Raw genomic sequence first — 72089 nt, forward strand, 5'->3', positions numbered from 1 at the left:
ATTCCTCAGAAAACCTTGTCTCACTCTTCATTGAATCTACCTGTGTCTAGCAGTGGATGAGGCACATAATATTCTAATGATGATGATTAGTAATAGTAATGATAATTATTAGCTACTATTTATGGGATGCTACTATATGACACAAGTCATTTAATACCCATCACAACACTCTGATAATAGTAACATCATTATCACTTCGTAGGTGAAGAAAATGAAATATAGAAGAATTAAGAACATTGCCCAGTGTCACAAAGCTTAGACATCGTAGAACCTGCAATTGAACCTCATTCTGTTTGATTCTCCGACCCTTCTCCATTGCTGCCCCTTGCCACAGGATAAGTCCTCAGGTCCACGTTCCAGGTAACTGGGCCCAAGAATTACCTGCCCAAAACGCCCAGGGACTGTGCATCTTCTCAGGGTCCATTCTCCCACCTTGGACCCCAGCACTGGTGGAGTGGCTGTTGTGGTGGAGTATAAATAGGGTTTGACATGAGGGCTGGAGTGTCTACACTCATGTAGACGAAGTTCCTCACAGAGGGCAGTGGACTGGCCTGGGAAGGAAAGATGGAGCGCAGTCGAATAACACAGAGGAATTTGAGAATTCTAAGTTTGAACCTGGCCTTTGATGTTGTTACAAAGCTTATTTATTAAGGCAGGAGATAAAACATATTTTATTTAACAGTTTCTAGTTTATTTATGACTTTTAAATGTTTAGATATGTATTATGTTGACCTCTTTTTGTACTCATGCCCCTGACCTTGTAAAATGTTAGGGGTGGCCCTTGTTAAAGCACGTATTAGCAGACCAATGGAGTATTCTACATCAGATCGTTCACAACTGTATTTATACAGTAGCTTTTTCTCTAAGTGGCATAGGTGGTCAAAAGAAACTGACAGGTTAAGTCTTTCAAATCCTTTGGAATCTCATTTGTGTCCACCACGTACACTCCCAGTCTGTATATCACATTCCTATAGGTGTCTCACCAGGCGCGTTTAGGGAGGAAGCCAACTCCATGGGGTCGTCTGACTCTCTCTGCCAGTCTGCCATACAAAATTCCTAAATCGCCTTAAGCCTCACTGCTTAACCCTGAGAGAACGTTCACCTTTGTGCAGCAAATCTTGCTGGCCCCCGGGGCAACTTAGCCACTGCTACAAAAGTTATCTCCAAAAAGTTAGCATGCTCGAGCCCCAAAGAAACAAGCTTGTTTGTTTTTTCCTGTTGGACACAGTACCCAGCTAACAATAATTTTCTCAAACAATTCAGGGAGAGAAAGTGTAGACTGTTGTTTGTATTACGAGTGTCATAATATTACCAGTAGGCATTGTTGAAAGTCAGGAACAAAGAATTATTTCCCAGCTGATGACGTGACAGCAGCAATTATTATTATCTTTTCTTAAAGTAGCATGTTACACTCCAAAAATACGATGAGTCCCTCATTGCGCTTCACTGCTAATGCGTGTTCTTAATATGCTGGATAAGAGGTTTACCAGAGATAAAATTCAAGAAGGGGCTATGATCTATGCAAGGAAGCCTCTGCCTGAGAGAACTATGAGAGACCGTGCCGAGTTGACCAGCCAGCAGCAGGTGTTCGTGAAGAGCCCCCAGTGCCCGGCTCTGTGTCTCAGAGCCCACTCTCTTTGGCAGGTGAGCACAGCTATACCACCTTCTCCATGAGTTGCTTAAAAGTCCCACATAATTAAAAAACTATGTTCCTGTTGACTTACATTCTCATTTCAGATCTTCGTCATCGGCACCATCATTTTTCTCGTACTTCGTCAATCTGCAGATGGGTGCTCCCTGACCCAGAGAGTTAAGGCAACTTATCCAAGGTCACAACAACTCATGTCTGCAAATGATCAGTCCTGTGCTATGTAACACACTGCTTTCCGATAGATTTTAAATGATATGAACTTTTGGTACTTTGCTTTAAATATATGTCTCTGATTCTACCATTTTACCTTCTTTTCAAACTCTTTAATTACTAATTGATCCAGGCTATAGACTGAATATTTGTGTCCCTCCAAATTCATATGTTGAAACCTAATCCCAAGTGTGATGGTATTTGGAAGTGGGGCCTTTAGAGGGTGATTAGGTCATAAAGGCAGAGACTTCATGAATGGAATTAGTGCCCTCATAAAAGAAGACCAAGAAAGTAACTCACTCTTCTGCCATGTGAAGACACAGCAAAAAGATGCCCATCTAAGAACAAGGAAGAGAGCCCTCACCAGACACTGAATCTGCCAGTACCCTGATCTTGTACTTCCAGCCTCCAGAACTGTGAGAAATAAATATTTGTTGTTTATAAGCCATCTAGTCTATGGCAGTTTGTTAAAGCAGCCCAAACAGACTAAGACAATCCACGAATAAATGTTTCTTGCACAAACAAAATAATTATTTAAATAAATCCTAAAGTGAATCATTCAGTGAAGCAACATTTATTTCTAGTTAAGTGAATTCATGCTCCATTTTATCTCTGTCATGAACACAAATAATTGTACCTAAGCCTTACATTTATTGAGTGAGGCTTACTTCTCATGTATGTTACAGGATCGTATGCTTCAATTTCTCTCTCTTGAATAGGGCTTTGTAGTAATCTCCTGCAGTTAAGGAACACAGTAAAAAAAAAAAAAAACTGTACAGCCATAGTACTTAAATTCTTTGGACCAGGGACTCATTTGAGAATCCTTTAAAAGCTACACAATCTCCTCTCGGGAAGAAATAGATGTACATAAATACAACTATTTGCGTACAGTTCTGTAGGGCTGGTGTAATCAAAGAAGTCTGAAGGAGGACTCCCTAGATGTCCAGGACCCCTGACTAAGAACTTTGCCTTTCCATGTGCCTGGAAGCTTCTCCTAAATATTCTGATAAGAAGGTTACAAGGAAGGAAGGGAGTGGAGAATAAAAAGTTAATTTCCAAGAAACGAGAATTTTGATGTACGGGAAATAATAAGAAAGAAAAGATCTCATCTATCATGGATAGATGAGAATTTAGAGATCATATTTGCAGAAATGGCCAAAGGGATTTTTAAGATCTCTTGAACTTGATATTTAAATACTTTACCGTGTGTCCTGGTCATGTAAGCTCCTACCACGTACCCTCAAATCTCCAGTAAAATTTCCCGTACATGTCTGTCTCATGCAAGATGAATTTGTGGGGAAAGTGCTCAAGAAATTGATGCTGTTTTTGACATTTGAGTCAATGACAAAGCAGAAACAGAGGAACAGATGCAAGATGCAGAAGCCAGAAATCAGAGCCAGAACAGATGAGGAGAAATGTAATTTTTCAGAACGTGAAGAAATCTTGGAGTGTTCAGTCTTCCACAGGATGTAGAACTGGCTTTGAAGCCAATTTTATCCTGCCTTTAAACGAGTAGGTAACCTCAGCTGATATCTCAGTTACTCTGACATTTTATTAGCTCTGGAGAATTTGCAAAGGACAAGTGCATTAATTATCTCATTTTATCCACCTAAAAAGCCTGTAAGGTGGGCTATGGTTCCCCTTTACAAATGAGGAAACTGAGCCCAGAGTATAAAATAACCAAGATCACAGAACCAGAAAGACTGGGCTCCCAGAGCTAGCTGTCTGGGACTCTCACTTCTCTTCCTACCTAACCTCTCTCCCTTTCCTCTGGGCCTCACGCTGATTTGAAAGCCAGTGCTTGATAATGGAGAACTAGTGCTGGTCTTGTCATCACTCCTTTCGGGTTTGCCTAAGCTCTTTGCAGCTGGGCCCAGTTGGAGCCTCAGTGCACCACCAGACACACTGCCCAGGGCCTCCCTTTCTCAACAGGTGAGACTCCACAGGGGAGGGGAAACCTCTTCAGCGTCACTGTCTGAAATGACTGGGGTCAGACTTCTCCCGGGGGCGTATTGAGCGTGGGCAAAGGAATTGGAAGTAAGAAGGTCTTCTAGAAACTACTTGGCCCACAGCACTTTTCAGCTCCAGCTCTGGCTTTTGCACCTGTATCCTAGTCTTGGACTTTGAGCTCAAGCTTCCCAAAAGACGACATTCCCACACGGATAACTTGTGACTGAACAGACTCAAAGTCAGGCGGAGCAGCACAACTGCAGGAGTCCAGGTTGGCACGACCACCCACTGATGTTATGTCAGTGCCTTAATTTTACATTATACAGCAGTTTTGTGTGTTCAAAGAAAAACCCAAATATTTCCCCTTACAGGAGGTGTTTTCTGATTCCCACATTGGATTAGAATGTTTCTTGTGATTTAGCACCAGGCTCTTGCACATTTGAGAAAAGTGTCCTGCTTCCCTTTGCCATTGCAACTAGAGTAGGTCATTGTCAGAGGCATTCCCTGGCTCCCCTTTCCAGTGTTGACCCCATCCCCACCCCATTACCCTCGGCCACAGCTCCAGCCCATTCCTCTCCTCACACTTATCACGAGTGATAACTAAGTCATTACGGTTTAGTGATGTTCACCTCCACTCCACTGGACCCTCCACAAGGAGATAGCACATCTGTTTGGGTACTACAGTATCCTCTGGCAGAGCGCCTAACACATATTAGATGTTCAACTAGTGTTTGTGGAATCAAAAAATCTGTGAAATGTATAAATGAATAAATGAATGAGGATGTTATCTCTGCTGGAGACTCGAGAATCAGTCCAATTAACCACACACTCCCCGTACCCTCTGTTCTAACAAACAGACATGCACGTTCCTCTGGACTGCCCCCTATCTTACCATCATTTGTTCACCAGTTTGGGTAACAGTGTCCCCCCGTCCGTGAGTCCCCTGGTGACTATGCTGGTCAAGGGTTAGGAGCACCAGGGTGGATGAGAGCCCACCAGCTTGGAATTCTATGTGAGTTTGAATCTTGGCTCAGAGACGGATTAGGTCAGAAACTTCAACCAGTTAATTAACCCGAGTGTGTTTCTTGCTCTGCAAAATGGTAGGGAAGGTGACCTGCTGGTTCTTACCCTACCCCAGTCCATTCAAATGCAGACCATCTTTTAACACTGTGACCAAAAACTCTGTAAGGGTCTAGGCCTAACATTTTTAACTTAAGCAAATAGTTTTCCTAGGCTCTAAATTGTAAGATAAATCCATTTTCTAGAAAATGTGTTCAGATCAGAATATACCAAATGATAATTATACTTAAACATAAAAGTTGCACAAAATATATGATTATCTAAGTAATTTATAATCAGTAGATGAACAAATCTTGTCAATGCACTGTTCTACTCCTTCCAATAGCGTCCTACCTGACCTTGCTGCCACCAGGCCCCCCGTCACTGGGGCTGCCTCCCTGCTAGTTACACAACCTCCTTTCACTCTCTACTGCTTTTAGGACGAAGACATGCTCAGCTAAGCCCACAGGAAGCCCAAGGCCTATACCTGACGTCCCTATTCTGGGAGCCAGTCGGAATCCCACTCTTGCTGTTGCTAATCTTATCACTCAGTCCTGGAATTCCGAATTAATCTCTTCTTATAAGTGATATTATGAATAATGCATAGGATTTTAAGGGTCATTGCAAGTAGTACTATAATTCACTTACATTAAAAGTTGAATAGAAATTAGTGGTGTTTTAGTCTGCTTAAATATGAATTTTCCAGTCCTGAAGGTAGACCTAGTGCTGTTGCTTTGCCTATGCCAGGTTTAGGGCCCCTTCCTGCTAACCCTGGCTCATTGGGCAGAGTGAGGCATAGGCTCTTCACCACTACATGGGGTGAAGTACAGCCTCCCCTCCTTCCCAGGACAAGACACCGCTGTGCCTTCACTGGGGGCAGAGGCTGTGAGCAGGTACCCTTCCCATCATCAGCTGAACACTCTTCCCTCCCCACATAAGGAAACAGTGCCGCCTTCCCGGGTCTCTGGCGGCCAGTCCCCTCTCCCCCGCCCAGGGTGGACCAGCCCTTCCTCACACGTCCCAGCTCCAACACACTGCCTCGCCTCAGGGAGTCCTCCTCCGTCTTTGGTGCTAAACTTCTCCACACGGACCTGGGTGGAGGTTTCTCCAGGTCGTTCGTGGAGGCCCCAAGGGGTGCGTACAGAAGGATTTAAAGCGATGGGGACAAAGGCTTAGCAGATCTGGAGGGTGAAGGTGGGAGGGAGTGAAGGATAACATTACCGTTTCATTTTTTTCTCTCTGGCAGCAAGAAGAATGAGAACCAAGTTAATTTCACCTTATATTTTCCTGCCACACACAAACCTATATTTGTACTTCTCTCTAGTGTTTCGTTGAGGTGGAAAGATTCCTAATTACTAAAGATCCAGCTAAAACCCACCAGTACTCCAGTATGCTGATGTCATTACAGACAACGATTGTCACCAGATCATCAGTTTCCAAAATACTGTTGGAGGAAGTGCTAACAGGCGTGTCTCATCCCCAAAGAATTTGCTTTTAGTTTTCAAATAATTCTAGGAAACAGTATCTGCTGCCCCTCCCTCTGAGAGAGCCACATGCATACTTCAAAGACTGTTCTAAATCCTGGTACAAAGGATCCTATGAAACATTGCTTAACGCATAGTTTTCCAATTTCATTTATGTCCCTGCACTCTCAGGAAGGGCCTGTACATTATCTATTGTAGAGATGGAGTGAATATTATCAATATTTTGTTTGGAAAAGACACTAGAGCTGCCCTTGCTCCCTCCGCACCATTTGTAAATGCAGGTTGAGGCTGGATCACCCGGCTCCAAAGATGCTGTGGAGACATTGGCAGAATAAATTTCTTGGCTCCAATCTCTCTCATGTTGATTCTGAGGAAAGATATTGCAATTTGGAAGTAAAAATAGCTCAGGAGATTGTAAATGGCAAAAGCAGAGGGAAAGGGAGGCAGAAAATGATAAGAGATGTAGCTAAATATTTATATATACAAAAAATGAAAACATGGAAAACGTTCCTTCTGAAATACGTAATTAAGCTCAAGACAGAGTAGGCAGATGGAGTCGGTAATTACAGGTTCCTAATGTATCTAAAATTCCCAGGGAACCAAAACGTTGCTACTAATTTTGTAGCTTCACAGTTTATAGCATGTTGCTGGTTATAACAGGCTCTGCTCCGTTAACACTTGACGCTCCAGTTGGATAGCTCGCATTTTAAAAATAAACCCAGCAGCGCAAAGCCGCACGATTTCTGACCTACTTGGACTATTTATGTGAGAATGCGTTGTAAACTAGGGTTATGATGCACGGATTATGACTGGGATTACTATCGTCCTCTTTACTATCGCAGGCAGTTGTGGTGTCAGGGAGAAGACCCTGGGTCCGGAATCTCGTTTCATTCCCACACATATTTATCGAAGGCCTGCTACCGGCGGGGCCCCTTCTGAGCCATGGGGATGCGTCGGCGAGGGAAGCAGACAGATTTCTGTCCCTGTGGAGATTTCGTTCTGGTAGAGTTAGGGAGACAGAAAATAAATAATAAACAACATGAATAAGTAAATTATATAGTATACTAGAAGGTAATATGGGTGATTATAAGAAAGGAAATTGTACTGGGTGGATGGGTTTATCAACAGAATAGTCGAGGCTGAGCTCATGGGGAATGTGACATGGGGCAAAGATGGAAGGAGCTGGCCATGTGGGTGCCTGTGGGGAGGGGGGCACTGTCCGTACTGAAGCTATAGGGCAGGGGAGTGTGGGGCCTGTTAAGGAAGAGCAGGAGGTGAGCAGCAGGAACAGGCTGAGAGAGTAGGAGAACTGTAGGACATGAGGTCAGAGAGGGCACAGGGAGGTCGTACAGAGCCTCGTGGGCCATCATAAGGTTCTTTTACTCTGGGGGAAACTGGGATTTGTTTCAGGAGTGCAATAAATTGACTTACATTTAAATGTGAGACCTGATTGTTAAAGGATTTGTTTCAAATTCTTTTCAGCTTACATAGGTTCACATTTTCTTTTATGCATGTGTAATAGCAAAAATTATCAATTCCAACTACATAGCTCTTCAACAAGGTGGGTGGGGTGGGGTGGGGTCTATGACTTTTAACCAACAGGGTTCTTGTTTAGGAAAGCGCTCAACATCTTTCACAAAATGGGACCAGGTTGTGGTCACTTTGGAAGACTGCCAAGTCAGTGTCAGGCCCACGGCCTTTCCCCACCACCATCTATGGATGCAGTTTCTCTTCCCAGGGGCTGAGTGAAGAGAGTAATTTCAGAGACATCTTCTCTGACAGGAGAAAAGTTACACAGAATTCCAATCCATGGCCCTCACTGGCAACTTCTACCCCGTTTCCATGGCCGGGGTTATAATTCCATTCTTTTGACCCTCATCCCCCACCCCTTCAAACTCAGGGACCACCAGAGAAAGCCAAATTTGCTCCCCAAACCAAGCACTTGAGCAGCCCCCTCACCTAGTGAGCCCACCTCCAGCTCCCCCATGCCGACACCTCCCGCTCAGGCCCAGCCGGAGCCTTCCCTTTGCTTTCATCACAACGCTTCCCTCCCCTGCCTGCACTGGAGCCTCTGCCGGGGCAGGTGATGGTGGCTGATCACCTTGCTGTTGTGAGCTTTGAATGGCCAGCCTGTTTTCATTTGCACTGTGTTTATTTCTACAGAACCATCTCCATTCCCCACAAACACAGAAGAAGAGATAGAGAAGGGCAGGGAGGAGAGAAGTGTTCCAGGAAAAAGACCCCAGTCCAGTCTGCAGTTTCTCCCAGTTGTGGATGGAGCGGCAGATCCGGCAGCTAGGGCCAGCCAGCCTCTGCTCTTGTCTCCCATGAAGCCCCCGCTAGCCTTTTACAGCTTAAGCTCCTCGGTTAATTTGTCGTCAGTGCTTTTGAAGGCCATGGAGGTGCTGGGTAGCTCTTAAACTGAAGCTGCTGAGAGAGCAATGGGGCAGTTTGCACACCTCCATCTTCCACTGCGCAAAGGCCCTTGGCCCCGTGGGCCCCGCGGGCCCCGCGTGCACAGAGCAGGCACTTCCAGTACAGCTTGCACACGGCTATTTGCGTCCAGCATGTTTTCCCTCTCTCGCCTAATCTCCTTAAGCTCCACGGAGCAGGCCATCTTCACACCCCATGTAAGTGTGACAAGCAAGGCTTAGCCTCTCGAAATTCTTTTTCTTTATCACTGCCTCTGCTGCCCACCATAGGAGGTTTGAGCATCTCCACTCAGTCTTTGCTCTTGGGTTCATTCAAGATGCTTCTGGCAAACCTGAAACAGAGATTTCTGTATATAAAACTGAAGGAGAATTTGCTGCAAAGCCTTGGTTGTTGCCAGAGGGAGAAGCTGGGGTCACACCAAAGGGGAAATTCTGCTGGTCACAGCTGGCAGGGCCACCCAGTATGGACAGAGTTTTTTTTTGACACACCAAGGGGAATCGGTTGAATCTGGGGCACCACCACTGCTGCTGATGCTGTGAGCTGAGGGGGAGGCCGTGGGGACACACTGGGAGCCATGCTGGGCTGCGGGACCTCACGTTACTGTCTGCACAGCCTCGGGCCTGGTGAAGTTGCACTAAGGTTGTCTGGGATTCTTGGTGCAGGTCAGGGCTGGGAACACTGTGGGGGAAGCAGAAGCCAAGGAGGCTCCAACCCTGGCACAGTTAGGATGACTTTGTCCTTCTTGTGTAGGCCTGGTCAGGGCTGGTCCTTTCCAAAATCAGAGAATTCTTGTTTTGTGCTGGTGGAAAGGTTGCTGTTTGCTGAAGGGAGTGGGGGTTCTCTGTCTCCAGGACAGGAAGGGGGCTGGCAGACATTGCGTGCTGCCAGCCTTCCATCCTTCCGCTTGGTCCTCCTCTGGCCACTGATTTCTGCATTGCTACTCTGATTATGCTTAGAGTCAGGATTGAAGCAAGAATGGCAGGCTTGCTGAAACTCCTCTGCTTGGGGTTGGCAGAGACACTATGTGTACCTTGTGGGATGCGGAAGGAGCATTGCTGTTGGTCACATCAGCTGAAGCCTGGGGCTTCGGGGTGATGGTATAGCCTTCCAGCTTGGATCCATTGTAGCCTTGGAGCAAATATGTGGCCATCACTTTGTGGTACTTTTGGCCTATCAGGAGACCTGGATCCCTTCTCAAGTGTAACCAATGGACATCCTCAACTCAGGCCCTAGGGGTCCTTATAGTCATGGGGTGGATGACCATAAGGTTTTAGTTTGTTATCTTCATGACCCACATTCATCCATCAATCTTTCATGATTTGCCCTAAGGTGCTTCTCTTACTGGGAATGAGAATGAGAAATTTCTTTAGCAGGTTTTCACACTCTATGGACATGTAGAAGGGAATATGGTATTGTCCTCTCAGTACCTGCTCCCACAGCTTTGTGAATTTCTGTGCACCAGAAGTCGGGGATCTGCTGACCAACGTGTATAGGATGATTTCCACACTGCACACATCCACTGCGGGACCATCATACTTTTGTTGCTGAAAGAGTTCCGGGCCGCGTAAGGGGAGCTGCCACACAAGGTACCTAACTTGCTGCCAAAGGAATTCATTGCTTGAGCTAAAGTCTGCAATTTTGATGTTCACATCAGCATCCAAGAGCCGGGTTTCTGCCTTTATGTCTCTGTGGACAATAAACTTGCTGATGACAGCACTCTGCAGTAGACACTGTCTCTCAGAATTTGTCTGGGGCCACTTTTTCTATCATATATCCATCAGACACTAGGTAATGAAACTTCTCCTCCATTAGTGTACTCCATGACAAGGTAGAGTGAGTCCTCAGTCTCGATCACTTCAAATAATTTATGTTGGGATAATTCAAAGTCTTATTGATTCCTACATTGCAGGATAGTTTCTGGAGGCTGAAGGAACCCTGCCGAGTCTTGTCGACGATGGTCATGGCTACCTCTTTGTGGGTCAGGATGTGCCAGGCCAATTTCACCTTGGCCAAGTTACCAGTGCTGATGGTGTTGAGGAGCCAGCAGTTGCCAACGTGGGTCTCCTTCTCAGCAGAGACCGCAAAGAGGCCCTGCACACCCTGGACTCACTTGTGATCTTGGAGTCAAGGTGTCCCAAGGTTGGCTTAAAATTGAGAAAGCTGGTGAGAAGCTTGGTCAAAAAACACCACTTCCCAAGTCCACTTGCAAAACTGATCTTTATAATGGAAACAAACGATTCCAGACAAAAATAAAATAAACAAAACAAATGCTTTCAATTTTAGCTTTTCTGTGAGTGTGTAGTGGCGCAACGCTGTGGTTTTATTTAGCATTTTCCTGGCCCCAAAGGAAGTTGAGCACCTGTCCAGATGCTTATTGGCCATTTCTTGTTCTATGAGGTGCATGTTCAGGTCTTTTACCCATTTTTATACTGGATTGCCTGTCTTTTTCTTATTGGTTGTGGGTCTTATGCATATATTTTGGGTATGACTCTGTGTGCTTTTTCTCACTCATTGTTAACTCTTTGAAGCCACCTCCTACTTTTACCCATTGCTTATTCCCTTCCAGCCATTAGACTCCTTGTTCCCTGTACATGTCAGGCACACCCCCACCCCAGGCTCTCTCTCCTGTGTCTGCCTAGAACGTTCTTCCCCCAGAGATCCACATGGTTTTCTCTCCTACCTCTTTCAATCCTTTGTTCAAATGCTATCTTCTTATGCAGGTGTTCCGAGTCTCCCTGTTTGATTTTGACACTCTCCTTGCCCCTTCCATGTCTTATCTACCACACTCATCCATTGCTTTCTTTTAAAAAAAAAAAAAACTGTGTATTATGGAAAATTTCTAAAATACACAAAATTAGAAAGAATAATATAATGACCCTTTTCCACATATTTATCACCTGACATCAACAATTACCAACATTTCTGCAATCCTATTTTATTCATTCAGAAATACCTTAATCCATATCTTTAAATGATATATACTTTTTTTAAACATAGCCACCATGCCATCACAAAATCTAACAAAATTAACAGTATCATATTATACTAGTCCATATTCCATGTCTCAGTTTTCTCAGAGATGTCTTGTTACAGTTGATATGCCTGAATAAAAGTTCAAACCAGGTAAACACATTGTTTTTTCATAAAAATATCACTATTAAAAATACTATATATTTTACTTATTTATTTGCTTATTGTCTGTCTATCTCTTCCATTAGAATATCAACTCGGAAGTGATGTCATCAAGATGGTGAAATAGGTGGTTCCCAACTTCAGTCCTTCTCACAAGAAGATCAACTAGCAACCATCCATAGATAAGACACCATTGTGAAAATTCCAGACCCCTGGGGTGAAGTAGGTGCCCCCTTGGGCCACAGAGACTGAGATGAACCACCTTAGAAGGATAAAAAGAGCAATTTTGACCACATGACCCTTCCTCCAGGCAGACACAGCACCACACCAAGAAAGCCTATGGTTTCTCTGGCGGGTAATGAGAGCCCAAGGTGGACATCCAGATCTCCCAGCTTGCAGGACACTTCCAGGAGGACCACTTGGCCTTGTCTCATGGGGATCACTGGTAGAAGCTGTGGGGCTGCACCACTGGGGATCAGACAGAGATGGAGAAGGGATAGGGCTTACAGCGCCCAGCGTTCAGGTCTTGGAAGACCGCATTCCTACAGGCGGCAGCCTCAGATGGGGTAAATGCAAAGAAAACCACACCTGGCACACTGCTGTTAGCCATGACAGGAAAACAACCAACTTCCCATCAGGAAAAAAGACAAAACCCTGCTTAAAGGCAATAGAACATCTTTAAAGCACTGAAAGAAGGAAATGGCCAACCTAGAATTCTATATCCTGTTAAAATAAATAACTTTCAGAAAGAAAAGCAAAACAAAGACATTTTTGATTAAAAAAGAAAAATTTTTAGAAGCTGACTCTCACACAAAAAATGGCAAGTGGAAGGTCTTTAATCTAAAAGAAAATGATACCAAATGGAAATTTTTATCTATTGGAAGAAATAAAAATCACTGTAAAAGTAAACATCTTGGTAAATATAAAGACCATTTTTTTCTTCTCTTGAAGTATTTAAAAACCAATAGACTCTTCCTTTGGTTTTGATCCAGAAGGAATAATCATATTCCACATTTGCTTTCCCACTGAATGCAACTAAAAAACTGGGAGAACAAACAGTAGAGAAATAATAAAGTTGTAGACCTAAATACAAACATATCAATAATTACATTAAAAATAAATGGCCTAAGAACAACAATTAAAAGACAGAGATTGTCAGACTTGATTAAAAAAAAAAATCTAACTATATACTAACACTAACAACAAAAACACACTTGAAGTGTAATGATATAGCTATGCTAAAAGTAAGAAGATAGAAAAGATCAAATGCATCAAAACACAGAACCAAGGAAAACTGGTGCATTAGTTTCTACCAGAGCACAACAAATTATCACAAATTTAGTGGCTTAAATCAAAGTAAACTTATTATATCACAGTGTATGTGGTTCAGGAGTCCGAATACAAGTGAGCTGAATCCTGTGCTCAGGGAGGAGTTCAATAAGCTGAAATGAAAGTGCCTTCCTGGGCTGTAATCTCATCTGAGGCTGGGATTCTCAGATCTGGTGGAATTCAGTCCCTTGTCATTGCAGGAGTTAGGCCCTCAGCTCCTAGAGGACACTCATCATTTCCTGCCTTCTTTCCAGCATTCTCAACAACTTGTTTTCTTCCTTCAAGGCCAATAGTAGAGCTGCTGCATTTTTTTTAAAGGTTTACTTGATTAGCTCAGATATACCTAGGATAATCACCTTTCAATAACTCAAAATCAACAATTTGAGGACCTTAATTACATCTGCAAAATCCCTTCATCTTTGCCATATATCATAACCTAACTCTCCTATTTGCTGGTTATCTCCAGGGGAGAACATTATACAAGGATGTGAGGCATTAGGGGTCATCCCAGAATTCTACCTACCACGGATGGAATGACCAGATTAACATCAAAGTATATTTCAGAGTAAGAAAATTACTTGAAATAAACAGGAATATTACACACTGATAAAGGATCAATTCAGCAAGAAGACATGATAATTATAAATTTATGTGCACCTAAGAAGCAAAAATTGATAGAAATATTAAAAAAACTAGAGAAATCCAGTTTTCTTTGGAGACTTCACCACACCTCACTCAGCAATCGATAGAACAAGTAAACAGAAAATCATCAAGATGTAAAAAAAATGAACCAAATGGAGATAACTGACATTCATAGGCCATTCCACCAGCAACAGCACAATACACATTCTTTTCAAGGGTACATGGAACATTCACCAAGATATTCCATATTCTTGGCCATGAAATACATTTAAAAAAGTAGAAATCATGCAAGGTGTGTTCTCTAACCACAATGAACTTACTAGACAGGCTTCCCTTGTTTTTGTCATCAAGTTTCAATACTGAAATAGGGTCACCAGGTAAGAATTTTTTCTTTCAAAACAAGGCTAAAATGAGCTTTATTTGTTTAGTAATGTGTTATATACTATAGTTTTATAAGTACTGTGAACTTTCTATCAAAATCAGATGTTTCAATATGATTATTTTACTCTCAGGGCACAAAGTTTTCTTTTCATAAAGATCATAGAATCCTACCAGTTAGGAAACTGAAATCTAAGCATGTGTGCCAATTAGGGAGATAGCTGAGACTAGAGAGCCAGTTGTTCAGATTTCCTATGTATCCTCTTTCCATTAAATTATTTTATTCCCTTTATAACCCAAAGAATAATTTCATATGAATCAAACATTAACTAAAATTGTTTCCTTGTTTATGTATTAAATACAATGGCCACTTGGTAACTCTTTCCATAACTGTTTCTTCTACTTTCTTCTACATCCCTTGTTCCTCCTAACTCACTATTCCTTACATGAGATGCCAGATTCAAAGAAAGACAATTCATTTGAAATTACCCACAGAGAAAACAGCTCTAAAGTGACCAACACGTTTTCATGTTCAAAACCTTTGTCTCTCTAATTTCCTTTTCCAGTCTTTAACTCTCCGTGACACTTCCATATCTTCTTTAAGAAGACCACCACCACGACCATCATCATCCTTATTATTATCACCATTATTTCTAATCTTTACTGAGGATTTATTAAATACATGCAATGTTCTAATGCTTGACCTGCAATATCTAATTTAATCTTCACAAAAACCCCAAGTGAAAGAGAACATTGACATTTGACTCAGTCCTCTAGGCTGGATCAGAGTTAGTGAGAATATCCCAAAGGATGAACTCAATTTCCAATTCTTTTAGAAAAAATAGCTTCTAAGTCAGAATAAATATAGATCCATATTTACAAATTGCCCTAAAGGAAGCATCCATCTCCCTGACAAGTCTTGCATTCTGGAGTGTTTGTTCTCATTACAAACATCTATTCGTTTCATTTTCAAGAGAAGAAAGATGAACTTAGTGTATTTAGCCTTTTCTTCTATGATTTCTTTTAGTTTTGGAAAAGCTCCTAGGGTCAAGTGATACACAGAGAGGCAGCACTGACATGGCCCCATGGAGATGTGGCTGCAGAATCAGCAGACTTCTGGGCATAGGATAAACACCAGAGTCAAGAAGTACCAAATGTTGCGGTTATATCTCAATTCCCACTTGCTGGTGAGGCTTTGGTGGAAAGAATCCTGGACTAAAGTCAGTAGGCAGGGGGTTGGTATTCTAGCTCAGCAACTTATAGTTTTATTCTACATGAACTTGAGCAAACCAATATCCTTATCCAGTCCTCAGCTTTTTTCTCCTTGAGAAGAGATCCTTAATTGGAAGGGAATCTGATGTAGTGGTAAAGCCACCAGTTTTAGAGTCCAACAGAACTGAGATTGCATACGAGCTCAGCTACATACTAGTGTGTGTCCTTTGACAAGTTACGTAACCTCCCTGAACCTCAGCTGTGCCATAGGGAGTTATAGAATGAGTGTTTTGCTTCAAATATTTTATAAAAAATGAATTAAATACTCATTTCTTAGAGGATTAAATTAGAACATAGTTAAAATGCTAAACACAGGGTATATACCCCATAAATGTATCTGACATTCTTTCTGGTATGGACATTTGATACCTCATTCATCTCTATCCCAAGGGTAAACTAAGAAGTCAATCCCCTTCATCACTGTAAGTGTATGTATATACAGGTAGGAGATAGCGTCGGAATACATGAATGCACTGCCAAGACCTTAGGAGAAAAGATCCCCAAAAGACATCATAATGGGGAATGAGAAGGATCAGCCTCTCAGCTGTACCTTGTTGATTGCTCAAGCTTTGTAGGCTGATCCACTCTATATAAATTTTACATGTAATCAAAGAGACAGCCTTGACTCTGAGCCCAAATATCATTGTATCAGTATCTTAGAAAAAGCTAAAAAACAAGGATCACTGCTTTTTCCAAGCTACCTTGAGGCCATTTGATGATAATTTAATGATAATTTCCTCTCCTCCAAAGCCTGTTCGATAAACTAAATGGCATAACTGCAAACACCAGGTTTTCCAGGCTTTCTAAAGTCTGTCAATGGTGGCCTCACCACTTCTTACCTCCTTCCCTTTTTTCCTTTTATACATCAACTTTAATGACATAAATTGCATATAATAAAATACACAGATATTAAGTGTACACTTTGATGAGTTTTGACAAATGTGCACATACATATAAACATCACCCAAATCAAGATACATAGTATTATTCTCAGGGAAGAAAGTTCCCTCGTGCCCCTTCTCTGTTAATTCCCCCACCACTACTCCAGGCAACCACTATCTAATATCTACCTCTATGGTTTGCTTAAACTAAAACTTTGTATGAACGGAATCATACAGAATGTACTCTTGGTTCTGACTTCTTTTTCTCAAGATAACCTTTTTGAGATTTATCTTGTTGACAGAATGAGTTTTTTCCTTTATATTTCCAAGTAACATTCCATTGTATTACTATACCACTATTTCTTTAGCTTTTTTCTATAATTTACTTTGTATTCATTTATTTTTTGTTTTTTCACTTATGTGCATTTTCAATTGAGATACAATTAGGACGACAAAATTAACTATTTTAAAGTGTACAATTCACTGGACTTTAGCATATTCACAAATTGTGCAACTATCATCACTCTAATTCTAGAACATTTTCATTTCCCCAAAAGAAATCTCATATCCATTAGCAATCATTCCTCATTCTCTTTTTCCCCCAGTCCCTGGAACCTATCAATCTACTCTCTGTCCCTATGGATCTGCCTTTTCTGGATATTTAATATAAATGGAAGTATACAATATGTAGTCTTTTGTGTCTAGCTTCTTTCATTTAATATAATATTCTCAAGGATCACTCATGATGTAGCATGTATCAGTACTTCATTCCTTTTTATGGATAAGTAATATTTAATTGTATGGATATACTACATGCTGTTTATCCAGTCATCAATTGATGGACATTTGGGTTATTTCCATTTCTTGACTGCTATGAATAATACTGGTATGGATATTTGTGTACAAGTTTTTGTATAAAATATGTTTTTAACTACCTTGTGTATTGAAGGGGAGGAAGACTATCCTCTACCCATTCTGGGTCCTTTCTAGCTGGGCTACAAATTAAACTGACATGAGACTGAATAGCAGCAGAAAATCAAACAAAGCTTTATAACATGTATACATGGGAGAGACCTGGAAAAACTGGGTAACTCGACAAAATGGCAGAGGTTCTCCACTTAAATATCTTCTTCAGCTAAAGACAAAAGAGGGTGTTGGGGGTGGGGGGAGTCAGTTATGGGAGATTACCAGAAAAGCACAGTAAATAAGAGTAAAGTTATTATGCAGCCTCACTTTCCACATTGATAAGTTTCTAGAGATGAGGTCATCCCCCCTTCTTCCTGGTACAGAGAGGGAGAAACCTTTACAAATGGAGATTTCTCTTACAAATGTGAATGTTTGGTAGACAGAACTTTGATAAGAATGGGCTTAGGAAGGACCCTCCCAGTCTATCAACACCCAGAGTTATCTAAGGTGATGGCCTGTCCTGGGGACAGGCCTTCTATCTTAAATCCTTTTAGGCAGTTAGTAGAGGGGGAGGTCAAAGTTTCTTTCAGAGTCTTCTGAGCCTTTATTGTCTTCAGCTTGAAATAATCCACAAACCAGAGTGGGACATCTTGGGGTGGCCTGCCCTGAACCCCATCTGTATATACACAGAAGTAGAATTGTTCTAGGCTGTCTATTTCTTCATGTGGATTTGGATTCCTATCCAGTAGCCTTTCATTTCAACCTAAACGACACTTTTTTAGTAATTTGTTAGGTCATGTCTGTTAGTGACAAATTCTCTCAGTTTCTGTTTATCTGGTAATGACTTAAATTCTTTATTTTTAAAAAATATTTTTCTTAAACGTAGAATTCTTGGGTGACAGTCTTTATTCATCCCTTTGAATATGCTATCCCATAGCCTTCTGTTAACCACGGTCCCTGATTAGAATTCAGCTGTTAATCTAATGGGGATCCATTGTATGTGATGAAACACTTCTCTTTTCTGCTTTCAATATTCCTTGTCTTTGTTTTTTGACAGATTGATTATGTGTGTCTATGTGTGGATCTTTTTTAGTTTATTCCATTTGGAATTCATTGAAATTTTGAGATGTGCACATTAATGTCTTCATTAACTTGGGGAGTATTTGGCCATTATTTCTTCAAGTACTGTTTCTCTGTCTCTCTCTTTCTCTCTCTCTTACTCTCTCTCCTTTGCTTTTGGGACTTTCACCATGTGTATGTTGGTATGATAATCATGCTCTGCAGGTCCCTGAAGCTCTGTTTATTTTTCTCCATTCTATTTCATCTCTGTTCCACTGATTCAATCATCTTAATTGACCTGTATTCAAGTTTGCTTACCTATTCTTTCTTCTGTTTCCTCACATCTGCTGTTGAGCTCCTCTAGCATGGCAATTATTGTACTTTCAACTGCAGAAATGCAAGTTGGTTCTTTTGTATACTTTCTATCTCTTGTTGTAATTCTCTATTTGGTGAGACTTTATTCTCATACTTTCCTTTAGTCCTTTAGACATGGTTTCCTTTAGTCCTTTAGACACGGTTTCCTTTAGTTTTTTGAACCTATTTAAAATATCTGATTTCAAGTTTTGCCTATAACTCCAACATCTGGGCTTCCTCAGGGACAGTTTCTATTGACTGCTTTCTTCTCCTGTGTATGGCCATATATTCTTGATTTTTCTTGTTGTAATTTGAATATTTAAAAAATTATAAGGTAGCAACTGTGGAAATCAGATTTCTCTGCATTCAGAGTTTATTCTTGTTATTTATTTGTTTAGTGACTATCCTGAATTAATTCTGTAAAGTTTATATTCTTTATCATGTACGAAGTCTCTGCTCAGTTAGCTTAGTGGTAGTAGTGATTAGACAGAAATTTCCTTAATTTTTGGAACCAGTAAGTCTTTGAGAGTTTTCCAAAAAATTCTACTTGGTGTGCATGTTGGTACTTGCTTTCAGCATTTTTACTTTTAGCATTCATTTCCTGTTTTCACAGAGCCTCAAGGTCAGCTAGAGGAGAGAGCTTAGGACCATCTCAAATCTTTCCTGGAGAAGATGCATACAACCCTGGGTATGTACACAGCCCTATGCATGTATGTGGTCTGCTAAATTCCCAGTGATATGTCAGAACTTTTGAAAACCCCCAATGGATATGTCATCCCAAGCTTTACCTTTAAAAGATTTTTATCAGCTTGTTGTTTGCCTCAAATACATTAGACCTAAGGCAACTACAATGTTAAACAATTTTCATTGATTGCTTTCAACAAACATTCTCTCCAACACAAACACCTCAAGGAAATAGTTCTTCACATTGGGAGACTGCCTTAGTCTGTTTGGGCTACAATGACAAACTATCATAGACTGGGTGTCTATTAAACAATAAACATCTATTTCTCAGAGTTCTAGAGGCTGAGAAGGCTAAGATCAAGGCACCAGCATGGTCATGTTTTGTTGAAGGTCCTCTTCCTGGTTCGTAGCTGGTACCTTCTCACCATGTCTTCACATGGTGGAAAGGGGCTGGGGAGCTCTGTAATGTCTCTTTTATAAGAACACTAATCTCATTCACAAAGGCGCCACCTTTATGACCTGAGCAACTCCCAAAGGTCCCACCTCCTAATACCATTACCTTTGGAAGTTAGGATTTCAACACATGAAATTTGAGGGGAAACATTCAAAGCAGAGACCTCTGAGTCAGGTCAAAGAAAGTCTTACGAGTGGGATTTTTCAGGGACTCAACAGGTTAAATAATGACAGTTATTTGGAAATTGGTCTTTGGAGGAGTTCCATTTTACTGCGTCTAGAGGCTGCTTGGCTGATGGTTTTCACCATGCTTGTGGGCCTATTGGTTGTCAAGGCTATCATAAGTCTGGCAAGAGGGGGAGGGAAATAAAGAAAACTAAAACATAAGAAAGTTTGCATTTCTTATTGAGATTCATCCTTTCTTCTTGAATAAACACTACTTGGATTGTTGCAAGTCTGCGTTTTTTTTGTTTTTTTTTGTGTGTGTGTGAGGAAGATCAGCCCTGAGCTAACATCCATGCTAATCCTCCTCTTTTTGCTGAGGAAGACCGGCTCTGAGCTAACATCTATTGCCAATCCTCCTCCTTTGTTCTCCCCCAAAGTCCCAGTAGATAGTTGTATGTCATAGTTGCACATCCTTCTTAGTTGCTGTATGTGGGACGCAGCCACAGCATGGGCGGAGAAGCGGTGCATTGGTGCACGCCCGGGATCCAAACCCGGGCCACCAGTAGCGGAGCGTGCACACTTAACCACTAAGCCACGGGGCCGGCCCGCAAGTCTGTGTTTAATTTCCAAAGTTGTGAAAAATATTAATAGTGACAATTTTTGTGAGTGCTCTCTTTGCTTTACAGTAAAGAGAATTTTCAGAGATTCTTACTTCTCCATTCCTGCTGACATCTCTTCTTTCCTTTTTTGCTATTATGAATATAGCTCCTATGAAACTTCCTTGTATGTCTTTTTGTGGAAATATGCTTTTATTTATCTTGAATAAATATTGAGGGTAGTAACAGGGTAGGTGTTTATTCAACTTTATGAAACATTAACAAGTGGTGTTCCAAAGTGATAGTGTATATGTCTTTCATCTTTTTGGTTAAATATATTCATAGGAATTTATTCATGTGGATGCTATTGTAAATGGAATTGTTTTCTTAACCTCCTTTTTATATCGTTTATTGCTGGTGTATAGAAACATAACTGACTCGCGTATTGATATTTTACTTTGCAACTTTGATGAATTTATTAATTAGCTCTCGTAGTTTGGGGGTGGATTCTTTAGTACTTCCATATGTAGGATTACTTTATCTAAATAGAGATAGTTTTGCTTCTTCCTTTCTATTTTGGATGCCCTTTATTTCTTTTCCTTGCCTAATTACTTTGGATAAGACTTCTAATACAATGTTGAATAATACTGGTAAATATGGGCATCCTTGTCTTGTTCTTGATCTTAGGGGAAAACTTTCAGTCTTTCAACATTGAGTGTGATGTTAGCTGTGGGTTTTTGGTAAATGCTATTTATGATGTCAAGGAATTTCCTTCCTAGTCATAGTTTTCTGAGTGTTTTTACCATGTTATGGTGTTGAATTTTATCAAATGCTTTTTCTACATTTATTGAGATGATCATGTGTTTTTATTTTTTTTCTTTCTATTAATATGGTGTGTTAAATTAATTGAATTTTTTATGTTGAATCATCCTTGTATTGCTGGGATAAAACTTACTTTGTCATAATGTACAATCCTTTTAATGTGCTGTTAGATTTGGTTTGCTAGTATTTGTTGAGGATTTTTGTGTCTATATTGATAAGGGATATTGGTCTGCAGTTTTTGTGTGGTATATTTGTCTTTGGTTTCAGGCAAATAATGGCCTCATAGAACATGTTAGGAAGTGGTCTCTCCTTTTGTATTTTTTGGAAGAATTTGTGTAGGATTTAGTGTTACTTCTTTTTTAAATGTTTGGTAGCATTCACCAGTGAAGCCATAGGCTCCCGGACTTTTCTGTGTTGGGAGGTTTTGCTTATTAATTCAATTTATTTATTTGTTATAAGTCTGTTTGGATTCTATTTCTTCTTGAGTCATTTTTCATAATTATTGTGTTTCTAGGAATTTGTTTATTTTACCTATATTATCTAATTTGTTGGCATATAATTGTTTTTAGTATTTTCTTAAAATTCTTTTAATTTCTGTAAGGTCAGTGGTAATGTCCTCATTTCAATGTCTGAGTTTAGTTATTTGTGTATTCTCTCTTTTTTTCTTAGTCAATCTAGCTAAAGTTTTGTCAATTTTGTTGATCTTTCCAAGAAACAACCTTTGGTTTCACTAATTCTATGTTTTTCAGCTCTCTATTTAATTTACTTCTTCTCTAATCTTAATTGCCTTCCTTCTACAAGCAACAGAACTACCAGATATCTGTCAGATGTTGGATTTAACAGAAAAGAGATTCCAAAGTAGCCATTCTAAACAAGTTCACAGAACTAAGGAAAGTATGATTAAAGAAGTAAATGAAGGTATTATGACAATGCCATAACAACTAGAGAATATCAATAAAAAGATGAAACTCATAAAGAAGAATTGAATGGAAACTTTGGAGTTGAAAAGTACAATAACTCAAATAAAAAGTCACTGGAGGGCCTCAACATTAGAATTAAAAAGACAGAACAAAGAATTAGTAAACTTGAACACATATTGATAGAGCCCATGCAACCCAAAGAACAAAGGGGAAAAAGAGTGAAGACAAATGAACGGAGCCTCAGGGAACTGTAGGACACCACTAACCGTACCAACACACACGTGATGGAAGTGACAGAAAGAGAGGAGAGAGAAAGAGAAACAAAAGAAATTCAAGAAATGACTGAAAAGTTCCCAAAATTATTTAAAAGAAATAATCTATACATCCTAGAAAATTGATGAGCTCCAAATGGGATGAAGATAAAGAGACTCATAAAAAGACACATCATCGTAAACATGATGAAAGTCAAAGACTAGGGAAACCTTGAGAGCATCAGGAGAAAAATAATGCATCACTTTCAAGCGAATCCAAATAAAATTAACAGTTGACTTGTCAGAAGAAGCAGTGGTGTTAAAAAGTAGTTGAAAATTGGCACCAATCTTTACTTACATTTCTTTCAGAACATTACAAAAAAAGGTTTACATTTAAGATTTTCTTGACTCTCTTCTATATTCTCACACCCCCTAGCTACTCTAGAGCTTCCTGCTCTCCATCTACATATTCCCCTTTGCCAAAAACTTTCTGTGAAGACCCAGCCCACCTGCCTCTTATCTTTTTGTTCCTCCCCCTTTTTTATTTCCAACTCTCCAGTGTTGTCTGTCCATACCCATTCCAAAACTCAACTGACAAAAAATGAGAACCCTCTGTAAGGGATAGGATAGTATTGAACTGAAGCAGGTAAATATCAAATTCTCTTTATTAAGAAGAGTTGGGGGCCTGGCCCGGTGGCACAAGCAGTTAAGTGTGCATGGTCCGCTGTGGCGGCCCGGGGTTCACCACTTTGGAACCCAGGTGCACACCAACACACCGCTTGTCAGGCCATGCTGTGGTGGCATCCCACATAAAGTAGAGGAAGATGGGCATGGATGTTAGCCCAGGGCCCATCTTCCAGGGCCAGTCTTCCTCAGCAAAAAAGAGGAGGGTTGGCATTGGATGATAGCTCAGGGCTGGTCCTCCTCACAAAAAAAAAAAAAAAAAAAGAAACGTTGGACTGTGGGAGTACCAAGGGCCACGAAAAGTCATACAAGTTAATCTGTGGGACCCAACTAATTCATGGGTTCTGCGGGTCTTCACTGCGGAAGAGATGTGTGAACCAACATCTGTATATGACTAGCATTAGCTGGGTGAAAAATGGGAAAGAACATTTCAAGCAAAGAGGATTATTTGCACAAATATCCCAAAGTGGGAATGAGAATGATGCATTGGAGAAGCAGAAAAAGAGAGCTGTGTTGGCTGAAAAGCAATGAGTAAAGTTTAGAATGGCTGAGGTAAGGTTTGTAGTATAGAACATGGTAGACTTTGTACTCCATGTTAAGAAGTGCTTTTCTCTATTTTCCTTTCAGAGCTGACATCCAATGACTCCAACTCCTTCAATCATGAATCATTCACCTACTCTCATTGACCCACCTGGAGAGGATCTATTGAAGTACAATATCTTAAATCAGAGGCTTCCAAAGGACTGTGGTTTTATTATTTTTAAGCATAGACAGAAATTAAAAACATTCACATAGTGCTTGTTTAATGGGGTGGATGAGGCTCATCAGTAATTAGTAGCAACATTTGCATATAATTAATCCTTTGATGCTTTATAAACCACTTCTCTTAAGAAGACTTCAAGGTTGTGTTTATACTCTTCAATCTGTATTTTGTTTTTAAGGAAAAAAAGCATTCTGTCAAATTTCAAATAAGGGAGGGAGTTAGAGAGATTCTACTGACGTCATTTGGCTCAACTGGGAGGCTCTACATGCTCACGCAGGAGCTCCTAGGAGAGAACCAGTGACCACAGATCAGTGACTGAGGATGCCTCCCTGCCTCAGGCAAAAACAAACAGAGAGTAAAGACTTTTTTCCTTCACCTGATTTAAAGCTATCTTTGTATATCTGCTCCCACCTGCCACCCAGCATTTGTATTTTCTCTACTTTGGAAATCTTCTCTTCATAGTCTCCGTATCCTGAATGTATCTAGTGCTACACACTGGGAATTGGAAAAGAGAATGGGGAGGGAGAGTTGTAGGAAAAATATTATGCTGGCTACTCAAACCTGTCCCCAACAAAGATGATATGTATGTGATTGTGTAAGGGGAGAGGGACTATTTTACTGAGCATGAGTGTGTGAGGTTTTGAGAACATAAGTATGTTGAATTTGAGCATTTTTTTATTTTTGTGATTTTGCATTTGATTCACTGTGAGAGATGTGAATGTATGTGAGATACATATATATAAATATATATACTTTAAATGTGTGTGTGTGTGTGTGTATATATATGTATAGCTTTAAAAACTCATTCACAAAACAATAAACTGAGATTGTTCTGGTCTGTGTATTGCAAATCCCTTTCTCTTTGGATGTCCACCTGTGAGAAACTCGTGAAATGGAGACTAAATTACTTGTGTTTGAAATGTCTGCCTACAGATACTTATTTCCTGTTTTTTAACTGTTACTGATCAACCTGACTGTTAGTCAGTCAGCAATCAGCAACATTTACTGATTTTACTGTGCCAGGCAGGAAGAGGTGCTAAATGCTGAGACCCTGACTTCAGAGAACTCACGGCAACAAAGAGAAACAGCAGGAATCAGACTGCTAAATATAGTCTGCCGTCTTGAGTGAACAAATGAAGGCAGTTCTCTTCAAGAGCACTCAACACTCAAGAGTGAAAGGGTGGTGAACAGTGTTAGTGCAGAGAGGGATTATAATTCCTTTTTTCTAAGTCCCATCTTGGGGGCTATATGTGTCGAGAAGATTGTTGGTTAGCTTTCATTTTGAGCCATTGGACATCCCAGAAACTCCCATTCTCTATTCTTCTTTCTCACCAATGACTACTGTGGAATATGACATTAGTGGGCCTGTCCTTTCCTGTTTGGCAGTCTCAGTTGCACAGAGCAAAAAAAAAAAAAAAAAGAATAGCAGACATTTGGTCCTGTCCAAAGCATCCATAAGACATTTAGTCCATAAGACATTAGGTCCACACTAAAAGGTCCTTAATATTTGCAGGACCATTTGGTCCTGTCCAACACATCCATAAGGCATTTGGTCCATGCCAAAAGGTCCTTGATACTTGGTCCTGTCCAAAACCATTTGGCATGGACCAGATATGCTCATGGACATTTCGGACAGGACCAAATGTCAAGGACCTCTGGTGTGAACCAAATGACTTATGGACCAAATATCTTACGGACGTTTTGGACAGGACCAAGTATCAAGGACCTTTTGGTGTGGACAAAATGTCTTATGGAGGTTTTGGACAGGACTAAACGTCCTGCAAAGAAAACATAAAGCACAACAAGGGGACAAAGAAGGAAGGAAGAGGTGAACCCAAGGAAGAAAGGCACTGGAGGACAGCCTGAAAAGATAAGGACATGGGAGTAGGAAGCCAGAGGTCTAGATTCTAGTAATTACTTGGCCATTCAATATGTGCAATTATATCCTTTAATCTTTCTGTTAGTAGGATGAAGTGGTTATCTTCAGTTTTCAACATGTATTCTGTGGAGGTACCACACAGGTGACCTTGGCGGATAAGAGGTAGGATTTTTATCTATTTCATGGCATGAATTTGATTGGGAAAAGACTCTGTCACTAATACATATTTGAAAGTCCTTGGATAAAGTGCTGTCTCAGGCTCTTCCTGGTTTCGAAACTCTCACAATTGAGCATTCTCTTAGGAAGGCTCGACCTATGCAGTGTGGCTTCCAGAAACTGCAAGAGATACTCTTATTCCATCACAGTCTGTTCTCTTGAAGGTGACAGTTTCCTCTTAGTGTCTCCAGGAATTCAGAGAGAAAAAGATTCTCTAAAAGACCACAAGGGAGATATTTTAAAGATTTTGGTGATCTCAAGGGAGGCAAAATACGCACAAAGTCTCATTTTTAAGATTCACTTACACTGCTGCGTTTTTCTCACTCTCATAGTATCCGTGTTCTCTTTTTACACCGGATTCAATTCCACAGCCAATTAATACGATCACTATTGTGCATATATTTCAACCTCCTTGTCCCTCTCTTTAGGGTTATTCTAGTTTCTCTTAAAATCGCAGTTGCTTAAACTCCTCACTTACTCAGAGCTGCATCAGTATAGCTAAATGTGGCTTTTTACATACAATTTTACATTTTAATACAATTTTTTTACAATTTTAACAAATTTTAACTACTCACGTTAAAATATGACAACAAATGTTGAGCACACCCTTTATTGTTCAGCAATCAAACTATAGCTCCCTAGTCCATTAATTTTATTACTTGCCTAGGGGGTTATTTCACACATTCCTTTCTCTCTCCAAACCCCATTCTCACCGGGCATTCTACTTCATTAGGAAAGTGGAAGCAACCAGAGGAGAACTTCCACAAGCTTCCCTACCACAACTACTCCCATCCTAGCATCTGTGTCCATACACTTGGCCTTCTCTTCTATTACTACATAGGGATTACTCACGCTCCTATTTAAAGCCAACCCCTTCATATCTGAACTATGTACCACCCTTCATCTATTCAAGCACTTCTCTCAAAAATGTTCCCCTCTCTCTTCCATGTCATCATTATTTCCCACTCCACTGGATTATTACACCACCATTCAAATGTACTGTTATGTCTTCTATCTTAAAAATAAATGAGTGTATCTCTGGACTCATTTCTCCTTCAATTACCATCTCATTTCTCTATTTCCCTTTAGAGCAAAATGTCTAAAAAATATTGTTTTTGCCCATCAGGCTCTTTCCTCCCATTCTTTCAAACCCACGCCATTCAAACTCTTCCCACCACTCCACTGAAACTGTTCTTAACTAAGGTCACCAATAGTCTCCACATGCTAAGTCCAATGATATGTCCTGAGTCCTCATTTTACTTGACCCATCATTAGCATTTTATACAGCTTATCACTCCCTTCTGTAAAATCTGTCTGTTTAGTTTCTGGGATACCATACACCCATGGTTCTTTCCCTTCCTTCTCTTCTATTTCTCCTCAATCTGTTTTGCAGGTTCTTCTTCTTTCTCAGACATTTCACCTTTGATGTGACCCAGGACTCAGTTCTTAGAGCTTCTCTTCTATCTAGTTCATTTCTGGGATAAAATCATCTCTAGTGTCACAGCTTTAAGTAAGATTTATGCCCTAACGACTCCCCGCCAGGCTATCTCCTCTGAAATGCTCACCGCCCCCAGTCAGATGTTGCTCCTGAAATTTAGCTCATATGTCCAGTTTCCTACCTGACATCTCCACTTGGATGTCTGATGAGCATTCCGCAATCATTGTGTCCAAACAGAACTCTTAAGTTTCCACCCCACTCCCACATCTACTCTACCCACACTTTCCTCATGTCACTAACGGCACATGACTCTATTCTTTCATTTACTCAGACCAGAATCATTGCTTTCTTAATTTCTCTCACACCCCATATTCAGTCCCAGAGAAAGTCCTCCACCTAAATTTTATATCCAGAATCACATCACTTCACATTTTCTCCTGTCTAAGCCACTATCATTTATGGAAATTTTATGGATTATTGCAATTGATTTTCAACTGACTTATCTACTTTCCCCTTCGCCCCTCTACAGTCTAGTCTCAGCACAACAGCTGGGATAATCATATTAAAATTAACCAGGTCATGCCTCTTCTCTGCTCAGAACATTGTGATCTTCTCCACAGCAGTCAAAATAAAAGCCAAAGCCCCTAACAATAACCTATAGAGACACTATAAGACCTAACTCCCTATTAGCTCTCCTGATCTCATCTTCTACTATTGTCTTCTCACTCCATACAGACACCTGACCTCCTCAATATATAGGTATATGCCAAACATGCGACTGCTTAAGAATTTTGCAGTCTTTTCCTCTGCATGCGACTCTCTCTCCAGATAGCCACGTCTCATACCTCACCTCCAAGACTCTGTTATAGTGTTAATTTCCCAATGAACCCCACCCTTACCATCTCTATTTAAAACTGCACACCCAATATCCAGCATTCCCAAACCCAAAGCATTTGTGTAATTCAGATGAGAAAAGGGAATCACTCCAGATCTTTAAATAGAATACATTTAATTCAGAGAATTGATGACAAAGTTGATGGAAGAGCTGAGACGCCAAAAAGAGGATGGAGAGGCAATCCAGATATCAGCCATCCCATAGGACTAGAATCTCATGGGATCAGAAAGACTAACAAAGTGTTAACAGAGCTCAGAATCTGGGGCTGTCCGGTGTGAGCTAAAACCACAATGGAGGCTACCCAGCTATAGCTGGGAGTGTAGAAGGAACTGTTTGGCTAGATGCCCCAGGGCGCAGAGATATGTGGAAGGAGAAACACCAGCGCTTCTATCCATCTCCCAACCTCCATTATTTCACACTGGGCAAACCTACACAAAAGCCAGAAGGCAAGAGAGATTAAGAAATGCAGTTCCCCTTAATGCACAGTAAAACTGATATGGGCAGAGAATAAGCAGGCAGCTGACTTGCACTTACCATCTTCTAAGTGTACCAGATAATGCAACTGGTTTATTATTTCTCTACCCACTCCCACAAGATCAAAGCTCTACAAGGGTGTGGATTTTTCTCCATTTTATTCTCTGGGATGTCCCTAACACTTAGAAATACGCCTGCCACATAGTGCCAAATGCATTTGTTGACTTGAGTGAATATGGCAGAATATGAGAGTGGAGAAATGGATCTGTTTCTTAATCTCATCATAAAATTAGTTAGTTTTTTTTTTTTATGAAACTTATCTACCTAAAGGGAAAAATTTTATTCACTAGAAATTACCCATAAGGATTTATTGTAGAAAAAGTTATCAGAAGGAAAGAACTAAAGTAGATGGGCTGCAGAGGACAGAAGCATAACACTGCTACCTTCCGCAGGCCACTTTCGTGGATGTAGAAGTGGTGCTCTGTGGACTGCAGAAAGGAGGAAGGAGGAATACCTATCCAGGTGTCAGAGAGAGTTTCCAAGAGGAGTGATGCATGTGGAGTGAAGATAGAGAAAGAGGTCTTGGACAGCTGTACGTTCAGGAATAGAGTGACAAACAATCAGGGAGAGGAGAATGTTAGGACACGTTTCTGTGGACTAGGAACTGGATGCCCTTTAACAGATTATCAGTGATGACAGTAAAGATAGAATAACCCTGAACTGCCTCTTTCCTCTAAACTGCTTCTTTGAATCTGATAGCACCAAGACTGGGACATTAGTGGCCCCTGGATTAAGATGGGTTAACCTTACGCAAATCTGTGTCGGTCTTGCTCACAAGACCTGCACGTTGTGCGGCACCACTCCCTAGCTGAGGAAACTGTTCACGTGACTCTTACGTGCTCCTGTTCATTTATTCAGTGTGTGGTTCCTAAAGGCCTGCCGCAGGCTGCATGCAAGCTGGAGCCACAACAAGGACACAACTCTTGCTCCCAAGGAGAAGACAGGTGTCTAGGGAACCAGAAAAAAAGATGAAGAGTTTAATATTAGAAAGCGTGGTACAAATTACAAAATGCTAGGTAATTATTCTTTTCCCATGGATAATTTCTAGTAGTGACCCTCAGCTAGGGCATAATTACTACCTAATTACTAATATTTCCTTTCTCATACAAATCAAAAATTTAGGGTTAATGTGGCAAGTGCTCTTTAAAGCGAAAAGGTAAGTGTTACTTTCTTCTTGGCTCTAGTGAAGAAAATGCCTTTAAAACGCCTTATCTGCACTAATAGCAGACTTTTTCTTTCCTCTTTGATTCCTCTCAACTTAAGTCCTGAAATGTTTAATGTACATCCTTGAGCCTTCATCTATAAACTCTTCTGAGAATATAGAGAGCAAGTCCACGTTATTTCCTAAAATCCAGAGACTCAAGAGTTGAAATGCAATAAAGAGACCTATAAACGCTCTTCTAAGAAGCTTCTGAAATAGAACAGCTTCATCTCATCCCCTGCTTTGCCTCTCTGCAGTAAGTGGTGAGGGCATTTTCTCCCGCACCCAGCTGTGGTCTTCCACAGCAATATTTTCTTGAAGTTTTCCTCTCCTCTCTAACAACTCCCCAACTGAGGACTCTCCTCTGCCTCTGCGGGCCCGCGAAATGTTAACTTCTCCTGCATCCTCCACCACTTCCCAGGGTCTGCCTTTGTCCACCCTCGTCCCTCTGCTTCCTCTGTTCTCTCTCCCTTTCTTTCTTCTTTACTCTCCTTTCCTATTCCTTCAACTTTCTCATCTTCCCTTTTCCCCACCCCTCCTCTCCACACTTCTTCCTGGGAAATCTTACACCCTCCTGCGGTGCAGAGACTGCTCTTTGTTGACAGTGTTCCAATGGACAGACGTGCCTATCACAGCACTCCCTGGCTTCCAGTCCTGTGTTTCCTCCTCCTACACTCCAGGCATGTATGCGCTTTCTCAAATACCTTTCCTGCAGCCCCACCTTTGATGGCCTCGTGCTGCACCTTGAGGCGGTGGTAAAAGCAGGGGCAATGGATTCATGTAAATTGAACTTTCCATCCTGGCTCGGCCACGTGATTGCTGTGTGACTTTGTAAAAGATGTCACACCTATTTGAATCTGTTTCTTCTTATGTAAAATGGAATTAATAACTACTACTTCATAATTTTGTCAGGAAGCTAAAAACGATTATAACCTTGTAAAAAGCTGTCCATTAGGCGTCCGTTAAAATGGATTAAACATAATTCCATGTATGGCGGGTGGCTCCACATACTTCTTCCATCTCTTCAGGGATTCTAGAAAAGTTGGGTGCCTGATTTTCCCGTTGTATTTGGTTTTGAGGTTCTGCTATTAGTCAATGAGTGAACATGATATATTCATCTTTGTAGTAAGTAAAAAAAACAGCCCAAAGTTCTTCGTAGTAACTTCCTTTAAAACATAGATTTTAACGTCCTTTGAATCTGGGCTGGCCTTGAGACTCTATGACCAACAGAATGTGACAGAAGTGACATCGTGTGATTTCTGAGCCTAAGCCTCAACAGGTCTTGCAGCTTCCACCACTGCTCTCTCAGAACATGGTGCTGAGACCACCACACCGTCAAGAAGCCCTGGCAGTTGGTGGAAATGTTCTAATCTGATTTATGGTGATGGTTGCACTATAACATAGACTTATTAAAAATCATTAAAAATACTTGAAATAGATAAACTTTATGATATTTAAAATATACCTCAACTCAAGAACTTTGAGAAACTTTAAAATCAGTGTTATTTTAAGCATCAATAAATAATTTACACAATTATCTGCATAGATTATCCTTATTCTATTAATTTTTTTTTTTTTTTTTTTTGGTGAGGAGGATTAGCCCTGAGCTAACACCTGTTGCCAATCCTCCTCTTTTTGCTGAGGAAGATTGGCCCTGGGCTGACATCCGTGCCTATCTCCTCCTACTTTATATGTGGGATGCCTGCCACAGCATGGCTTGATAAGCAGTGTGCAGATCCACACCTGGGATCCGAACCTGTGAACCCAGGGCCACCAAAGCGGAGCACGCGAACTTAATCATTACACCACCTGGCCGGCCCCTTTATTCTACTAATTTTTAACCCTATATGGAACTCAGGTTATTTCCTTGAATTACGCAGCCCCATACACATATACACACATCTACAAACATTGAAACAAAGCACATGCATGGATATGACAGACTGCACTGAAGGTTTGGAAAAATAGAGAACTAAGTTCCTGTCAACAAAAGCAATTTACAGTAAAATATTAGATGTCCCTTTTCCTAAAATTCTTTCACTTTATCACTCTCTCTCTCTTCTTTTTTCTCTTTCTTCTTTTGTTCTCCCTACTTCCAAGTTTCTGTACTAGACGCCCTCACTAGACAGCGTGGTTTACTTCTCGGTTTCCTTATGTTTCATCATCTGAGGTCTTGGTCTTATTCCCAATGATGCTTCAAAATCTTTTCCTAACCAAAATCAATGTCTTCCTAAGGAGGAATTCCAGAGCTCTCTGTTAAGATTATTTATTATCATACTACTGTGTATATATATATCATCTTGTGCAATGGTATGAATTCTAATAAAATGTACCCTTCTCCCTGCATTCCACATCTTGTTTCACAATATGTCGATTCATCTACTAACTCAAGTTAGAAAATCTGGAATCATGCTTGACCCTTTCCTACATCTGCCCTCTAACTCCAATCTCTCTTCATATTTTTTTCTTCTCAGAAATACTTTAAGAATACATCCCCTTACCCACATCCCTGCACCAGATCTCAGTTCAAATCCTCTTCCTTTGTCACCAAGGTTAGCATAATTTCACCCAAAGTTTCCTTTCTGCCTCTAATTCATGTTTCTTCTAAGCAATGCTCCAGAGCAAGCGTTGTTAAACTATGCCACAAAGGCCAAATTTGGCACACCATCCATTTTTGAAAAAAATAAGTTTTATTGGAGCACAGCCAGGTCCATGCATTTGTGTATTGTCTAAGGCTGCTTTTGCATTTTAATGGTAGAATTGATTCATTGTGACAAAGATAATATGGTCCACAAAGTCTCAAATATTCACCATCTGGCTCTAAGAAAAAGTTTGCAGACCTCTGTTCTAGAATCTACCATGAAAATCTTTCCAAAATACAGGACATTTTGCATGATTCCATTATTGTTTTTAAAAGTAATATAGATTCCTACATAGATTAAAAAATGGGAGAATATACATTAATTTTTAATAGGTCTTACACATGGTGGAATTCTACTCATAAATTTCTATATCTTTATATTTTGTATAACAGCATGAAATAATATTTTATACAACAGCGTGGGTAATATACCTTATAATAACAATGAAAAACAAAGATTTGAAAACAACTTAAACCTACTTCTTTAAAACTTCCAATGACTATTTTTGTTTGCAAGAAAATGTCCTAATTCTTTAAAAAACATACAAGGCCTTCATAATTTGTCCAATCCTTTCTTTTCAGTGACTCATGCTTACTCCGCCTGATACTCTCTCACAGACTCTAGCTTGGTGGATCTCATTAATGGGCTTAAGAATTGTCGAAAATACAGATTCCTGAGCTCCCTTATTTAATACATTTAGGATAAGACTAGGAATTTACTTGTTTTTTTTTTCTTGAGGAAGCTTAACCCTGAGCTAACATCTGGTGCCAATCCTCCTCTTTTTGCTGAGGAAGACTGGCCCTGGGCTCACATCCGTGCCCATCTTCCTCTGCTTTATATGGGACGCCATCACAGCATGGCTTGATAAGCGGTCCGTAGGTCCGCGCCCAGGATCTGAAGCCTGGGCCTCCAGAGCGGAGCACGAGAACTTAACCACTACTCCACAGGGCTGGCCCCTGGGAATTTACATTTTTAATAAGCAGCCAGGCTAGTGGCTCATGGGTCACATTTTAACACAGTTTTACATTGTGAAATCAGATTTACTTAGGTTCCAATAGTCCTCACTCCAGTGGTCACTAGTTGTCTGACTTTGGGAAAATGACTTAAACTCACTAAAGCCCAGTCTTCTGTTCTGTGCAATGGGATCCCAAAAGTACTTGCCTCATTAAGTTTTTGTAAGGCTTAAAGGAGATGGTCAAAGATTGAACCCAGGGTCTGGCTCAGAGTAAATATTTGGTAAACGTGATCTATTTTCCTCTATATCTTCCTCATTATTACCAGTGATATCTTTACTTTAATTGTAAAATTCTCTTTGAGCCACAGTAATTTCCAGGCCACACCCCTGACCCACACTGTCACACCTCCTTGCCATCGCACGTGATTCCCTTCTTCCGTAATGTCCTTCTTCACCCTCAGCTCCTCTTTTGTTCGCTGGGTTAACTTCTACTCGCCCTCTAGGGACCAATTCCTGGGTCTTCTTCATGTGTCCTTCCCTTGACCTCCCTCACCAAGGCTAAATCCCTCTCTCCCAGCTGTCCCCCAGAATTCTTTGTGTGCACTACCAGTCTAGGACTCATGCCATTATATTGAATTTGTGTTCATGTTTGTGCGCCCAGAAGAGACTGTGACATCTTTGAGAGCAGGCATCACTCCAGTCTCTCTTTGCGTGATCAGTATTGTCACGACTGTGGCCACCATTTATCCTGGGCGCCCATGAGATAACCCTTGTATTAACAGCGAGTTCCTGATGCTTTGATGCTGGGACCTTGCAGACTCGAGAAACTGCCCCTCCCAGGGCTAGTGAAGTCCTGGAGACAGTGAATGAATTGCCTGTGAGCATGCCTCATGTGCAAAACTGACCGGTCCAGAGCTCAAACCCCCAACCACCCACCTCATGGAGCCCTTATTCTCCAGGACACTGCCCCTGCTCTAATCACCCAGGACCAGGTACCAGACACCTAGGGACAGCCCTTACCACCCAGAATGGGCGGAAATCATAGAACTGGCCAATCCTCAGCCTGCTTACCCTGCCTCGTCCATTCCTTCCCACAGACACCACAATAAAGCCTCTTGCCCACATTTTCCACTCACTCCCTCTGCCTCCTGACGACCCCTGTGCTTCCTCACGTGGGCCCTGTGGCGTGGGGTGCCCCCTCTTCTTGGGATCTGTGAGTATAAAAGACTGTCTTTTCAATGGTAGCTGTCTCTGGATCCTTTGGACTTGCAATACCTAAATAATAATATCTATCTATCTATATTTTTTAAAACATCATTTTATTTTATGTTTTTACCTTTTCACTCCCTTTATCCATTTTTCCTGCTTCCCACCCCCCACCCCACCAATCTGGTCTCTATCTATGAGCTTGGGATTTTTTTTAGATTTTACATATAAGAGAGATCATACTGTGTTTGTCTTTGTCTGACTTATTTCACTTAGTATGATGCCCTCGATGTCCATCTACGTTGTTGCAAATGGCAAGATTTTGTTCTTTTTTTATGGTTGGATAATATTCCATTGTGTATTTATGTACCACAATTTCTTTATCCATTCATCCATCAATGGACACTCAGGTTGTTTCTGTTTCTTGGTTATCTCCTGATCTCTTGGACTTGCTATACCTAAATAATAATAAAACATATTTTAAAACGGACCCTTAAATAATTTTTAAAAATCACTTAAAAATTCTTACTGTTGGGGCCGGCCCGGTGGCGCAAGCGGTTAAGTGCGCGCGCTCCGCTGCGGCGGCCCGGGGTTCGCTGGTTCGGATCCCGGGCGCGCACCGACCCACTGCTTGGTAAGCCATGCTGTGGCGGCGTCCCATATAAAGTGGAGGAAGATAGGCACCGATGTTAGCCCAGGGCCGTCTTCCTCAGCAAAAAAGGAGGAGGATTGGCGGATGTTAGCTCAGGGCTGATCTCCTCACAAAAAAAAAAAAAAAAAAAAAAATTCTTACTGTAGCCATGCGAGGTTGGTTTTTTATAGAGATGAGGAAACTCACATAGTGTTCAAGCTGTTCAAGTCACCCACCTGCCCATGCGCAGTGGCCGTAATTCAGATCCAGGTCTGTTGTCTGCAAACCCCGAGTTCTCTATTCTGGACCGCCTCTGAGGCCTCCGCAGTCACACACGGAGATTCTTTAAAGGATCCTTGAAAAATGGCTTATATACTTCTAAACGACTGCTAAAAACGAGTAAATTTTGAAATAACGAATGTAAATTCATTTGGGTAAAGCTAGCTTGGAATTAATGTAGAAATCATTAAAGCAAAAATAAAAAGGCAGTTTGATTCACTAGCTCTTAAGAAACGGGTCCTGTAGGTGAAAGAAGTCACACTGACGGAAGCCCACTTGGCGCTACACCCTAGGCATCTCCAGCCGCCAGCAGCAGAGGCTGTGCGCAGGGAGTCGGGGGTCAGAAGTAAGACCTTCCGGAGCCAGAGACAGGACAACAGTCCCAGGAAAGCCGGGAAGGAGGCTCCGTGGGGACACTCGGGGAGAGCCCCTGTGGGGCAGCCCCCCCCAGCTGGGGCGTCAGCGGCCGAGCCGCCGCGGCTCGGGGCTCGGGACCGGGCGCCCCCGCGGGCCCCGCGTTCCTGTCCGCGCGCGGAGGCGGGGCCGCGCGGGCCGCGCGCAGTGTCCGCGGTCTCCACCGGTTCAGCTTCTCGCTAATTTTGACCAGCGCCACTAGGTGGCAGCAGGAACCAAATAATCGCTCTCTGTGCCTGGTTTTTCTGGTTTTCAAGAGGATTTTTTACAAGAGTAGGAATCATTTTGGAGAAGACTAATGCCACCACCGCCGCCACAGAAATACAATCAAAAAAGAACAGTGTTTAAAGTGCATAATAACTAAACAACTAAAACAAACAACTTCTGACTCAGTCAGCATATTGCTACCTCAGCAAAATGTGCAATGACAGTAAGAACTTATTGAATCTGCTTCCCAATGAAATACGTTGTCACAGTGTCCAAATTCTCATTATTCACGGATTAAGTGTCTATGGGCTCCAGATGCATTCCTACAACGACCTGCGCGATATTTCCATGGATGTCTAAGTCCCTCACACTGAAACACAGAGCTCAGTTTCCCCTCCCCAAACATACTTCCCCAACTTCTGCCATCTCAGAAAATAAAAGCAATACGCCCCTCACTGCGTAGTCTGTCTAGGAGCCGCACTTTATTTCCCTCTTTTCCTCCCCTCTGCACACGATCCATCGGAAGTGCCTTGACCCCACCTCCAGAACACCCTGCAGGGGTTTCCGTTTATTTCCCTCTTCCCTGCTCCATTGCCCTCTTAGCCACCAGTGTCTTAGGGATGACTCCACAAGCCACGTGCCAGACTCTCCGCTTCTCTGCTTGCGCCCTGACTGGGCGTGAGGCATGCTCCACAGGTCAACCAGAGCAACAGTTTACAGTATAACACCCGTCGTGCCACTCTCTTACTTAAAACCCTCCAAAAGATTATCGGTGTCCCTAGAATAAAATCCAAAATCCATAACACGATCTTGCACCTCCCCCAGCGTGCACACCCCCTCCCTCGGTCCCAGCGGCACTGGGCTGCTCCCTCCCCTGTGCACGGCCCCTCATCCCTGCCCTGGAGTCTGGCCTGGCACCTCCCACCGCCTGCAATGCCCCGTCCCCTCCTCTGCCCACTGCTGCCCCTTCTCGCCGTTCCGCCCTCGGCTCATCCAAGCCTGACCCGCCCCGACCATCTCTAGAGCCTGCGGCGCCTTCCAGCACGTTAAGCTAGGTTGTTTCCATCTCCACACTCACCACTCTCTGAAGTATCTGGTCTGTCCATTTGTTTACTTATCGATTGTCTTCTCTCACTAGAAAGTGTCGTTTAGGCCAGGAATATCCTATACTTCAAGTCAAGAAGAACATCGAAGGTACCTACCACATATTTTAAAAGGTGTAAATAAATTAATTATGGACAAGATTGGCTCTTCCTTTGAAAACTGAAAGGCTAGACTGACACTGCACTGAGAAACAGGAACTCAGAACTGATCTCTGGGCTTCACTGAATCCAGTCCTTGAGAATAACTTGTCGTCCCTCTGCAAATCCTCTCATCACAAGCAAGTACCACTTTTAGTATTGAGTAAATTTCTCTCTCAATAACCATTTAATGACAAAATCATGTTGTGTATAATCTCTTAACAATAGCAACAGCAAGTAATATTTGAGTACGTGCTCTGGGCTAAGCCCTGGGCTATAACACTACATTTACAGCCTATTAATCCTTAGAAAACTCCTATGATTAGGGTACATGTTGTCATTTTCTTAACTATTATAGCCAATGGGGCAAATGAGAGTGAGGGTCGTTGCCAAACCTGCCGGGTTTGACGGCTGGTATGTGCTAGAGTCAGCCCTCAGCCCTCGCAGGTCGACCCCGGAGGATGTCCACTTAACTGCTTTGTTGCCTTACTGCTCATCTGAGGTTCCTGTGGCTGCTGTAACAAATTACCACAAACTTAGTGGTTTAAAATAATACAAACTTATTCTCTCACAGTTCTGGAAGTCAGAAATCTGAAACCAGTTTCACTGGGTTAAATCAAGGTATAGACAGAGCTGGTTCCTTCTGGAGTCTCTGAGGGAAGAACTTGTTCCCTTGCCTCCTGCAGCTTCTGGTTGTCGCCTGTGTTCTGTGACTCCCAAGTGCACCACTCTGGTCTCTGCTTCCATCGTCACATCACTGTCTCCTCGGACTCTGATTCTGCCTGCGTCCCTCCTCTGCAGACCCAGCGACTACATCGGTCTCCCAGGTAATTCAGCATCATCTCCTCATCTCAACACCCTTCACTTAATCACACCTGCAAAGGCTCTTTTGCCGTATAGACTTTCACAGGCTCCAGGAAGTAGATTGTGGATATATTTGGGAAAAGGGGCATTATTCAGCCTCCCATATCCGCACGCTAGCCAGTGGTAGGAAGGAGATGCCAGGCAGACCCGCTCACTACCTAAGTGACTCGTCTCTACACACCAGCCTCTGTCTACACCCAACTCAAGCTAATGCTTCAGCAAAATCACAGAATACAGAGCATCATGGACCTTTGGCATCACCCACGAGTAATTAATGCTGAGAATGCTAATGGTCTACTGTCTGTTGATAATAAACTTGCCTGCAAGTATGTAAGACTATTGAACCCTGCAAGGAATTAAACACAGAGAGTGAAGACTGAGTCCTACTGCATTCCCTGTCTGCCTCTTTTCTCTTCAGTTTGGGCTTCCTATTTAATAATCCCACTGACATTCTACGGATGATTTTTATTTAAAAGAGGAGAATGCTTTTTACAAGGTTCAAAAACTTTTCCCTAGTTCAGATATGACCTAAATGAATCAACTTGAAAGAGAATTGATGCTGGGTTTTATTAAACCGGCTCTTAGATGCTAGTTACAGAAAACAAGCAAAGATATTGACAAACAGTAGAATACTGTGTGAAGTGCCCAACAGCTTCTACAATTAAATTTGCAATTCACTTAGGATGTAAACCGTACAGAGAAGACTTGAATACATCAGCAGGGCTGTGAGATGATGCCTTTACTTTCCTTCACTTCTGGCCTCTCAGTTACAAAGGCTTCTTGAAAGAGGTTGTGATGGAGCGTGATTCTCGTGTCACTGCTCAGCACGACTGACAACAGGAGCTTCCATCTCAGCTTCCATCTCATCCCATCCCTGGAGGCAGAACAACTCTCCGAGTCCTAAGTGGCTCCGTGAGAGGCAGAGTTTAAGCTCAGGACCTGCAGTCAAGATCAAATTGTCTCTCATGACACATTTTTAAAAGCCACTACAACGGAAAGTTTCTATTCATTTCTCTTTTGCAAAGAGATGAAAATATATGATACTACTAGAAGAAATGGTCATTTTGCTATAAAGCAATTGTTTGTGGCAGGATATGCGATCATTTAGTAAGAAAACAAGTCCTGTTGCAAACATTGTTGAAAAATGCTTTATTCTATGCTCCTTTACAGGAGACTGAAATAGCAGAGTTGCATAGTAAAGGCTCTGTGAAGTCCTGCGATAACGGAGCATCCTGTTTAACCCAGCATTTGTGGCCACTGCCTCCTGTCTCTGCACTTTGCCTATCCCCACCCTGTGGGAGGATGCTCTGTGGGGCACCCTGTGTGAAACACCACACTAAAGTGTTTTTGTGGATGAAGTCGCTCAGGTATCACAGGAACGGTGACATGAACAAAATGGTGCTTCTGAGAGGAAAGGGACTAAGGAATACTGATCAGAGAATTCAGAAACTGAGAGTTTTAAGAATAGAGCAAAACTAGATCAGATAAAATTCTAACAAGTGGATTAGATGCTCCTTGAGAGCAAAAGCAGCATTTCTTCTCCAATTTTTAAAATTCCTAAAATATATCCGCTTATTCCATTAAAACAATGACTAGATTTTTACATCAATACTCCCTGAATGTGTCATTTTACAGTGATTTCAAGCTGCATCCAGCATGAGATTCCTGGTTCTCCCTTGAATATATTTGTATATTTGGTAGAAAACCGGATACCCTCTCTAAAAATATAGTTTACGGAGGGTAAAAGTGTGTCTCTGGAATCAGACGCCTTGAGTTCCAGTACTAGTTCTACTAGTTCTACTAGTTACTAGTAATGTGATCTTGGACACATCTCTTAACTTGGTCATGCCTTCAGCTTCCTTATTTATAAAGTGGGAATACTAATAGAATATATAATTTCAGAGAGTTGTGGAAATTCAGAAAGATGTGAAAAGATGTGTGCCTGGAATAGTGGAGTACTCAACAAAGGTTAAATACCACTTATGCCCAGGCAAGCGGGGTCCCTGCCCTAAACCCGGTGCAGAGACCTCATTCTGTCCGACCTTTGACTGTCATCCCTTCTCACAGGTCAAGGGGACCACAGGGACACTTGAAGTTCCTCGGAACCCAGAATTCCTTGTCAAATGAAGTGATTGCTAAAGAGTGTTTCGTGGAACACTAGTCCCATGAAATTCTCTTTAAAGGAGCTCCACGGCCATATAAATTTAGGAAACATTGTACATTGTATCTACTTTCCTAGAAAGTGAACATGTTGAAAATAAGCCAGATTAACTTTAATCCAATTTTCCAAGGTCTGTTTGAATACAAAAATTCCTCCACCCCACCGCTCAGTAGTAATGATAAATACCCAACAAAACTAGTGTGGAAAGTACTTTGGCAAAGGATGGTGTGGTAGAATGAACACAGACTTGAGAGTCCGACAGACTTAGGCTGAAGTGTTGACTTTGCTGCTTGCTAATTGCTTGACTCTGTATGAATTACTGCACCTCGGTGAGCTTAAATTTTCGTTGGGGTCTCTGAGGCAGTCTATGGTAAATAGTATCCCTCTTCTCTGCCCAGGTTTTGAAGAAGTTGAAAAATAAATTAAATATCAATATGGAGGCCCTCATATGACCTTTATTACTAACAGAGGTCAGTTTTAGAACGTGGCTGAAGGTCAGTTAATCCTGGTGACTTGTTAATACAGAGGCACCTTTTCTAAAGAGGAAGAAAGGAGGAGATGAGTCCGTGATGTCCAGATATGTACCAATCAGGTAAGTCCCTCTGTGTCTTGGGGGGCTGAGGGATGGAAGTGATGGGGAGAAGCCAGAAGTGCCGCACCAGTGAAATTTCCTCTAACTAAAGAGAAAACCATCCCCTCCCAACAATGCTATCCCGTGTCTCATAAATGTCCACACGAAAACCACGTTGTCTACACACAAACCTGAGCATGATTGTTTATAGCAGCCTTATTCAGAATAGCCCGAAACTGGAAGCATACCAGATGTCCTTCAGCAGGTGTGGCCCGTCCATGCAATGGAATAGTATTCAGTGATAACGAGAAATGAACTAATAAGCCATGGAAAGACATGGAGGAAACTTAAATGCAAATTGCTAGGTGAAAGAAGCCAGTCTGAAAGCCTATATGCTGTATGGTTCCAACTATGTGGCATTCTGGAAAAGAAAAACTATAGAGAAAGTAAGAAGATCGGTGGTTGTCAGGGGTTTCAGTTGGAGGAAGGGGAGGGATAAATAAATAAAGCTCAGGAGATCATTAGGGTGGGGAAGTTATTCTGTATGACACTGTGATGGTAGATACATGACATCATGCATTTGTCAAAACCCATAGCACTGTACAATGCAAGAATAAACCTCAATGTAAATAACAGAATTTAGTTAATAACAATGTTTTGGTACCAGTTCATTAATTGTAACTAATGCAAGAAGTTAATAAATTAATAATAAGGGAACCTGTTTGTGCCTGTGGGAAGGGGTTTGGGAATGGGGGTAGGGTGGGTATATGGAACTCTCCGTACCATCTGCTCAGTTTTCCTATGAATCTAAAAGTGTACTAAGATAAAATCTATTAATTATTAATATGAGAATAAATAATATTTAAAAAACAAAAATAAGATTAATACCTAATTTATATGATTGCTCAAATGATTGAACTAAAGTGTATACTGTGTACATTCTTTACTATAATAATTAATGTTCATAGCAGCCCCATTGAATCTATCCATCTCATTAAGAACTTACTTTCTACTTTCTGGATTCAGATTACAATTAGTATTTTCAATCTCTGCCTAATTGGGCTTTTCCCCAAAGACGCAATCTCACAGGATGGAGTGTAACACAGTCAAGCTCAAATGTTTCCTCTCGTCTTCCTGAGATCTGCTATGAGAAAAAAGATTCCTAGCCAAGACTGAGCACGAGGTGTTAGAATCGATGCATAAAGGGGCTGGCACATGCTGACAGCACAGAAGGGGTGTGGTGGAATCAAATGGGCAGTTTGTTATCGACCTGTGAAATGGGTTTATACTCATCTGCTTGAGGCAGAAATTGTAGTTTGATCAGCAGATCTCAGAAGGTGGAAGGAAATTCAGAGACCAGGTCTGTATCCAGTTGCTTCAGTCTATCTCCAGAGATCAAATCACCATGCTGTCTGTTTATACAACCAGCTGTGTTGTACTGATTCTTATCAAGAAAGGCTAAGCACTGAGCGACTGGGAGGCCCATACAAAAGCAATCCACCAATCCTCTTAAGAGAAATCATTAAAAGCCACTTATATTAGTTTTCTATTGCTATGTAACAAATTACCACAAATTTGGCAGCTTAAAACTATACCCATTTAACAACGCCACAGTTTTATCGGTCAGAGTTTGGTAGGCTTAGCTCGTTTCTCCACTTCAAGTCTTACAAAGCCAACATCAAGATGTCTGCAGGGCTCACTCCCTTCTGGAGGTTCTAGAGGTCAGTCCACTTCCCTGATCATTTAAGTTGCCGGCAGAATTCAGCTCCAGGCAGTTGTACAATTGAGGTCCCATTTCCTTGCTGGCTGTCATCCAGGGGTCGTTCTCAGCATCTAGAAGCTGCCTGCCTTCCTTGGCTTGTCGCCCCTTTGTCTTCAAAGCCAGCACGGTGGGTCATGGTGGGTCAAGTCCCTCTCATACTTGGAATGGTTAGTCTTTCTTCTTCCATTTCATCTCTCTCGCTCACTGATTCCTCTGCCTCCCTCCTCCGCTTTTAAGGGCCATTTGATTACACTGGGCCCAACCAGAAAGCGGAGTATAACCTCCACGTTTAAGCTTAGCTGATTAGCAGCCTTAAAATTCCTTTTGACATGCAATAAAATATATTCGCAGGCTTCACCTCAGGGGGCAAAACGTCCTGGGGGCCAAAATCCTGCCCACCACACCAATCTTGCTTTATATTTAAAACATAGAATTGGAACTTCAGTACACACTGCTTACACACTAATTAATTTTCACTGGCTTTTTCATTTAACACATATCACTGTTGGGGGACAATCCATTGACTGAAGAAGGAAAGACTTGTACAAAGTGGTATTTGTTTAAGGTGTGCCTTGTCCCTCAAAAGAAGTCAAAGAAAGAAGTCTCATTACAATGGAGCCGTTGCTTAGGAGAGACTCAGGCCCTGTGAAGGGGACTGCCCTGGACTCCTCCCCACGTGTGCCCCTCACCCCACACACACCTACACCTATTTTCTCTGAGCTTTCAAGTCCCCTACTGACTTCCTGGTACAAGGAGTTAATTTTTCAGCTGTGGGCCTGGTCTACCAAACTGGTTTGTAAACAAGCAGGCATTATCTGCCTTGAATTTCTTTGAATCCTTAGGAGCAAATGCTCCAAAATATGAACAGGATCATACAAATACAGTAAACTATAAAGAGACACACCAAAGTACAAACTCATCATCTACAAACAAAGGAATCAAAAAGTGGCCACTAAAATCGAGGGAAGTTAAGGAAATTAACGGGGAGAGGCATCCTGGATGACTGGCTATATGACCTGAGATGTAGCACCCTGACTTTTGATAATTGGCTTTCTCATTTCTGATGAGAACTGGAGATGCTAAGGTTCTTTTCCTGCTTTCTCACTCTGAGATTGTAGTATCTCTACAACAGCACTTTTATTATCCATCTCCTGTTAGGGCACAGAGTTAACACCTTTAGGACTGTCAACCAGGTGCTCCCTGATCGGTGATTATGCCGGGGCTGTGGGAGAAATGAAGTTACCGAGCCAGCCCTAAAGCATCTCAGGTTGGAAAGGAGAAAAGGGTAATAACTCGCTGACCACAATACAAAGGACTGTTTGGGGTTGACATGTCACAAGAGGTGATCCTGAGACAGTTATGCAAATAGCTGCCAAATCCACTGAGATCTGACAGTCACCAGAGAAAAGCGTCACCATGAAAAACAGCTATAAGGAGAGAGAATGAACCTTATCTCAATGCAGGAAGTTTCTGAAACTCTCTGAAAAGATTTGACCTTCCACACCTTCTTTGGAGATTTGGTACACTCTTGAAGACCGGTGGGCCCATTGTGCTGATGGGACCATTCCATGCTGGTTTGCTTACTCAACCTGAGTGCCTTAAAATAGGCACCATAGCTATAAATTGATTCTGTCATTTGGTGGGCCCATGGCTGCAGGACATTTGAGACAATGACATGAGCATAATGAATATTTTCTTTATACTTAGTTAAAAATATTAACTAAGATGAATGTGGCTCATAATGCTGCACATTCTGAACTGAATACTCAAAAATTAAGACCAACAAAGATTCTGTGATGTTCATACAGAAAATCAATGCTTATTGAATTTTCTCTCTTAACAAAGTAAAACCTTCTAGTGCCATGCTCCAAGGCACCAGAAGAAGGCAGAAGATGCACATGGTTGAAAATATCCAACAGGTCTGGATTCTGTTACATAAAGTAGCCTTTTAGACAATATCTTACTTGCATTTTGCTGAACCTAAATCGAGTGTGTTCGTCTTCATTCAGAATTTTTCTTAACAAAATAATGAAAATACATAGGTGGGTTTCAGTTGTACATATAGTGATGATTCTAAATTCTTATGATTCCACACACTGAGGAATACTATAAATTGAATCTTTAGTTATAAAATAATATCACATGGTTGTTAAGTGCTTCTGTGAATGGTGACTTTTCTAAGTGCTGACAAGCTTGCTATGGTAAGCAGAGCTGTAAGATGGTCCCCAAGACTTCCCACTCCCTGGTGTGCACATCCTGCATGATCTCATGGATCATAAATCTGGTGGATTTTACTCTTGTGCTCAGGTTATGTTATACGGATGGCTGACTTTAAGACTGGGAGATTTTCTGGGTAAACGAGCTAAATCACATGAGCCCTTTAAAAGCAGAAAGTTTTCCCTGGCTGGTAACTGAAGGAAGTCAAAAGTTTGAAGCATGAGAAGTATTTGATGTACTGTTGCTGGCTTAAAGATGGAGCATCAAGAAGTATGGCGGCCTGTAGATGCTGAGAGTGGTCCCCAGCTGACAGTCAGCACTACAACTACAAGGCACTGAATTCTACAGGCAAGAATGAGCTTGGAAGTAGATTTTTCCCTGGAGCCTCTAGACACTAACTTAGTTTGACGTATGCTTTGATTTTAGCCTTGTGATACCCAAGGCAGAGAACCAACTCATGCCATGCCATACCTCTAACCTACAAAAACTGTGAGATAATAACTAGGTTTGCAGGTGCTAAATTTTTGGTAGTTTGTTATGCAGCAATAAAATTTATATAAATTAATTCATTTAATTCTCAAAAAAAACATATGAAATATCAACTATTGTCCTTATTTCTATTTTTTCCAGTTTTAGAGGTATAATTGACAAAACTTGTATATATTAAAGGTTTACAACATGATGATTTGATATACGTGTACATCATCAAATGATTACCACAATCAAGCTAATTAACACCTCACATAGTTACCATTTTTTTAATGTGGTGAGAACACTTAATATCTACTCTCTTAGCAACTTTCAAGTATATAGCACAGTGTTATTAACTACAGTGACCATGCTGGACATTAGATCCCCAGAACTTATTCATCTGGTAACTGAAAATCTGTACCCTTTGACCAACATTTCCCAATTCTCACCCCCCATCCCCCACACCTTCCCTAGGCCCTGGCAACCACCATTCAACTCTCTGCTTCTGTGAGCTCAACTTTTTTGGATTCCACATATAAGTGAGGTCATACAGTATTTGTCTTTTTCTGTCTGGCTTATTTCACTTAGCCTAATGTCCTTCAAGTTCATCCACGTTGTTGCAGATGGTTTTCCTTCTTCTGCGGCTAAATAATATTCCATTGTGTGTGTGTGTGTGTATGCTATTGCTCCATCTGATACTGAGTAGGAAAGATTTTCTTGTTCATCTTCCCTCTAGACCTTTCTGTTAGGTACTAGATCTTCTCCTGTTGTATTTCTAGCACCGGGCACATTGTCTGGCATGTGATAGGATCGTACTAACTCTCAGTTAATTCTCTTCTTTGTCATTTAAATAATAACAAGGGAATCTTGAGAAATAAAGTCAGATAGTATCTCAGGACCTGTTGAATTTTTGATCATGTTGTAAGGATAAGAGCATTTCCACTGGCATAATTTCTTCTATTTCCTGGACTCTAATGCTACACTCAAAAGGCCGGCCAGACTCTGGTAGGAGCCCCTTCCAGCCCTCTGGTGAATACCCATCCCTAAATTAAGCACAATACAGGCTGTGCCTGTAAACAATTAGATTAATCTAAAAGTAAAAGTGATTATCCAATTAAAATGAAAAAGGGAAGACAATTTAGAATGCGCTCGCTTCTAATGAGTAAGAGAAAAGAACTATGACGTTATGGAGCAGGTGTTGAGAGAGAAGGGGAGAGGGAGAGGGACAAGGGGGATGTATTTATTTAACGAAGACCTGGGGACCAGCAGGTACCAGTCAGAAGGCAGAGCTGACAGCATCTCAGGGCCTTGTTGACTTTACCTCCAGACAGTCTTGGATTCTTGGTGAAGAAAGACTGTAGGGCCTGCTGATGAGAATTCGTGCCTATCTCTATCAATAAGAGTGAAGAGTCTATCAGTACATATTTTATAAGGCTCCCTTCCTGGGAAATTTTCAGATGCCACAAACAGTCAAAGAGGTATCATAATTTTCTTTAAGTCATTTTTTCTGCTTCTGTAAAATTTCGATCAGTGGTCCCATTTCACCACACAAAGATAAGCAGAGGCATGATTTCTAGCCACAACGGATTTGAGTGGCCTCAGGGTTTTGCTTGAAAGCCAGGAAGAGAGGCCTCACCAGAAATCAACCCTGCCGGCTCCTTGATCTTGGACTTCGACCCTCTAGAACTGTGCAAAAATTGATTTTTGTTGCCTAAGCCCTTCAATGTGTGGTATTCTGTTATGGCAGCCTGAGCTGACTCATGCAAAGATCTTTGTGGTAGCAAAAACTCAGTTCAGTGAAGAAACTGTGTAATCAGCTCTATCTTCTCATGTAAAATGATTCAAGGTGACTGGTCTCCTCTGTCTGCTTCATTTCCTAGGTTGGGATCAGACAGACACTGCCAGGACCCCCTTACTTGCTCAGCTCAGCGCTGGGGCCACAAAGTACCTGGGGAATTAAGCGTGAAGCCAGGGGGACATACGGGAGAGAGCCACTCTGCCTCGTATGTGACGTGTGAATCCAAACCTGTCCGTGGAAAGGGAAAGGCAATCTCTTCAGGTAGTTGGGTCTCAGGGAAAGGCATAGCTGTGATCTGAAATCTCTGAATCATGACCATGGCCTTGAATGCTAAAAACCTAAGTGAGAGAGAGACCCAAATGATATTTCAGGCCTATGAGCACTCTATATTGGTAGCTGAAATTAGGCAACCAGCTGTAGCCTGGTCTCCTAGCCAACTGGAAGAGACAGCATGGAAGGCACGGGAATGTGTTTTATTAAATAGGTAAGTCAAACAGGCTGACACAGACCTCTTTCCCCCTGGAACCCTAGTCTCCAAGACAGAATTCCAAGATGGGAGGATGCACCCCTTCAAGTAGGAGACCCCAGGCTCCTCTTACTGTACCAACCGCCTGAGGGAAGACAGACCAAGAGTTTGATGGTCCGAAAAGAAGTGTCAAAAGAAGAATCAGGTGGACCATTCTTCATGGTCACACAAGACTTTTTACCTTTCTCCACCTCACCTTGTCTATGAAAGGCTTAATGTTTTAGCCCTGTGACACAGTTGTAGCACAGCTTCTTGTCGTTGATGTGAGCGGTTAGGGCTTTAACATGAATTAGAGTACACTTCAACACTGTGCCCTCGTGAAATAGTAATACTGTGATTGAAATGGCCCAGTCCCCCACCTGCCACGGTTGTGCTGGCCATTTTCCACATGTTCTCTTACATAAGCTTTACAGAAGCCGAGGATATTGTAGCTATCTTTGCATCCTAATATCCATTCATTCTGACCCTGTTTAACAAATCTCCATTTCCTACTGGAGAGCCATCCTTTCTCCACCTTGTTAATTAACTTCTGGTGGGTTGACAGTAAGAGTGAAGCACGTGACAAGTCTGCGCCAATCAGCAGTTTAAAAACAATATGAATGACAACGGCATTTTCCCTGGAACTTCTCAGAAACATTCCTATTTTCCTCTGTTCCTGAACTGGGATATATCCCTGGTAGCTGCTAGTTTTGGCATCTTAAGAGAGCAAAATGCTTAAGATGGAGCTGAAAAAAAGAAAAAAGGTACAGCGAAGCTATAAAAAATAGTGGTAGAAATTGAATCTAGGTGATATTGTTTGAGTTTTTAATTTACTTATATTTTTGTGAGGAAGATCAGCCCTGAGCTAACATCCACGCCAATCCTCCTCTTTTTGCTGAGGAAGACCGGCCCTGGGCTAACATCCGTGCAGATCTTCCTCCACCTTATGTGGGACGCCGCCACAGCATGGCCTGACAAGAGGTGCGTCGGTGGGTCGGTGGGCTCCCGGGATCGGAACTCTGGCCGCCAGCAGTGGAGTGCGTGCACTCAACCGCTACGCCATGGGGCTGGCCCCCAGGTGATATTGTTTGAACCCTGGATCAAGCAGGATCAAGCCTCATCTGAAGCCAACACCCACCTTTGATCTGTTCAGTTATATAAAATAACATAAAAATTTTCAGCTTAAGCCAGGTTAGACCAGGTTTTCTGTCATCTGTAACAGAATCCTCACTATTGCATTTCATTTTACACATAAGCCCTTGAATCTTAGAGAAGGTAAGTAATTTAACCTAAAGCAATACTGTTACCAAATAAATGAAATGTTAAGCCCTATATCCAAACATTTGGAGAATTTGATTGCAAAATTCTCTCTGTCTGAGCTGAAGATAATTTACCATCAACTTGTTCAGGGAATCTGTCAAAAGAAACACACTTTGAAGGACGTTGGTCTGACATCTCTCCTTGCCGTTTTTCACTCAGCAAGTACATGTCAAAGTTGGATTCCGTCACAGGTCTGAGCTAGAGCTCTATGGCCTACACCCTATGGGATTGTTTCATGCAGCAGAAGCAATAAAAGATAATGTTCTATCTGCCATGGAGAACCTGATTGTTTCTCAGTGGAACCAAGATAAGAACAGATGACACAGGGAGCGAGAAGTTAGCAGTGTTCTATGACTAAGATTTGCAGGCCTGAAACAAACTAAGATAAAGTAGGCCAATGCCACTAGGAAGCATTGGAAGGGACTGGGCTATCGGAAGAATCTGGGCCTTGGTCAGAGATAGTGAAAAGGACAAGGCCAATGACATATTTGGGTACATACATGTATTACTAAACTATTTTTCCCCAAAATATGTTCCCTGCGGTACTACTATCAGAGATGCCCTCTAAATATAGTCTTGGTTGTAACCAACAGATGCTTGAATCTGGTAAAAGGAGAAAAGGACGGCACTGGAAGGATAGTGGCTAGCTCCTCAGTTGACGGTAGGTAGAGCACGAGCCTGGGTTGCCGGCAGGATCCAGTGCAGCCGGGAACACAGAAGCAGCCTGGTTAGAGAGAAACCACTCCCTGCCACCAGACGATAATCACCACTAGCACAATGCACTGGTCATGGGGTGTCGCCACCACTCCAGCGGTGACTTCCAGACTGTCCCTCTGCTTTCTTTCATCACTGGTTCCAGACTAAAGCTCCTTCTTCCGCAGGACAATCCTATGGGCCAAGCGTAGGTCGCTTTTTAAAATTCTAGCTGCCTTGTTTCAGGGAAAACAAATGTCTGGTCTTTTTGGCTTCTGTGGTGTAAGGCGGAACCCTGAGCCGTGTAAAGACTCACTCCAAATCAGAACCTTCAAACATAAAAGTCAGCAAATGAATAAGCAACAAATATCTACGTCACTCTGTAAAATGCTCAAAACAAAAGAAGACGACAATGGAGAGAACTGATACTATGATTTCCTCTTAGAGACTCACGATTCTCTGTATGTGCTAAAGTCTCTGAGAATTCTTACAACAAAACACATGAACAAACTCAAATCCTCAACTTTATTTGACTGTGGTGCCTTTTAATTATAGAATAACCTCATACACTGACTATTTTTCCTCAGGTTGAAGTTTGAGAACTGTTGCCTTGAGCCCTCTGCAGACCTTTATCTCTGTCCTCTCCTAGCTTTCTATAGACATAGCTGGAGGTGGCATCTTAGAAGCTGAAACCAAACAGCCTTATTTTTCCCTTTCAACCAGGATTATATCTAATACAGAGTCCTTTAGAAGTCATTTACAGAACTTAAGTCCTAGATCAGAGTTTACAAAATAAAAGACACTAATGAAAGCCCAGGGACTTCTGGTCTTAAGTTGAGATGCTAAAGGAATTCCAAGAAGTCAAGGAACACAAGTACGAGGGCCAAACATCACGGTGAGTAAGTGGCATCCTTTCCCAGGGTGAGAGGAGACTCCAACCTGCAGTGACATTCATGCGCTCCTCAACTCTGTCATGGACCACTCAAGTCCAGGCCACGGACATTTTCCTTTTCCCTGGAACACTCTTATTTCTGCTTTTTCTGGCTGACTTCTTCTCTTCTTTCAAGTATCAGTTTAAACAGCTCTTCCTTGTGGAAGCCTTTCTCTGTCTTACCTTGCAAACCTCTTTCTTCACCAACTAAATTAGGCGTCACTGTTGTGGGCTCCCACGACACCTTGGAAGTTCTTTCCCACTTAAATACCTCTCCTAATGTGATTGTTCATTTAATTGTGATGAATTATAAAAGAAAGCAAGCAATGGATCTATTTTCTTCCTTTCTTAGGATGAATCTCTCTGGATCTCACCCACCACATAATAAGGTAGATGATATTCATTTCCTACCACACGAGGGCAGGTGTATTAGTTTCCCAGGGCTGCTGTGACAAAGCACCACAATTTGGTGACTTACAACTTCAGAAAGTTCTTCTCTCGCAGTTCTGGAGGCTGGAAGTCTGAAATCGAGGTGTTGGCCGAGGGCCATGCTCCCTCCACAGCCTCGGGACAGGAAATGTCTTTGCCTCTTTTGACTTCTGGTAGCTCCAGATGTTCCTGGACTTGCAGCCCTCTGGAGTCACATGGTGTTCCCCTTATGTACACCTGTCTGTGTCTCTGTTTTCCCTTCTTATATGGACACCAGTGATATTGAATTAGGGCCCACCCCAGTAATCTCATCTTAACGTGATTACATCTGCAAAGACCCTATTTCCAAAGAAGGTCACGTTCACAGGTACTGGGGGTGAGGATTGCAACATGTCGTTGTGGGGACATAATTCAGCCCATAGCATAGAGTTCATGTTTACCTGATGCATCCATAGCCCCCTCCTAAGAATGTTAAGGCACAGCACATAATAAGTGGGTGCTTTCTCTCTGTCTTTCTGTAGATAGACAGACAGACAAGAGTGTGTGTGTGTGTGTGTATGTATACTAAACAGGTCAACATTTGAAAGAAGACTTATGTGTTTTCTAATTGCTATGCTCTTCTCCAGGAGGGCTGGGATTAAAAGAGGAATGGCTGGAAGGAATACAAAGACAAATCTTCTAAAAATCCCTACTCTTGAGGAAAGGTTAAGGGAGATAAATTGTTTTTCTTAGAACTCAAAGAGATGGGGATGCAGAATAAACTTGGGTTTAACTTCAACCTGATATAGTAATCAGCTTGGTCAGATGAATCCATGAAAAGAGAGAGGATCAGAAACAATCTTGCCATTATTTCCGGAGCAAGAACATGCATTCATATCTTTCTCCTTCTTTATCTTTCCTCACCCTCTTCCACTTTTCCTTCTCCTTTTGTCTTTTTTCCAATTTCCCTACAACCCCAACTGAAATTGAAAGTGTTTCCTCTACCTACCTATTTCTTTTTTGCAGGGAATCATTTACGCCTCCCTGTCTCCTATCTGGCTTAATCAATGTTTTTCAATCCTGGCTGAGCATTAGAATTATCTGGAAGATTTTCTAAAATATAAATGCTATGGCCATACCCATGGAGCTTCTGTTCCAATATCTGTGATTCTATTGCAGGATTAGGATGAGATCCACTGGCTTTCTAATGCAAGAAAGGCACATTCAAGATGGCAGCTCCAGCATTAACTCCTTCAAGTGTGAAATTCTGAAAGCTAAATAATTTATTTAATAAACATGTTTGAGCATTTAGTGTTTTCTCTACCCTTCAAGTTTGGGTTGTCTTCCTCCCTGTAAAATGTATTAGCCTTCTACTATATGACCTGAGTATTTTGATCACCTCCAACCTACTCCCGCCCACTCTCCAGACTTCTACTTCTGTCTTACCTAACAGATAGACTGTGCTCCTGGAGGATGGAGACTGCTTCTTGGATCTCTGTAGCCCAGTTACCTACCACAGGGATCAGCACACAGTGTGCCCTTAATGCATTTAGTTAAATGAGGAATTGCTTCTATAGTTTGAGTTTTCAGGAAAGGGCAAATTTCTCCTCCTCTCAACATCTCAGACTGGCTTCAGCCCTAGACCAATCTAAGGCAAAACGATGGCCAAATTTCTGGCTGCATTTCCCATGCCAACTTAAAAAAAATGATTTTCCTTTGATTTCAGCTCCTGATTGAGAGACTATGAGGTAACAGAAAGTTCCTTTCTCCTTTATGAAAAAAAAAACGTGATCCTAATGCCCAGGAGGGAGCCGAGGCTCTATTTTTATACCTCCTCTGAATTACCCGTTTACTGTTGGTTCTGTTTTGCATTTCCAGGCTCTGACAGAGCAGGCTCCGTCTTTCAGAACTGACTGTTCTGCGAGATCATTTAAAAAGTAGCTTTATTAAAAGAAACACATTTAGAATCAAAACAACTTCAGTGCTTCTAGAGATATTTCCTAGAAAGGAGTGGGAAAAACAAGTCAACTGCTTAAGAACCATTTTATTACTTCTAATTAGAAGTAGTTTTCTTTCCATGTTATGGTGACCTTTTTAGCAGAGAGGTGGGGCTTCTTTAAGTAATTCTTCATGTTTTCCAGGTACCCTGGAGTTTGCACTTCTACTTCCTGAGCTGATGCCTTCGGTGCCCCAAGAAGTCCTCAGGTAGTCTTGAATTACTCCAGACCCTGCACTCCAGAGTTGTTTACTTGACTTTGAATTTTCATAAATTTGCATTTAAATAAAAGAAACCTTCCAAGCATTTTCATTGAATTTACAGTGAGGAAATAAAGGCTAAAGATCTGGAGGCAGTATGATAAAAGGAACAGACGTAGATGTGGGGATCAAAGGACCTGAGGCCCTGCACCACATCAGTTATGTGACTTTGGGAAGGTTACTTTATCTCTTTGAATCTCCTCTCCCTTATCTGCAAAATGGAAATGTTGAGCACACAGCTCATACACACTTTTGAGGGTGAGAGAGGATCAGAACACACGGCAGTGTGTTCCCTCCACTTCCCATGAGTGTCTTTTTCTTCACAAAATTAAAATAGCCACCGCAACGATCTCTTCTCTCTCAAATTATTAGCCTTAGTAACTAATCTGTGCCTTCCACTGCATCTATATTCTGGTTGGAATTGCTGTGAAAAAGTAATGACAAACATAAATGAAACAAAGATACAAATAAATGAGAAAAGGTCAAATTTTAACCTTAATATATTCTGGAAAATGTAATTTACGCATTAACACTTTTTGGTGCATCTCCTGTATGTCAGAAACCATGCTTGTTATTAACTCTTAATTCCTCTCCTCAAGATACTGGCCGTCTAGTAAAGAGGCTAGACATTCTCACAAAAAGTTCCAATATGAAGTTGGTGCTGATATATATCATGAGAAAGGCCTAGAAAAAGACTGTGGCCATTCAAAAAGGGAGACATTTCTTCCATCTTGGGAGAACAATAAAGGTTTCTGGAAGCAAGGAGCATGAACGAGCAATAGGATTTGGAAATGGAGAGACTGGAAAGGAAAGCATCGTCCTGAACATAGTAACGTGAGCAAAGTCATCGAGACGGGCAAGCGATGGGTGCATCTGGAGAAGTAAGAATTCAATCTTGTTGGAACAAGTGGTTTACTGGAAGAGAGAGGTGAGAGGAAAGGATTAGTTTCATGCGCCTGCTGCAACTTCAGAGTACTATGATGCTGCAATTTAGCAGTCCTAGTAGGTATGTGAATTGGCCTTAAATTATTTGAAGCTGGGAAGGTGTCTTCCTATGTTGGAAAACAATAAATTCTGGCTTAGAGATGACTCCCTTTTGACTGAGGTCTGACTAATTAAAACCTGGATTGAGCATATATATCGAGCTACATCAGGAGATGATCCAAATAACTGGACTGAGAGCATCACGATCCAGGTCAAAAGCATCGTTTGAACATTTCCAAAATCAGTGCTTAGACAGTGATGACATGAGAAAATCTGTCCCTCACCAAATCAGTTATAGAATTAGTTATTTGAAACCAAACTGTCCAAAACAGGCTTTTGTTTTGATGTATCTGCCTGTAAAAACCTTGCTCAAAATTTGAGGCCCATCTAAAATGCTACTTCTTCCATTAAACCTTTTTATCTCTTCTTGTTGCCCCAAGGCATTATCTTTGTTCTCTTTATTTATATTCACTCTCTTGGTGATTTTATTAGCCTCATTGCTTTAAATAGCATCCATTTTTGACAATGACTCCTAAATATATATCCCCATCCCAGACTTGCGTCTTAAACTCCTGATGTATTCCTCCAGCTCACTCAACGTTACTACTTAAATGACTAGTAGACATCACAACCTAAGATGTCCAAAACTGAATTTCTGATCTTTCTCCCCAAAGCTGCTCAACCATCAGCATCCACAGGCTCAGTTAATGCCAAGTCCATTATTCCAAGTTTTTGGCCAGGGAAATCCTCAGCTCCTCTCGCTCTCATATCATCCATCCATTCAACTGACCAGGAAATTCTGTTATCTCTATCTTAAAAAATCCAGAATACTTCTAAACCTCACCACCTCCCAAGTGCGAAGCACCGCCCTTTTCTCAGTTACATCACTGCCAACAGCCTTCTAAATGGCCGTCTTGCTTCCATACTTGGCCCTTTCTTTGAGCCCCAGCCTAATCTGAGCACAGCAACAGGAGTACTCCTTTTAACGGGAAAGCCAAAGTGAATCACTCCTCTGCTTAAATCCCCGCATTACATCGCCATTTCACTCGGAGCATGAGCCAATGACCTTACAATGATCTGCAAGGTCCGTGTGACCTGCCGTGCTCCACCCACGCCTCATTGTCTCTCTGACCCCACCTCCTACTAATCTCTCTCTTGAATCATGCTACCTACCCTGCCATTCCTCCAACAGAACTCACTCATCACAAGGCCTAGCTACTGGTTGTTCCCTCTGCTTAGAATGATGTTCTCCAGACACCCTCATGGTTTACTCCTTCATCTACTTCAAGTCTTTCTCAAATGCTACCTTCTCAATAACACTAATTGTGATCCCTCTATTTGAAATGACATCTATACCTTCAGCATTCCCAAACCCTCTTGCTCTGTGCCTGCCACCTTCTCAGTTATTCATAATGTTTATTTATTTTGTATCTTCCCATGCTGGAACGTAAGCCTTTCGGAGGACTTGCGTATTTGCTGTCAGGGTCATTTATGTTTTTCAAGTGCCTAGAACAGTGTCTGACTCACAATAGATGCTCAAGCAATAGTTAATAAGTGAAATTAATTAAAAGATCTTTCTTTTACCTCCCTTTCTACCCACTCTTTCATTTCACTTAGTTCTTGATACCTGCAGCTTTAGTAGAATTCTTTGCATGTGGAGGTGCTCAGTAAAAGTGTTGTCAGGAAAGAGGGAGAATCCCCCACTTCCCTTTCCCTTAAGGTTCTTATGGCTGGCCAAATAATTAAAAAGACAGGGTAGCAGCAGAAAAGAATACCAAGTTTAATAACATGTATACATGGGAGAAACCAGGGAAACTGAGTTTCTCAACAGAATGACAGATTCTCATCTTAAATACTATATTCAGCTAAAGACAAAAGAAGATGTTGGAGCTGGGGAGGGAGACAGAAGGAAGACAGAAATTACAGTAATCAAGGGTTTGCAGATTTAAGTCCTCTCCTTCTGTACTGAAAAGAGTTTCCAGAGATAAGGCCATGCCCTGCTCTTCCTAATATACAGAGGGATATACCTTTACAAATGGAAATTTCCCTTATAAATGTAAATGTTTGTCTGGCAACTCTTTGCAGGGCCGCCTAGAGAATGTGGCCTGGGAGAGACAGAATTCTTGATAAGACAGGCTTGGTGCCTTTCCTATTGTAACGTCTATTTTACATTATATTACAGCCATCATATGATAGTAACTCCTTCCTGGAAGAGGTCTTCTATGTTAAATTCTTTAGGCAGTTTGGGGAAGGTCAAATGTCCATCAGAGAAAATAATAAAGGTAAAGATATATATTTCAAGGTGGCCAATTTTGATCTCCCACAGTGTAATGAATTCAGTTGTGTTCCACATTTCAATGGATTCTTTGAGAGCCATAGAGTTTGCACATTAGTAAGATAAAAAACAAAACAAACCACTATTTGCTTATATCTATTGATCCCAGTGGAAAAGATCATCTTCTCAAAGAAAAGAGTATCTTTTGTTAGCAGCAGAATCTGGGAACTGAATTCCCTGGACTAGCAGCTTTTAAACTATTTTCCACATTTCTCTTGTGGTTCTGAGGATGTGCTCCAAGCGTTCTGAAACTGTAAGAGAAAAGTCACGAGGCACTTGCACCCAATGCATCAAGGGTCCTGTCTGTTTTCGCCTAGTTTCTTCTCATCCAGGCTAGCTCTGCTATTTCTGTGTTCCATATTGAGCTTTTAAGTATGATTTTGTTGAAATAAAGGATTCCAGAGCAAAAAGAAATTTTGAAGACAACTAAATTAGGTCATTTTCTCGACTCTGTGCTTATTTTGATCTGTATAGGCACTATTTTTCCTTTCAGTCTTTGCCAACTCTGGAGCTAAATGGAATCACATTGAGTATCAAAAATATAAGATTTTTTTTATTCTTTCCCAAACTGACACTTTCTATTTTTTTTTAAAGTGGGGCAGATGATTTTTTCTTAACTTATATCAAACTACAGTTTTATTTTATTTATTTATTTAGCCATTCTGTTTTCCCCTTGGTAGACTGAATGGCTGAATGATAATTGCTACAATAGTGGCCAGGAAAACTCATGTTTGCTATTAAATAAAACCGATAGAGAAGGAAGAAAGAAAAATCAAAATGACAGAACTTATCATGACATAACATGTCATGCTGTCAGAACCTTTAATCTGACATCTGAAAAATAAAGCCCCCACCTACACATGTGCTACAACTAGCAATTTTGAGTAATCGGGAGTATTTAACATCTACTCATATTCCCTTCCCTAGCTTTGTGCTTTTCCTTTACATTTAATTTTTTCCTTCTTCGGTTTGATATTGTAGTCGACAAAGGTATATCAATATGTATCATGGTTTTCCTTATTTGTCTGATCCTTATTTTTCTAGTTAAAAGAAAATTGAAATTTTCTAAATTTCCTTTCTACCCCTCCTCTCTCTTCTGCTTGAGGCATTCTTAAGTGGGCACTTTATAGCTGTATATAGTTTGATCCTTTCAGCAATCTGAAGTTAAGAGATAATATACTGTTTAATTTTCATCCATTGGTTAGAATGCAGATTTTGTTAGCCAAATATGATAAATATTTTAGAACCTTTCAACTCCCTAGGGCAATGATTCTTAACCTTGACTTCACGTTAGAATCACCTTGAGAGCTTTTAAATACTGATGCTTATGTCCCAGTAAGGACCAATTAAATCAGAATCTCTTGGAGTGAGCCCAGGCATTGGTATTTTTTAATAGCGCCCTGGACCATCCTGACGTGTGGCTAGTCTTGAAGACCACTTTTCTAGGAGGACTAAGTTACTGAAAAGTGGACTAGGTTTTTATTTTAAATTTGATTGCCAATGCTTAATAATTGAAAGAAAACATTAAAATGCAATAAGGCTGCAATGAACACAGGGGTGCATGTACCTTTGGAAATTGGTGTTTTCAAGTTCTTTGGATAAATACCCAGCAGTGGAATAGCTGGATCATATGGTAATTCTATCCTTGATTTTTTGAGGAATCTCCATACTGTTTTCCATAGTGACTGCACCAGTTTGCACTCCCACCAGCAGTGTATGAGAGTTCCCTTTTCTCCACATCCTCTCCAACACATATTGTTTCCTGTCTTGTTAATTATAGCCATTCTGACGGGCGTGAGGTTATTCACAATAGCCAAGACTTGGAAGCAACCTAAGTGCCCATCAAGGGACGAATGGATAAAGAAGCTGTGGTATATATACACAATGGAATACTATTCAGCCATAAGAAATGATGAAATGCAGCCATTTGTGACAACATGGATGGACATTGAGGGTATAATGCAAAGTGAAATAAGTCAGAGGGAGAAGGTCAAATACCGTATGATTTCCTTCATTAAGTAGTAGATAATAACAACAATAAACAAACACATAGGGACAGAGAGTGGATTGGTGGTTACCAGAGGGGAAGGGGGGAGGGAGGAGGGTGAAAGGGATAATTCGGCACATGTGTGTGGTGATGGGTTGTAATTAGTATTTTGGTGGTGAACATGATGTAGTCCATGCAGAAATAGAAGTACAATGATGTACACCTGAAATTTTTACAATGTTATAAACCAATGTTACTGCAATAAACAAAAAATTAAAAAAATAATAATAATAAAAAATAAATAAATAAATAACACAACTGTAAAAAAACAAAAAACAAAACAAAACAAAATGCAATAAGGACTGAACTTGCCATTGCTTTGTTAGTTCAGCATGACCTGGAGTGACTTAGAGTGGAACCAGAGGCGGATTTGCTGTGAACTTGATGAAACTTAAGCTTCAGTGTCCCCGCTCGCTCCTGTTCCTGAGAGGGCTGGGAGTTGCTAAGAGTCGGACAGTGTTGCCAATTGTTCAGGTAGGATAAGCCAGGTGGCAACCAGAGAGCATCTCTGTCCAAGAATTACTGGTGAATTGCCTAAAGAGATCTCAGCAAAAGGGACCTGAGTCATTTAGTCTACAGTAATTCATTGTGATTTCTTTTCTTATTTTACATGAATATTCTTTTTCAAACAACTTTATATTTGTAATTTTGCATTCCTTTTCTGAAAGAGGGACCCACAGATTTTATGTGCTTAAGGCCTCACAAAACTTGGATCTGTCCCCGAGTGGGACATGTCTGAAGAACGTAGGAGAGACTGCTGGTCATCTTCCTAACTAGAATTTAAATGTTAGAAATTCAGAGGGAAGAATGGCACACTGATCTTTTTCTGCATAATAATTGCACATTTCAATGACATAGTGGCTCTACCTTGAAACAGCCTTTTAAATATTTAACTCAAATAATATGGTATTTCTGTTTTGTAGTTTTAAGTTGCTTCTCTATCTTTTGGTTCTTTTGAGTAACTGTCATACGTATTCTTAAATGCCACTCTGAGTTAGAAATGGCCCAAGAATTTCCACTTGATGAGATTCCCATTTGATATTCACAATTGCTTTTCCTCCTTGAATTCAACCACGAAAGACTAGGAATCATCATCATTATCATCACAGATATTTCATTGACAATATTTTCACACATATTATCTCATTTAATACTTACAATATATCTATAAGTTAGGTAATTTTACCCCCGTATTTAGAGAAGATATAAACTGAGAGATAAATCCTCAGACTGGCATCCAGAATTCAAATCCAGAATTACCAGATACAAAAGACTGTATTCTTTCCATCATTAAAATTTTCTTGTATCCCAACCATGCCTATGTTTCTATATTGACCTGAAATGTAAGCATTGCCCTGAGGTTTTCATTTGCAAGTCCCAGATCTCTGATGACATTCCAAGATCATGATTGCAAGGAAGGTTTTTTTTTTTTTGATACCAATTCTAATTGACATATAGTGACTAGCTGAAGTCCTGTGTTGAGAAGGATTCTGAAGGTGATGATGGGATCAGCAGAAGACTCTGGTAAGACGTTAATGTCCGTCTTTGACACGTGAAGAACAGTAGCACACACATCAACATTATATTAGATGTTCTAAGCTACTGATAGTAGCCAGTCCCTACCTGATTTTCGCTCGTTTACGTTTTAGCCAACAGTCCATTGGCCTTACCAACAATTTCCAGTCCTAAATATTTCTCTCTAGAGCACTCATCCAATATCAGTGATGGAACAACCACTGAATATTGCTCCACTCGGCTCTCAATACCATTAGGAAAGCTTAAAAAGACATTAGGTTCTTTTATTTCCCTTAATTTTCAACTGAAATTTCAGGGACATGGAGAAGCCATGAAAAATATCTTTGCTTTAATGTAGGAAAGCACCTCCTTATATATTGTGTTGTTTCTTATTTACATACCCGGATAAATTTTTCTACCTTTATCCACCTGGACATTTCCTTTTTACCATTCAAAAACCAATTCAGCTGTGCCTTTCTGAAGAAAGCCAGTCTTGATTTTTCTTTCAGCTATTTCTATAGCTGAAATAGTTAGGGATGCATTGCACTGCCAGTAATGGGGAACTCAAAATACAAAGGCTTAAGTAAACATGAGTTTATTTTTTTGTACTTATTAAGAAATGTAGAGCATGGAGTCTGCTGGCATTTATTTAGTGGATCAGCAATGACAAGACCAGCATCTCTGGAATTCTTTGGACCTTTCTCGTATGGTTTAAAGAAGAATGGTTTACAAAAATGAAGCTAAGAAACTAAATTGAGTGCACTCTTTGTCTTCACTAGTGGTTCCAGCATCCTTTGCGGCTTAGTGCTTTTACCGATTGCCCACGGTCAGAGTAGTCCTTCACTTTTTATTTGCAACCATTCATGGTTAAGCAATAAAAAGTAGATGATGTCAACATTAGCAACATGTACATCCTCTCTTAATATTTAAAGATCCAGCCTCTCGGGAAGGAGATGGTGGCCTTGGAGAAGAGGTGGGAGCCCAGTGCTACACTTCAATCAATTTTTTAAAAAAATCTCTATAGCTGTAGCCTGCATTTGACATCTCTGGAAAGCACCAAAGGAAATCTAACCAGTTTTACCTGGGGAGCATTTTCAAAATTCAGTGGAAAAGGAAATATATTGGAAAATAAATGCTGGATGCTTGCCATTGTTTTCCACCTGCGAACACAGGTAAACTCCTGAGGATTCTAGCTCTCACTCAGCTGGAAGCCCAGCAGGAAACACAAAAGGCAAAACTAGGCTTTTGTTTCCTGGAGGTCTGAATAGCCAGAGGACAGCACTAATTGATTTCACTTTCAAAAGTGAAATTTGTGTGAAGGGACCAGTGGGTGTATGGTCACTTTTGTCTTTTCCAGGGGATGATACACAAGCCTGAGTATTTGACCTCAGGTAATGGTTGAAAAAAGAATGATCAAGACACACCCTGAAAAAAACTTTGAATAAAAAATACATTCACATGGTTTAAAGAAGTAAAATAATACAAAAATTCATCTGTAAAAAATCTCTATCATACTTCTATCCCCAGGGCTCCCACCACATCTCCAACTTCAAACAACTTTTAATTGTTATGTATCCTTCCCATGTTTCTATGCCAATATAAGAAAATATAAACACATATTCTAAGTTTCCTCTTGTACATCAAAAAATATCATATGCTTTGATCTGAATCTTGCCACTTTTTCACTTATATCTTATAGAACTTTCCATGTTTGTACATAGAGAGCTTCATCTTTTCTTCCTACAACAACATAGTATTTCATCTTGTAAATGTACCATAGATTATTAACCATTCGCATGTGAATGGAATCTCGGCTTGTTATGACAATACTGGATGAAGAGTCTTGAGCACGTATCATCTTATACATGTGTGGGTATATCTCTTGATTACATTCCAAGGAGTGGGATTGCTGAATCAAAAGTTAAAGCATTTCTCATTTAGAAAGAAATTGCCGAATTGCCTTTGTCAACCATTGTACTATTTTACAGTCTCACCTGAAATGTATGAAATGGATCTATTATTCCATAACCTCATTAAGATGGCCATTGTCAAATTTTTGGATTTTTGTTGATCTGATAAATGAAATTTGATACTGAAATTTAGTTTTAATTTGCAGCTTTTTTATCATAAATGAGATTTAGCATCTCTTTACATGTTTGAGGGACATTTGTACTCTTTCTATGAGCTCTCTGTTTATATCCCTTACCCATTTTTCTTTTTGGGTTATTGATATTCATCTTCTCAGCTTCTAGCAAAGGCATCTTTTTTCTTATGTGTTCCAAATATTTTTCCAATTTATTGGTTGTCTTTTAACTTTGTCATATATATTTTTTACTTTCAAAACTTTTTACTCTTTAAGTAATCAGATTTACCAAAATTTTCCTTTTGAGTAAGTCAGAAAGGGCACCTTCACTCTAAAATTATAGAGAAATACTCCCATGTATTCTTCTAAAACTTGTATGGCTTATTTTTCACGTTTAACTACTTGGTCAATTTGGAGTTTGTGCTGATGTGTGGTATGAAGCATGGCCCCAACTTTATCCTCTGCAGCTGATGCCTCATGGCCCGGTTATTCCACAGACTTTGTGTACTGTGCTATTGATCTATCCAAATGCTGGGGCTATATTCTAGTAATTAAAGCATTATTATATACTAGTTTGTCTTAAGAATAGTTTTTCCTCAAGAGTCGTCCTCTCTCACCTCAGAGGTCACTTTGTTAATATTTCTTGTTTGTTTTTACATATGAACTTCAAAATCCTTAGGATACCAAGTGTTATTTTATCAGTGTACCACTAAAGTTATGAACTAAATGTTTCCAAGTTTCTCCCATTTAGGTTTTGCAAAATTCTTTAATTTATTCCCAAGTATTTTATCTTCATCGATAACAATTAATTTTATTTACTTCTATAGTTTGAATGTTTTTTTTGTTTCTACATTAAAAATCTCCTGACTTCCATGTATTACTTTTTTTTTTTTTTTACCCCACAACCTTATTAAATTATCTTATCATTAATAGTAATTTCGTTCAGTTGATTCTCTTGGGTTATCTAGGGACACAATCATCTTCTCTGCAAATAGTGATCATTTTGCCTTCTTTCCAATTCTTATCTCTCTAACATGTTTCTTTTATCGAATTGTCGTGGTTAATACCCTAATACGATGTTAAACAGTACATACGGTGGTGGGCATTTTTACCTTATTCCTAACTTTAGTGTGTCCCTATTGAGCGTGACAGTGGTTCTTCTTTTGAGATATACATATTTTATCATACTAAGGAAGGATCCATTAATTCACATCTTATTGAGACTTTTAAAATCAAGAATGGGTATGGAATTTTTTAAAATGCCTTTTCAGCATGTAAGCATATGATCATACAATTTATTTCAATACATTGATTTATATAATACACTGTGTATTAATACATTTCCTAACGTTGGCCCAATATTGTATTCCTGTTATAAAACACACTTGGTTATGATGTATTAGTTTTTTAATGAGCTACTGAATTCTATTTACTAACACTTTATTTGTGATTTTTAAATCAGTATTTATATTAAAGTAAATCCATCATTTTCTTTGTGTGTACAGTCTTTGTCACATTTTGCTAGCAATGTAATGCTAACTTTAAAGAGAATTTTCCAATTGCCTTCTTTTTTATGTTCAAGACTATGTTCCAGTCTGGCTACTATGGAGGAGAGAATGTCACTGAGATGATGTGATATCTAAAGAAGTGATAGAATTCCCTAGGAAGTCATCTGTATCTGTTTCCTTTTGTGGAGGGGAAATATTTCTTATATTACTTTTGCTCTTTTTTTCTCCTAAGAAAATCAGTCTGTAAACACCTTATTTTCTCATTCTAAATATTTTTGCAGGGGAAGAGAAAGGAGCTCATTAGGCACCGACAATGAAGCATCCAAGAACTGATTATTAATTACCAAATTGAGGAAGAAGGGGGATTATATTTTTAGGTGATTATAAAGTGCTAGTCCTTCCATTTAATTCTCACTAACACTCAAGTAGATAAATATTACCATTTCCACTTTACAGGCAAACAAGTTGAAGTTCTAAGAAGTTATGTAACTTTCTCAAGTACATAAGCAGCAGAGCATGATTCAAACTCTTGTCTCTGTGACAACAAAGCTCAAATATTATAGATTGCACTGCTTTTTCTCTCTTCTGCTTTACAGAGATGCGATGTATAATGTATAAATCAGGTAGTATAACTATCATTTAGTTATTAAGGTGTTTAAAATCAAATAGATACTCAACAGCTTACATAACAACTCAGGCTGTTGTCCATATTTGCATGCAATCAGTTCATTGAACAAGAGGAATAGTATGTTGAGACTTCCAAGGCATTGAGGGGTCCTCTTGGTAGTGAGAAAAATGGAGCTGGCCTTTGTTAGCAGTGTTGGGACATATTGGCCAGCTTGGCCCCGTACTGAGTGGCTCTCTAGTATAAGCTTCCTGTCATCTATTTCCTAGCATCATATTGAGCCATTTTCTAAAGAACTGGTTAACTTTAAAAAGTATTTTTATAACAAATGCAACCTGTAGCTGTGTTTATTTCCTTAAATAAATCCTAGACTCTCTTGGCGAAAAGAATTGTAGAATTACTTTACTGATATCTTAGTGCTGAAGCTCATATACGAATGGTGAAACATTAATCAAAGGAGTAGAGCTTCCACCGAATCTCATATTGGCTTCTCCCTTTTCCCCCATTAACATTTGTACTCCAACCACTCTCCATTTGAAACCCTACTGATCCTAATTCTATAATTATCAGCCTGAAAACTCTTCCTTGTAAACCTATAATATCTTGATGTTTTGCACCATAAATTAAACTACATGAATTTCAGGTTAATCTATAAGCCCTCTATAGTGTTGCCAAATTATACAAATCCTAAATAGCAACTGAAATGAAAGGGATGTGAGTGAATTTAGCATAAATCTCGCAGCACATTGCGTTTTCTCCTCAGTCTATGACTATTAAATTTCTCAGAATCAGCAGCAACTTTGGACATTAACTTCAATAATTTCATAGAACATGTACTCTTCTAACAATTTGGAGGAAAATAAATCAAGACCAATGATTTAGTGAATTAATCTCCATTGTCTTCTCTTCTAATTGGTGCATGTCAGAGAAAAATAAAGCAAAGTCAAATCACCTTGCTGATTTTTAATTAAATCCAGGTACTTTTTATTTGAATTAACTGAATATGATAAAAAACAGCTTTATATCAACATACCACAAACAGATACATACTTCTATTCTTTTCAGAAGATCATATAATTGCATATTGTGACTGATTCCCATATCATTAATAAAAGTTGGGTTTATAGACCAAAGAGAGACTAGAAATGAAATTGTCAAATAATACGTTTCAGAAAGTTAAAACTATGACCCTCATATAAATATGAAATAAACATATATGTTAAAAAAGGTATGGAGATACCACTACACACCTACTGGAAAAGATAAAATAGAAAAAAATAACTGACAATATTAATTGCTGGTAAGGATTGCTGGCTTGCATCAGGAAAGCTCATTCTCTGAGGTTAGAAATGCAAATGGTACAGCCACTTTAGAAGACAGTTTGGCAGTTTCTTACAAAACTAAGCACAGTCTTACCGTACCATCCAGCAGTTGTGCTCATAGGCGTTTACCCAAATAATTTTAAAATTAGTGTCTACGCAAAAGCCAACGTAGAAATGTTTATAGTAGTTTTACTAATAATTGCCAAAATCAGAGACACGCAAGATCTTTTTCAATAGGTGAAGGAAAAAACAAACTGTGGCACAGCCACACAATGGGATACTATTCATTCATCAATACAAAAGAATGAGCTATCAAGCCATGCCAGAGATGGGTGAATCTTAAATGCATATGGCTAACTGAAATAAACCAGTCTGAAAGGGTTGCATACTGATCCATTTATATGACAATCTGGGAAAAGCAAAACTATAGAGATAATAAACAGATTAGTAATTGCCAGGAGTTTGAAGGGTGTGTGTGTGTGCGTGTGTGTGTGTATGCATGGGGAGGGTACTGAATAATGGAAGCACAAGAGATTTTTAGGATAGTGAAACTATTCTGTATGATACCGTAACAGCAGATATATGACACCATGCCTTTCTCAAAATCCATAAAACTTTACAGCACAAAAAGTGAACTTTAATGTATACAATTTAAAAAAAAATGAAGGTTGAAAGATCCCAGGATGGAACACAGACTGTGACAAAAGAATCTAATTGGATTACAAATGTATGAGACAGCCTCACTGACAGGAGGGGTAAAAGGTGCCGAGCTAGGCAAGTCTGAAAGTGGGAAATACTTAAGGCAAGAGCGACAGTGCACATACTCCATGCTTTAGTTGGTGACTTTTTTCCCACGGGGACACAGGTTAACAATCCTGTTTTCACTATACCTGTGCACTAGAATTGGACAATGAAGTAAACAGATGGTAGATGGTGGGAGCAGGTTCTACCGGTGTTGGAGTGGGCTCTAAGGAGGTTTTTATAGGAGTAATATTTGATATGATCTTTAAAGGACATGTAGAATTCCAGCAACAAGAGAAAGAAAGGACATTTCAACGAGAGGAAACAGCTTCAGCCGGTTGCCCTCAAGCTTTTAGGTCTCAGAAGCCTTTGCACTTAGAAAAATTATCTAGCACCTAAAAGGGCTTTTAAAAAAATGTTTACTATATCTATTGATAACTCTATATTATTAATTAAAACTGCTAAAAATTTACAATATTCATTTACTAATTCATTTTAAAATAAAATAATAAACGTATCCATTATATATCAACATGGTCTCTGGAAAACTCTACTTTATACTTGCATGAGACAGAGATTGAAAAAGACGAGTAATATCTTAATATCAATATGGACATAGTTTTCACCTTGAAGACCTTGCAGACATGTCTGGGGGATGTCCAGCAGTCATTGGATCACACTGTGAGAGCCACTGGCGTAAGTAGAGGCACAGAGGAGAGAAAGACCAGAACATTTAAGGGAAAGAAGGCACAGATTTAGTAATATTAGAATCAAATTGAGTGGTGCAATGACATGTAGCAAAATAAAGAATTAACTGAAAATTAAATTGTCAGATGTTAAAGGGGTTTGGATGTTATGCAAAGTAGTTTGACTGGTTTATTGGTTTATTTTCTAACAATCATGGAGAATAGGTTTTTGAGCAAAAGAGTGACAGTATTTAATTTTCTATGTAAGGAAATACATTCTAATAACAACATGAAGTGTAAGCTGGAGGGTTAAAAGATTGGAAGTCAAAGATCGTCACCAAGGAGATGATTTTTTTTTTTTTTTTTTTTTTGCTAAGGAAGATTCACCCTGAGCTAACACCTGTGCGAATCTTCCTCTATTTTGTATGTGGGTCCCCACCACAGCATGACTGACGAGTGGTACAGGTCTGTGCCTGGGATCTAAACCCGTGAAGTGGGGCCGCAGAAGTGGAGCACACAGAACTTTCACCAATACGCCACCAAGGAAGTGATTTTAATAGTCCAGGTGAATCCTAATGGGACCCAGTTCTTACTTACAGTAAGAACTTTAAAAGGTGGTGAATCTTACAGCCCATATAAAGGTAGAGTGAGGAATACGTAGGTGATATTCGAAATGTGGTAGAAAGAGGGGAGAAAGATACTAGGGACAGGGAATGTGAGGCCACAATGTGAAAGAGGCATGTATACCACTGTGTTCACATTCTCTGTGTGTACACTTTCAAAAGAAAACCTGGGGTAGACTTTCCAAAGACAGTACATTTTTTTTCAGACAAGGCTAAAACCGTAAGGAGAAAATCTTAGCAACAGCATTCTCTCTAGGAAGATGAATGAATATCTTTGATGAATCTCTCGGGTGTGAGCCTGGGGCCATACAAAGGGCACTCTTGGGAAACTATATATGGACTCTGTGCCAGGTTTTTAAAAAGAGTTCATGGTGGCAACTGTGCCTATATTCCTACAGCGCATCTTAATTAAGGTGGTGTGCTGGGTTAACTGGAGGGCTTTTGTTTTGCTGAGTAAGTATAAACACAGAAAACCAGAGACGGATTTCTGAGCATAGAAAGTATTGGGCAGAAGATATTATGGGCTGAATTGTGTCTCCTCAGAATTCATGTGTTGAAATCCCAATGCCTAGTGCCTAAGAATGTAACTATATTTGAAGATAAGCCCTTTAAAGAGGTGTTTAAAGTTAAATGAGGTCATACGGGTGGGCCTCAATCCATGTAACTATATTTGGAAAGAGGGCCTTCCAAGAGGTGATTAGGTTAAAATAACCCTTTGGGTTGGCCCTTATCCAATATGACTGGAGTCCTTGTCAGCAGAGAGACACAGGAATGCATCCCTGCAGAGGAAAGACCATGGGAGGACAGAGGCAGAAGCCGGGCATCTGCAAGCCCAGGAGAGAGGCCTCAAGAGAAACTAAATCTGCTGGCACCTTGATCTTGGATTTCTAGCCTCCAGAACTGAGAGAAAGTAAATTCTTGTTGTTTAACTTTCCCAGTCTGAGGTGTATGGTATAGTAGCCCTAGAAAACTAATACAAATGGAGAAGGAGAAAGAGATAGAGAAGATAAATTTGCTTGCCAAATGGAGAGGAACATTGGGGAATGGACACATACACCTAAGGGGGATTTTGTTTCCTTTGCCCCGTGGCAAGCAAAGCCTTTTCCTTACCTCCCGTAGAATCCTTAATAAAACCTACACTACTCACAGCATTTTGAAGTTGATTTATTTTTCATTGTTTTGGCGGACAAACAAATCTTCCAGGCAGATTTGAGCTCAATAAACGTTGCACATGAAGACCCAGCATATCTGGGTTAAATAAACAACTAAATTTCTTCTAACTAGGGAGATTTTTTATTTTAAGTAAAGAAATAGTTGTATACATTTGACAATAGCCATGATATGGAAACAACCTAAGTGTCCATCCACAGTGGAATGGATAAAGATGTGGTGTGTGTATATATATATACAGTATATGAAACAATAATATATGAAATATTATTCAGTCATGAGAAAGAAGGAAGTCCTGCCGTTTGCAACAATATGGATGAAACTTGAAGACGTTAAAGTTAAGTGAAATGAACCAGACGAGCAAGACAAATACTGCCTTGTATCACTTATATGTGGAATCTAAAAAAACAAATTGAACTCATAGAAACATAGCTGCCAGGAGTAGGGGTTGGGGAAATAGGGACAGGTTGGTAAAAGATATGAACATTCAGCTATAAGATGAATAAAGTCTGAAGATCTAATGCAAAACATGGTGGCTATAGTTCATAGCACTGTACTGTATAACTGGAATTTGCTAAGAGAGTAGAACTTAAATGTTCACACTGAAAAAAGAAAAAGAAAAGATAAATATGTGAGGTGATGGAGGTTAATTAACTAGATAGGGGAAGCTTTTCACAATGTATACACATATGAAATCATCATGATGTACACTTTTAAATAACTTACAATTTCATTTGTCAGTTGTACCTCAATAAGACTGAAAAAAAGAGATCGTTGCCTATAAATTAATGAAAAATCAGAAGAGTAGTATAAAATGCAAGAAAAATTCATTTTTGAGCAAAAAGTCTAGAAACTAAATCAGGACAGTTTCACGAGGAAACGTGTGAGCTGAGCCAGACCACAAAAGCTGGTCCAGGCACAAGAATTGGCGGGAATGACGATGAATGGAGAGCTCACTCTCCTCGGGGATTTCTCTTTCTTCATTCAGCAAGCAGAGAATGGAGAGATGCAAGATTAAGAGCATATAATTCAAATGGATACAGCTCCCTGTTGCCTCTGCTGCTCCCAACAGACAGATTTTTAAAGTGTGGAGGTCTCCAACTATGGGATTTCTCTCAGAGAGGTGTCTACCAGGTCAGAGAAGCCCAGAACAACGAGCTCACTGCCTTGTTTTTTCTAGTTTCTGCTGTCAGTATCTATGTGTGGACCTTCCTGAGCAGTGACAGTGACCTATCCGCTCTCAAATGCGTGTTTGTTAGCAAAAGAGACTTTTTGCTGTGCTAACTGCATTCTTCCGTGTGCTATTCTCGCCACACCACTGAGCTTGTCTGAAGGTTCAGGTGGCAGGCGTGGCACGTCCCTGAAGCACACATTTTGAATGCTTTGGGACTGTACACGTTGCTAAGTATAGACCTCAGTGATACACACTCAACAAACTATCATTTGCAGGAGGTACGGATCTTCCTAAACCTCAGGAAAAGTTTAAGTATGTACACTCACCACAGTAAGATCAAAAGTGCCACCGGTATCGCAGTCCCTCTTCCTGGCTCCCGGCGTTCTTAACGTAGGATTGAACTTCCATGGCCCGCTGAGGTGGAACGTGCCTGCAGGACTTGCTTTAGCCAAGGAAACGTAAGCAAAAGAGGCCTGTGCCATTAGAATCGGAACATTTGAAAAGCCAGTGGATAATCTTCCGTACTGTCTGTTTTCCGTTGCCATGGCCATGAGCAACATTGAAAATAGTGGCTGCTCCGATAGCCTGCAAGGAGATATAAAGCAGATGCCATAGTTGAATTGTGACAGATATGAAACATGCAATAAATAGACCTTTGTTGTTAAAAGCCACTGACATTTGGGGGAAGGGGGTTGTTACCGTGGCATGAGGTAGCCTACCCTGATTGACAGAACCTGGTTGTTCAAGACATAAATGAATTCTCTGACTGTTAGAAACTACTTTTTTGGCTGTTTAAAACTTAATTTAGTCTCTGTCAACAAAGTAACAGCCATTTTCATAGGACCAACAGTTTTATTTTTTGTGGTTATTATGGGAAAACACATTTATTGAGCATCTAACACTGAGTTAAGATGCCTTCAGATGCATCTTGTTATATATCTTTTAAGTAGATATTATTATTTCTGTTTTACAGATTTTGGAACTAAAGATTAAGAGTTTAGTAAAATGTACAGATTGTACAACCAGTAAGTAATGGACCCTCAATTTGGGTCAAGATCTGATTTTGATTTATATGCTCTCCACATTCGACAATTCCTTTGTTTAATCTAAAGAGAAAACTGACTATTACCATCTGAGGGACGTTTCTTATTCTCTTCCTTCTCTTAAAAAGGTTTAAAATCTCATTTAGACAATTTTCTGGATCTTCTGGAAGCATTTTTTAAATAAAGGTGATCTTTTCTTCCATGTTCTGAAATGAGTTCCTCTTCAGATTCTTCTGCCCTAGAAAAACTGAGTTCTTACAAAACAGGAGTTTCAGGAAAGTTCCAAGAAAAACTGGCCCTTTTGCTTTTTGGAAAGGCAATATAGGAAAAAAGAAGAAAAGAAAAGGAGACGCCGGGCTATTTTCATATGTTACTCAACATTTAGACTTTTTGACCATTTGGAGGAAAATAACGAAGGAATTATAACCATGCCAGTCCTCTTCTTAGTCTCCCTCAGCAT

The 72089-nt window shown here is 40.5% G+C and overlaps 1 pseudogene; it reads right to left on the reverse strand.

The window, feature by feature from the left end:
* Positions 1-8701: 8701 nt before the first annotated feature.
* On the reverse strand, positions 8702-37592 carry LOC131409166 (serine/threonine-protein kinase MARK2-like; annotated as a pseudogene).
* Between the last annotated feature and the right edge of the window lie 34497 nt (positions 37593-72089).

Source organism: Diceros bicornis, chromosome 7 (genome assembly GCF_020826845.1).
Source record: "Diceros bicornis minor isolate mBicDic1 chromosome 7, mDicBic1.mat.cur, whole genome shotgun sequence".
NCBI lineage: Eukaryota > Metazoa > Chordata > Mammalia > Perissodactyla > Rhinocerotidae > Diceros > Diceros bicornis.